We start from the raw sequence: 72,089 nt of genomic DNA on the forward strand, positions 1-72,089 counted from the left end.
CCACTGCACCACCATGGCTCCAACAAACTATCTAACTATCTAACAAACATTACTTTACAAATATTGTTGTAACTTATTGAGTTGCTAATAGAAGAGGAACTTATCAAATTTGCATATGACACCAAGCTGGTAATAGTAGCCAACACTCCAGAAGATAGGTTCAAGATACAGAAGGATTTCAACAGACTAAAACACTGGGCCCTATCTTACAAAATTAAATTCAATGGTGAGAAAAGCACAGGTATCGTATAGGTGGTACCTGGTTCAACAATAGTAACTGTGAGAGGGATCTTGGAGTCCTAGTGGACTCCAGTCACTTAAATATGAGCCAGCAATGTGGTGTAGTGGATAGAATGCAGTACTGCACGCTACTTCTGCTGACTGCCAGCTGCCAGCAGTTCGGCAGTTCAATTGTCACCAGCTCAAGGTTAACTCAGCTTTCCATCCTTCTAGGTCAGTAAAACGAGAACCCAGATTGTTGGGGGCAATATGCTGACTCTGTAAACCACTTAAAGAGGGCTTCAAATAATAATAATAATAATAATAATAATACTGATTACAAGCAGTGGCATGACAAAGTAGCAACAATGGTGCATTGGAAGATCTGCAAAAAATATCATTTGCCTGTAAGCAAAAACTGGTGGGATCATAAAATAGAGAAAGTCATAGAAAATGATAAAATTAAACTGCTCTGGGACTTCAGAATTCAAACAGACAAGCACCTGCAACATAACACCCCAGACTTAACAATTGTCGATAAGAAAGACAAAAAGTCTGGATAGTGGACGTGACAGTGCCTGGAGACAGCAGAATAGACGAGAAAGAACTGGAGAAGATAACAAAATACAAAGACCTACAAATAGAAATAGAAAGACTGTGGCAAAAGCAAGCAAGGGTAGTACCAATAGTCATAGGCTCCTTGGGTGCAATCCCAAAACAACTGGAGCACCACTTGAACACAATTGGCATTGAAAAATTCGCTATTAGTCAATTGCAAAAGGCGGCCTTACTAGGAACTGCTTCCATCCTGCGACGATATCTGTAATACCATCAAACATCCAAATCTGCCTATCCCAGGTCCTGGGTAAGGACTCGATAGGTAGACAAAATGCCAAATCCAGTCTGAACATCTGGCTGACTGTGCGATGATCCATAATAATAATAATAATAATAAAAGTTGGAAGGTACCCTGGAGGTTATCTTGTCCAACCCCCTGCTCAGGCAGGAAACCCTATACCATTTCAGACAAATGGCTGTCCAGTTTCTTCTTAGAGACTTCCAGTGCTGGAGCATTCACAGCCTCCGGATGCAGATATATAAGTGGTATATAAGTCTAAGTGCTATTGCTATTGCAGTTTCCAAAACATCCAATGCAGTGCTAGGCTGCATTAACAGAGAGATAGAATCAAGATCACGTGAAGTATTAGTACCATTTTATGAAGCCTCAGTAAGACCACACTTGGAATATTGCATGTAGTTTGGTCGCCACAACATAAAAAAGATGTTGAGACTCTAGAAGTGCAGAAAAGAGCAACAAAGATGATTAGGGCACTGGAAGCTAAAATATGTGAGGAACAGTTGCAGGAATTGGGTATGTCTAGTCTAGTGAAAAGAAGGACCCGGGGCGTGTGTGGATATTATAGCAGTGTTCCAATATTTGAGTGGTTGCCCCAAAGAAGGGGAGTCACTATTTTCCAAAGCACCAGAAGCAAGACAATGTTTGGAAATTACCCAAGAGAGAAGCAACCTAGAACTAAGGAAAAATTTCCTGACAGTAAGAACAATTAATCAGCGGAACGACTTGTACCCAGAAGTTGTGGGTATCAGTAATTCAAAATAATGAACATACTGTACATCAGGCATGTCAAACTGCCGGCCTGCGGGCCGGATGTGTCATGCCGAAACCGCGCCCACCCCATTGCCGGCAATGAGGAAAAAGTTGTGATACATTGAGCGACGTCATGTGACATCGTGAGTTTGACAAGCTTGCTGTACATAATACTTTCTCCTCCTATTTTCTGCACCATCACCTTGTGAGGTGGGATGGGCTGAGAAAGAGCTATTGGCCCAAAGTCACCAAGCTGGCTTTATTTCTCTTTCTATTGATTGTTGTGAGCTGCCTGGAGTAATTATCTGTGGCCATATAAGTCTTGTAAATAAAATAAAAAAAATGTTTCTCATTTTAACTAATTTTTCAGTTATCCAGGAAACTGGAATATAAAAAGTGCATTTTATAAACTACCATCTAAGCTATTCAGTTTGTATGTTATAGCTGTAAAAGTTGGGTACCTAATCATGGCACAAACATGAATGGCAACATCTTTTTTTCTGCCATAATTATACGACATTGCCTTCATCTTCTCCCCAGCCCATGTGTGAGACAATTCTTAGGTCTTCTAATGTTAAAACAGAATCTTGCTCCTTAAGTCAACTCTGTTGAAGGACAATCTCAAGGTGGGTAAAATCAAACCTGTATAATGCATACCTGTACATAAGGTGCATCAAATTTAATCCTTCTGTGTTTTAATTCTCATGAAAGCATGTGAGCCAATGAAATAGTAAGCTGTTTTAGAAAATAATGTGAACAATTTGGCTTATTCAGGGTAATTGAACTAAATATGTAGTTCTATTTAAAAGATTATGGCTTACAGCAATATGATTCTGTCATTTTTGTTAACATGCGCCAAGCCAATTTATTTCTGCATTAACTTCACTTCATTTGATGTAGGCAAACAAAACCCAATGCAACTCAATGCATTTAAATTACACATTCAGGTTGTTAATGTTCAGATTCTTTGGCTAAAACGTTATAGCTAATTTGCATAGAATAAATATAATGTCCTGACTGAACTGTTTTTGGCAAAGAGCAACTATGAGATTTCAAAATATCTGAGAATAGATTAAAATCATCCTATCACAGTGGAAGAGGGCTTGTCAAAATTGGGGAAGATCTATCCTAAGTCAAGTGTCCCTATCCACACACACACACACACATACACACACACACGAGATCCAAGTAGCACATGAAGCCACACACCTCAGTCTGTGGAAAAAATGCTTTCCATGGAATTGATCTCTGGCACCCAAAAGGTTGGGGGCCACTGATCTAAGTAATCTTTTCACCAGCTTTGTCAGATTTTGGATATCAAATAGGTCTTTGATTCTATAAATACCTTAATAAATATATATATATATATAGTTGACAACAAGCAACTTGCTAAATATAATCATTCAATTCACTGAAAATTACATGATTTTCTTTTACAACTATGCATCTCATTTTTTCTTCACTTTTACACAAATATATCTAGAGAGAATGCATATGGAATGTGACAGACTATTTTGAAGCATCAGATAGCACAAAATACATTTTTTTAATTCTAGAAAAAGTCAAATAACACCATTAGACATTCTAATATGTGTTATTTAAATTATTTATAAATTATTTTAGTACTTCAGTGTTACTGTTTTTAGAGTTGCTAAAGGAGCAGAAACCAATATTTTCATTTTTAAATGCATATTTCTGTTTTGTGAATCAGTTTAATATTCAGTCTGACAGTTTTATTTTCCTGACAGTTTTATTCAGTCCTTAGACTTACACATTTTTTCTTTACATTTTATTTTTTTTAATCTGAGTTTGTATTACCTCTATAATCCAACCATTCCCTTTAAAAATGCTATTGCTATTTTTGCCTTGTGGGCAAATCTTGTTGCGTTTCACATTATTTTTCAATTTATTTTTTCCCTTCTAGTCAAGCAGTTTTCTATTCTTCTCTATAGAATTACTCTGTATGACTACCAAGCCATGTGTAGAACAACCAAAGAGAGTAGTGATAGCGCCCATACCTTATTGGATGTAAGTATTCTTCTACTGCTTATTATTACATTGTCATTTATTTCTAATCTTATATATCCTTATCAAAGTATCAATGACCTTTATTCCTAGATCAGTGTTTATGGTGTCCAACAAAACATTATGGTAATTGTTTAAACCAGGGGTCTTCAAACTCCTGGCTGAGGAATTTTGGGAATTGAAGTCTATGAGTCATAAAAGGGCTGAGTTTGAAGACCCCTGGTTTAAACTATTAGCTCACATGAACGTTGAAGACTTTTCAACATGTTTGTCCCTAATGTATGCTTGCATCCTGGATTTGTAAATTGTCTATAAATACATAACCTTTTATAGAACAGTAAGCATTTCATATATTGTGGGATTACATTCTTGTATCACTCTTCCTGGAATAATACCTTTGATCACAATAGGATGTGTTTTGGAATAGATGCATAAAATTGTACCATAATTCTCATTTAGCTGGAAAATCAGGAATTTTAACAACAATATTATATTTGTTTCTGGCCAACTTATAAAACATGAATATTTTCTTGTATTATAACAATAAATCATCAGTATAATAATTGCTGGATCAAAATTAGGATGGGTTTGTTTAAAAAAATAAAAAGTGCTATAAAGTAGGAACAATTACTACTGATTCATTTGATTAATATCTCACCTTTCCTCTAGGACAGGGGTATCAAACTGCCGGCCTGTGGACCAAATGTGTCATGGCGAAACCGTGCCTACCCCATTGCCGGCAATGGAAAAAAAGTCACGACATGTCACGTGACATTGCGAGTTTGACACCCCTGCTCTAGGACCTCAGGAAGGCATATGTACCACTACCTTCTTTATTTCCTCACAAAATATTATGTTGGGCTGAGAGTTGGATTGATTTGAAAAATAATGATAAGAGCTTTCATGAGCTTGAACCAGTGTCTCCCCTCTATAATCCACATTTTAATCACTACACTATTTTGATCTACAGTTTTTAAGTTTATGAATTAAATAAAGCAGTTGCTTTAACTTTCAAATATTCTTTGTGATAAAAAACATGATTGATATAAAATGAAAAGTCACTACCATGAATAGTAAGATGCACATAGATAAATTCAGGGAGGGAGGGAGGGAGGGAGGGAGGTAGGAAGGAAGACTGTATTTATGTAATTTTAACCTAATGTCTTTCTTGCAATTTTCTGAGAAACATTTGATTCGCTACTGTTAAATATGCTGTTGGTCCAATTCAGCAAATTTGTTCAAGCTTTCACTAAATGCTTCTTAAATTTTCTAGCAAACAAGTGAATTTACAATATAGGTTATATCTCATATAAAACAATATGATTTATATCTCATGTATAGAATTTTTTGAAACTTTCCAACCATTATTGAGGTGATTGTCATATATGTCCTCATTTATTGTTATTTTGGACATTATGATTTTTGGGTGACATTAGAAGATGCTGTAAATCAATGATGGGGTAATAGTTATAGAATAAATGAGTTTGGGAAGTGATACAAGTCATAGAACTTCAAGCAACATGTTATTTTCAATTCTCTTTTTGCCAATAATTATATCACATAAACATCACAATAATATTTGTGCTAAAATCATAGCATTTTATTCATTTGTAGAAATATTAATGTATTTAAAACATTATATACATCTGTCACTTAATATATACATATTATACATTCTGGCTTTTTGATTAAGTAATTTGTTTGTCTTCAGCCTTACAAAGCTTTCTTTGCTGCAGTCAAATGGATTGTGACTGAACTTGTCTTGTAAGTAAAACTTGTTCTGATTTGAAGATCGTACTTTTCCATTTTTCATTCTTCTTGTTGTACCAGTTGAGTAATTTATGTACACTTTCAAATCCTTAGTGTATAATTTTAGCGGTTTAAAAAGTACTTAAAGCCTTATGGATTTCACAGTAATCATTTCCAAAATATAAACTAATAATGCAATTCAATACATGCCTACTCAAATGTAGAATCCTATTATTTTCAGTGGAGCTAACTCCTGGGTAATTCAAATATAGGATTGCAGCCTAAATTTATTACTGTGGTTGCACTTAGATGTAATATAAATATTTGGCTGATTCCAGTTCTGCTTGGGTGGGCTATTAATGTGTGTATTTTCTCAGAGGATCTTCTGTTGTTCTCTAATTTCTTAAGTGATTGCAGCCCTGTGATTGGCATATTTGAAGTTCATGCAAGATCTAGTGGTTGTTTTCCACATGATATAGAACTCCTGTCAATTCATAATAGTTTTAAAGTAAAAATGGATTATACACTTGAGTGGTAATTTCTTTTGCATAACTGGACCCCACCAGTAAAGCATAAAGGAGTTTTAACATTTTTGTTAAGATCTGTTTAGTGGAGAGTAGGAATGGCAGGAGACATTGAACAATCTGTAATTGACCAGGTTTATTACTTTACAGATATTCACAATGTAGATTTAAATGAGATTTCTCATAGTGGATGGAAAAGAATGTGTGTGCATATGATTTATTGCAAACTAAATCTGCAAAATTTAAAATAGAATTAAACCTTGATGATGACTATACAAAACAATATGGGTATTAGAAGGTAAAGTTCAGAAAATGTTCTAGGTTGCTTGTTTATGATAACCATTTTTCCTTTCAATGTGAACATTTAAAAGCTATTGCCATTGACTTTAGTCTTCACATAAGCATGACTTGAAGCTGACACATTTTCATGGGAATGTTGTATTTTTGTATGAGAAAGTTTTGTCATTTGCTGACAAAATGAGAAATAATATTTCTCTGTTTATGAGCCTATTGTGGGAATTGGAGATTTTGCCTGCCTAAGGATTGAATGTATGCATCATAGATTTTAATCCCACAATCAATGTGTTCTCTGTACTGGAGAAATAGCTACTGCAACTTGTCATGCACTAGAAACTGCAATAAGGTATTTTTTAAATAAAATTCTTGGCTACAGAACAGTCCAACAGAGATACCAATTTCAACAGAATTTGAAATTGTAAAATGAATTCAGCTGGGAGAAAATGTACAACTATAGCAGACAATATCTCATCATGAGCTTAGCTTGATGTCTGTTTTTGAACATGCTGGAAAAAAATTATTACTGACAGTTAATGGTATGAACTTGCCAGATATAATCAAATAATATATTTTTGTGGCTTAGGTTTCTGGTGGAATTTAATCTATGCAATTGGTGGCATTCGGATCTTATGGCAAAGGGTAAGAATAATGTATATTAACAGATATATTAACATCTGTGTTATTTGCTTTTATAAGAAGTCAATATTCCACAAAGCTTGAGGTACAAAGGAACTTCCAGTTTTTCTAAAGGTACGCACAAAAGAGAAAATTATTTTCTTTTGAGTTTGAAGTAGAACAGTTTAACAACAGTTTTTGATCCTAGAAAGTTTTTCTAAAACTATCTCAGTGATGTGAACATTACTGCATTGTGTTTAATTTTTTCAAACACTGGGATTGCAGTAAACCAATTAAAGTTTCCTGGAGATGATATGAAGCTTCTGACATTGCTAGAAAAGCATGGGAGAGACAGTCACTACGCTAGTCTTGCAAGAATCATTCCCAGTGCAAAAAAGTCTGTATTTCCATCCAGAGTTCTGCAGCTTCTGTGTAAGTCCTATGCACCCAATACAAAAATAATCTAGGCAGAAGTGAAATAGAAAAATGAATTCCTACTCCTTAGTGGCGGGTGCCTAATACAAGGAGCAAATTAAGTACATCCATTGGTTTTTGTGGTTTCGGTTTCTGGTGGAATTTAATGTATGCAATTGGTGACATTCATAAGTAAATGGCTAATATGGCTTTTGGGTAGAGCAATTTTTTATGGCACACTCTACTGAAAAGGAAATCATCTTGGTGACTTTTCAAAGAGCTACCCAAGGCAATGCAAGGCACACTGCATCATCCTGCTCACTGCCCAGAGCCACTTGGTTGAGATGGGCAACTATGGGAACTAAATAAATAATTTTTAAAAAAATCTTATGTGATCACTGTAATATTCTTGCATGATTTACCAGTCTTAAGGAAAAAGGAAAAGAAGCATTCCTCAGAACCAGTTGAAATTTTGCTCCCCTAGTGCCTGGATTTGAATCGATTGCAGTATAAACATGTATGCAGAGCCAATTTGGTTGGTTATGTTTAAGGCACCAGGCTAAAAATTGGGAACTGTGAGTTCTAGTTCCATCCTAGACACAACCTGGGTGACCTTGCGCCAGTCTTTCTCTCTTTTAACCCTAGGAAGCCAGCAATGGCTAACTACTTCTGAGATCTTGCCAGGAAAACTGCAGAGTAGTCACCAGGAATCAACACTGTCTCAAAGGCATCCCTGCACCTTTATAATGACTATTACAAATGACGTGTTTTACACTCTCTCACACTGTCCAGTGAAATGGTTTGCTACCCACAACTCTTTGTTTTAGAAGAATTAGAAATAAATATGTGTTGCAGCTATATTATTAACTTGCAGCCTTCTTTCCGTAAGGACATAGGTTTGCCATTACCTCAGAAGATAACGATACTGCCTTTTACTTTTTACACTGGAAGCTGGGCATATAATTACATACGTCATCTGCTCCCTTTTGTTAATTACTAGGAGGCTGCAAAGTATCCCCTCATCCTGATCACAAGAAAGGCATAATTTTAATGCAGTTGATGTTTATAGTCAATTGAATGAGCTGGCAGTCATAGGAGAGATGGTTACCAGCACAGATCCAAAAAATCAGAGAGCAAGTTGTTTTATCCCATCCTAATGAGATTTATGAAATCAGCAGTTAATACACCTTGAATCTTTCTTTTCCTTTTCTCTTTTTTGGCTGGGTTGGAAAAGGATGGTGGTTCCTGAATATAGCTTGCAAAATGGAAAGAAAATATTCACAGTTATTTGCATCCTATTTTTTACTGTGAAAAATTGAGTAAAGAATATATGGCATCTGTTAATCATGCTGATCATAGGAATCTCAGACATTAAGTTCAATAATTCTATGGCACCAGGTACTCCTTATCACTATACAAATAGACACAATTAGCAGGCATGGATATATATTGGTTTTGAAGAAAAACTAAAATAAAAAAACTCAAGGATGTGGGATTTTCTTTTAATTTTTTACCTTGACTTCAAGTGAAAGAAATTTGGACTGGATCCAAACTTAAGTCCTATTTAATATAGACCCACAGCAGTCAGTGAATGTTAAGCTAGTTGGCACCAACCTGGAGCATTGATTTTCATGTGTCTCCTGTGACAGAACTGTCATAATTGGTCAATATTTTAAGTAATAGATAACTGGGTAGGGACATGGCAGCAGATGGTATGTACTTTTTGCACAGTCTATAGCCTTGTAATGCACACTAGGGAAGAAGTTACTTAAAATAATGACAGCAACAGTATAAGTAACTGGATATCAACACGACACAAATTTTAAACTAATAATGTTAAAAATAATAAGTGGATGAAGTGGTGGGCGAAATGCAAAACTGCGGACCTCGTGATATGATGGGAGTAACGCAAAGAACAGCAAGAAGGAGAATATTAAAAATAATAGATTTAAAACTTATCCAAACAAGTTTAAGATTGGGAGGGGTGAGGTTAAGCAATTAAATAAATTTGATTTTTCAATGCAGCAGTGAGTAAATTATACAGTTTTATTGCAAATACGAAGTATGGTCTTAATACCACTCTTGTCAGATGCAAACTGAGAACAGTACTGCCATAATTTCCCATGGCTAACTAGGTTTTTTTTTTTTTTTTTTAAGAAGTAAGGGTAGGAATAACTATGAAATACCCTTCAATTCTACTAAGTACGTCTATATTGTTGCTGATACGTTCACAACTATTAAATTTATTCATGTATGCAGTTACCACTGAATCAATATTCTATCTCTTTCTTATGGCCAAACTATAATTAGAGTCATGTATTGTAAGAATATCTTTTAGTACTTTGTGTCTTCTTATAAGTGTCTTTTTTAATTATAAAATAAATCTTATGCATTACCAGCATAAATCACAGGGTGGCAGAAGCACTGTAATGATTTCACAAGGTCCAAAGCACTGATACAGCATCTCACACTGAAGAACTCTAAAATAAGTTATTATCAAAACCCTTCAGTCTCTCTTATTTTCTTTAGCTCAGCGATTGAAGCAAACCCTAGAGCCTTGTGACACTGAATATCCAGCTTTTGTTTCTGAACGCACAATCAAGGAGACTACAGGAAATATTTATTGCGATAACTGCTTCAAGTAAGTACTTAATTCTTTTTCCATGGAGTTGGTTGAGAAATTCTGAACTTCATGCTCATCTCATGGAAAACTGGCTCTTAGTATTACTCTAATCCCATCACAATATTTAGACTGTGATACTCATAAATTTAATAAGTAAAGCGATGTGACCTTAATGCTTCATAGGAGCCCTTCCTTGTGATCCTATCTGCTGCAGTTCCATAATCCAAAGAGTAAACAATGGCAAGATGTACAAACTGAGTCACTGTGAGTTTTATCTGTTACATAAAGAGGATTGTTCATTAGATGATCTTTTATTCAGACTGTACAAGTACAAATTTAGACACAGATTTTCTAAGGGAAGACAGTGGGGGGGGGGTTTATGAGATCCCCATTGATCACACTGTATAATTTGATGCATTCCTATTTCCTGATATGATAGAATTATAGTTACGTGGTCAAGGAAATGTCATTTCGAGGCACTAAAACTAATTCCAAAATTAGTTTTGCTACTGCATATTGGAATTGCCTGGAAACGTGGCTTACCCTTCCTTCCAGGTTTGGTAACCCAGCATAGGTACATGTGTCATGATTAGAAAAAGAAACTGAACTGCAGAAATGTTGATATATCACATTAGGAATCAAGGCAACAGATATTTGACACCATTGTAAGTAGGAAGGCTTACAATGGTGTTTGATGCAATCTGCCTCCCTTTGCACAGTTTCCTCTCAAAACTGAAGATATTGATGCAGCAAGAGACAAATCTATGCATAGGACCACATGGAGCTTAGAAGAAGAAAAATACTAGCTATTTATTTCTTTTCCTCCTTCTGAAGAGAGGAAAGGAATATTTTAGGTATGGACACAGTGAAAACTGAACCGGGAGGCGGGTCAAATTAGTAAACTAGATTTAATTGGTTGCTAATTCTCTGCATTTAGATATTAGCCAAAAAGAGCAAGGTGATGATGTCTCTGTAAGCTCTAAACTCTCAACACTATGAACATAACCATGTTTATAGTGTCTTGATATTTAAATAGATGGCAGATCAATCTCAAAGGCATTTTAAATGGAGTAGGAAGAGACTGGTCATCTGAACACCCTGCAGAAACTCCTCCTAGTTTAGTCAGAAGCAGATGACATTTATTAGCTAGTTTATCCAACAGCCAATTTTCCAGTCCCTTGGTAGATGAATTAGCTGCTGATGTAGTTACCAGATGTAGATACGTCTATCAGATTTTTGTTCCTTTGTGTTTCGGGGCTGCACAGTGAATACGTGAATCTTTGTGAAACTTTACACATAGAGAATCTCCTCACTAGATGATGTTTTGTACATCTCAGTATCTCCTTTATTACTGGTTTCTATCTTCCAACCTGGTTTTACATTTTTATACCTGTTAAGTTCAGTAATGTTATAATGCTTGAAAATAAGAATAGGTTAATTCGACTGACTCAAAAAGAGAAACTTGGTGAAAATTCAAAGTAGTAATAATCAACACACTAGGATCTAATGCCAAATTAGGCACTTCTTTTCTTTTTTCTTTTACAAAGTTAAGAACAAGGAAAACATTTCAAATATAATATACTCATCATTTAATGCTTCATGTATGATTATATAAAGAGGAATTGTAATTCAACATGGCCAGCTTTTCCCTATGTGAAATAAAAATATACCATTGATATTTTCAAAAGTATTTTCAGGTCAGGAAATATACTTGGATTGAATCAGTAGGAAAAATGACTTTACTGAAAATTATGTAGTTTAAGAATAATAAATTGTGATAAATTTTCTCAGAAATCATTTTATATTCCAGGGTAGAAATAAATCCTCTATGCTAATAATATGTTGATCTCAAGGCACCCATGATTTTTCACAGCAAGGAATAGTAATCCAAAGAAATAAGTGCTAGAGACTCATGGGAACATTCTTCATGGTGTAATTTATTCAATTACTGACATTTGCAATCAGCAAATGGTGACACAGGGCAGATTCTGCTTCTGACATCACAGTGTTTTTTGCACAATTTTTCTGCCTCTTTGTGGGGAAAGAAAGAAAGAAAGAAAGAAAGAAAGAAAGAAAGAAAGAAAGAAAGAAAGAAAGAAAGAAAGTCAAAGTACTGTATCCAACAGTTAGGCTTCTCTGTAAATATAAAATGTGGGAAATAGTGTTGATGGAGGAGCTTATTCATAAAAGAGATTCCATAAATGGAACCCGAAGAGGTACAGTTACTGTTTGGGGCTATACCACATCAGAGAGAACATGTTTAAATTGGCTCCGTGATTCAGATGTCACTTTTTTCTAAGTGTGTCTCACACAATGTTTTAATAATATAATCTGAAAACCTTTGCAGATTTGTTTCTGCCTGTTCCAGCCTGAAAACTAATTTAAATAATATAAATGTGGTGGATAAAAGACGAGTGTGCAATAGCAAGCCCCTACCCAATTTCCTGTAGGGACCTATTAAGTTTATGTAAGTGTGGTGTTCCCTTTTTGCTATGATCATAGTGGTGGGATTCAGCCAGTTCGCACCACTTCGGTAGAACCAGTACCTAATTTTTTGTTGCCCAGGCCCAGAATGGAGTTCTGGAAGCGGCATCCATACAGAGAACCGGTTGTTCACATATTTGAATCCCACCACTGATCACCTATTCTGATAGTTCGAAAATAGCCCAGATTAGCCTTGCTCACGGTTGCCCAGATTGAGTGTGATAGGAACTTGAATTGCTGCAAGTCACTGCATGCAGAGCTACCTTCAAAAGTGATGCAAGAAGCTGAAGCTGAAATGTCTTGCTTACTAGGAAATAGCAAGCTACCAATTTGGGAAGAGCTGTACTGGCTACTGGAAAATTTATGGCTGCTGCTAGGAATGCTAGTTATAAAGCTGTTTAACGTTTGCACTTGTATTACTTTCTAACAACTGTCTGCTCCAGATAGCTTTAACTAATATTGTCAGCTCTATGATGTAGATCAGCTCATGAAACCGACTCCACAAGAAGGCTAGACTTTTGTGAGATAGTCTGTAGTAGCAGAATTTCACAAGTCTTCTTCCTCAGTTAAAGACACTGAGCTTGTCAGCTGGAAAGCTGAGTGCCTGGGTTCAAGCCCAAGCGTTGTGCAATGGGGTGAGCTCCCGTTCCTGCCCCAGCTCCTGCCCACCTAGCAGTTTGGAAGCATACAAATGCAAGTAGATACATAGGTACCGTTTTGTGGGGAGGAAACTGTTCCATGTGTCTTTGGTGTATATCTATGCTGTCCACATGATCACAAAAGTCTTCAAACAACACTGGCACCCTCGGCCAAAAAATGGCACCCTAGAGTCAGACACAACTGGATATGGAAACTTTTACCTTTACTCTTGTGTTTAACTTTCCCTTTTTTGTCCATTCAGTCAGGGAGGAACCAGCCTGAATCTCTTCCTGGCATGTCCTATTCCAGGGTTTAAGGAATGCTTCTGCCCTTCATGACGTCATCTCCGTGGCTCTCTACAAATGTGTAGAGAGAATGCTGGGACAGCATTCAATGGTTTCCAACTTTGAAATGAGAAATGGATGGGGGTCCAAAAGCAGGTCCTCTTGGGCATGGAGCCTTTGATATGGAATAACCTCCCCATCCCAATGGCCACTTTGGTCCCTTTCCAATTGCCATGCCAACACAGTATTAAGATAGTGTTCTATCAAAGAGGCTTCAATGAAGGGGGAGATGCTAGGTGGTTGGAACCAGCTGCAAGTAGAACCTGGTTGTTCAGCAGTGAGATGATATTTAGGTTACTCAACTGTTTTCATTTATGTTTTGTTATGTTGATTATAAGCCATCTTGAAATCTATAGGAACTAGACAACTCAGAGGTTTATCCAAACTGTCCAAACTGTAAATAAGTCCTTTGAGTAGGCATTGAATTTAATTTATATAGAAGCCAATTTTAACCTTCCACAAATTCTCTTGCCATGTTTACATTATATGAATATCACTATTTTCTATTCTTGGCTTTAAATATATGTCAAAAAGCCATTTCTTCAAAGATATAGAATGACCTCATCTCATTAAGTGTGATGAGTTGTAAGATTCTTCAGTGTAGAAGTAGACAACACACAATCAAATCCTGGAAATAATTAATCCACTTTTGAATGTGTAACACATGGGAGTTGGTTTCTTTTCTCTCTTTCCACTTGACAAAAATACATTATTTGTACTTCGTGAATTGCAGTGTTTACATTATTTTCCAAAATATAGGGGCCTTGGAGAATGTAGGAGCCTAAAAGAAAATAAGAATTATGTAGGAATGTCGTTTTGGTTATGATTTGGCAGGCATAATCAATAATTTTTGACATCCTATATACCACTGATTATGAAATTAATCTTTTAGTTAAAAAGCAATTCAGATGAAGTCAGGCTATATTTTTTGAACCTCTGTGCCTGTCAACAAGAATTAGAAAACTGGGTATTGTTACAATGCTTTTCACATTTTCCAGGAAGTGATTATTGACTCATTCGTTTCCATTATTCTTTTAAAGATAGAAGTTAGAAGAGTCTAAGATAAGCTGGAGAAGATAATCATCCAAATCTTATTTATGAATTGTGAAATCCTGAGCAGGTTTACTTAGGAGTAAATTCAAATGAGGTCCATCAAATGTATTACTTAGTTATAGTTTCAAGATTGCAGCATCTGAAACTCCCAATAAGTTTCTTTTCATTTTCATTCAGGTTCACTGGATTTAACTTTAGGCGAATAGCATTTTGCTGTTGTTTGAAGTATTTTAGGTTCCATTTGTAGCCTAATTGAGTAAGGTTTGTTGTTGTTTTATGTGCTTTTGGGGGGAGGAAGAAAAGAAAACATTCCTATGTTGCCTCTTATCTAGCCTAATGTTGTAGTTTAAATAAATACATAACTGATTTAAAAATGGAGGATGGAAAGAAAAGGAAAGGGCAATTTGGCAGTTTTCCTATCATGTTGAATACAGGTATAAAAAAAGAAAACATCAAAGAAAAAAAGGGAGTGAATATAACTACTTCAACTATGTGAGAGGTTAGAAGTTAATTGTGAAATATTTTATATATACAGTCCAGTGAGAATGGTTTGATTTACAAGTCTTTAAATCCCAGGGCCAAATTTTGTATTGCATTAGCTCACTTTTCTGGAGAGAAATGTTTTTTGGGCTGTGGCCTTTAGAGATAAGATTTGTGAGGTTCCATCTGATTATCTATGCTTTTTATTAAGCTTAGGGTCCTTCAAAGGATTTGGGTTTAATTATTTTAAAATAATTCAGCTTTAGTGTTCTAGAGTATTCCAGTATTCTGACAAACTATTTATGCTTATATGGTAAAGCTGTAAATGTAAAGGCAATACCTTCACAAAGATAAAAATACACCTTATTTAAACCATTGATTATCAGAGCAATTAACTTCTTTCCAAAGATCATTACCTGCTCTTCACATGACAGCTGCTATCTTAAGTACATTGATTATTAGGAGCAGCTCTTACTGATCAGATGAAGACTTACATTTGAGTAAAGTAGTTTATTTATTTGCCATTTATTTATAAGTGAGTTGTTTATTTGTTTATTTAAAAAGCCACCCAGCTCATGGTGACTCTGGGTGGCATAAAAATTAACAACAGAACCCAGTGCTGTACAATAAAACAAACACAAAGGGCTATAAACCAGGAACTCATCATACCCAACACAATAATGAACTTGTTGAGGTGGACTGATACATTCCATGTAATCCAGAGCCTTTGCCACTGAACTAGAAAGCCTTTGGATTAGAGAGGGTCTTGCCAAGTCTTCAAGACTCTCCTGAAGCACAGCAGAATGGGAGCAACTCAAACCTCCAGGGGATCCTACTGTTCCAGGGCGAGATATCAAGATAAAGAACAGTTTTGCTTTAAACATGGGATCCAGAGCATGTTACTGTATTAAACATACAGGATGGACAAGAAGCAATGGGACAGAAAGTCACTCAGATAGCTGGAAGGTAACATTTTGGCACCTTGAATTTCACCTAGAAACTTACTGATAACTTTTCACCAGAGCAGCTCATATGACAACAGTAATGTTACAAGGGTACACAAAGTAATCACTGTCAGTGCCACCACATCCTGGACCAGCTGCAGTTGCCAGGGTGGTCTTCAAGGGTAGTCTCCTGTTGTACATGCTGGAAATTAACAGGTGAGATGATTGAAGCATGAATCGAAACTCTTTAGTTGCTCCCGTCTAGATGCCAAATGAAGGCATGTCTAATCAACTAATCATTAAATTGTTAGCCATGTATGCACCAGCCAGCAGCACTCTCCAATCTGCATCTGTATATCACATTCAGCAACTACAGAACAGTGGTAGGTTTTTCAATCTAACACAATTTCCCACATGCACACAAATGCACAGGTACCTTCAGTCTAATGTTTACTCATCCCTGGATCAACTGCAGCTAGATCAGAATGCAGTGGCATGTGCAGTGCTGGGCATCCCTAGGTTCACCCAGATTATATGTCTCTTATGCCAGAGGTCCCCAACCTTTTGGGCACCAGGGACTGGTTCCGTGGAGAGAGGTTTTTCTGTGGACCGGAGGGTGCGTGATTTTGTGTGCTGCCTGCATCTCATGGATGGCCCTTTGCTTATTTTGCAGCCTGGTTGCTGGCATGCTGCAGCCCAGTACTGGTCTATGGACCGGGGGTTGGGGACCCCTGTCTTATGCAGGCTGCATTGTCTCCCATGGTGCAGAGTGCTGCTTGCCACTTTTTAAGCCCTACATGGCATGGAATTAGGTCAGTCTATAGGATAGCCTCTCCCTAAGAGTACCTGCCCATCTCACCAGAACAGATAGGATAGGCCTGCTCCAGGTCCCTTTCCTTAAACATTGTGACTTTGCAGGTCTTTGGAAGTATAATTTTTCCATTGCAACTCCTGACCTATGGAACACCATCCTCCTTGAGATCCAACAAGCTCCCACCCTTTTAACCTTTAAAACCTGGCATTTAAGACCTGGCTCCATTCCCAAACATTGGGATAGGGTGGGGTCAGAGCAGAATGAGAATATTTTGGTCTGAATCAAGAAGTGTGGTTGTGGCACCAGATTTTTTTGTTCTTGGATTTATTGTTTCTTTTGCTTTTATTGTTGCATACATTGTTTCATTCCTGGATTGTAAGCCACCCAGATTTTGCTTTTAAGATGGGCAGCTATATAAATGTTTTTTTAAAAAATAAATTCAACATTTCCCTCACTAATCCCCCAACCCTTGGGCTAGCAGCTGCCACAATACTTACTCAATCTCCTACTTCCAAAGTAGGGCAAAGCCAGGGCACTAGCAGTCCAACAGGCAGATCTCCAGAAAGTCAAATCTGGTAGCTAGCCAGTGGATTATCTTCCAAAGTAAACTGGGCAGGCTTGAAGCACTGTCAAAATAGTACTAGAAAATATTCCTATAATTTCTATTTTCTTAGCGTCTACTTACAATCTCTAGTATTAAGCTTATAGCAACATGGCATCTTTGTGTCAACAAGATATTTTCTTTGTCATGTCTTCATCTGAAATTCCCTCATGAGTTGTCAAACCTGTACACATCTTTCTGTGTATGCTTGGATCTTTCTTTGATCAGCTGAGTCTGGATGGTTTGTTAAAACCTAGGACTTAAATAAGCTTTGCAGTTCAAAGAAAACAGAAAAAAGTTCTTAAATGTATTTGTCCATAACATACAAATAAGAATTTGAAATTTGACAGATACTTTAAAGAAACATTGTATAAAATTCAAGACACATCCACTCTCTAATTTGCAGGAAGAGGAGTTTTTTTCCCCTTACTAATCATAACTGTTTCTATCCCATAATAATTGTCAAAACAACGGCAATCTTCAAAGCTCCATCGTATTTGCCTCCACAATTTGAACAAAATAATTTGTATTAACATTTGTCCAGTTCACCTATTGGCACCCAATGGGATTTTTTAAGAAATGTAGAAGGATTAATTTTTAATTATTATGCAAAGTATTTTGATGTGCACTTAACTTCACATCAATATAATGGACAGTTGTAGCTAATTAAATCATATGCTGTCAGCTTTTGATTACAATGAGTCATGGGGTAAGCAATCAGATGTTGAAAGGAGAATTTGAAAGGATTTGAAGATATCAACAAAGAGATGAGTGATTAATGCAGCTGATTGATTTTTGACTAGTTGTTCCTGAGGGCTGTTGATAGCCCATTGTTTGTTAATGAAGCATTACTTCCTGTCTAGCTAGTTCAGGCAGCTTCAGGGTCAAACATAAAGGAGCCACTTTTCAGAGAGTAAACTGGATGTTTGGTAGAGGAAGTCAGTGCTCCTCCTCCTCCTCCTCCTCCTCCTCCTCCTCCTCCTCCTCCTCCTCCTCCTAGGAAATGGAGAGAATTACTGTAGTATTATGGCTGTAGATTGTGCAATGTTTGCTTTTGAAGACAGCAAGAACTACACAAGTGCAAGTGCAGGGAGGTTATTCTTCTTGAAAAGAAAAAGAAAGGGCTGGGGGTAAACATACCTACATTCTAACTTATCAGTGGAGATACAAGCCACCCAACCAAACAGGCACCCAACCAAACAGAGGAAATAGATGAACTTTTTGCTAGTCAGCTAACTAAGGTATGTAGGAAACACATCACAATAGTAATGGGGGACTTTAACTACCCTGACATCAACTGGGAGACAAACTCTGCACCAAGTGGAAGATCAAACAGATTCCTTGCAAACAATTTTGTCTCCCAAAAAGTAGAGAAGGGAACTAGGGGATTAGCCATTTTGGATCTAATTCTCACTAACAGAGATGAAATGATAGAAAGTGTTGAAGCCACAGGAACCTTGGGAGGAAGTGATCATGCAATATTGGAATTCAACATTGCTTGAGAAGCACAAGCAACAGAACACAGTCAAACTAGAGTCTTGGACTTCAAGAGAGCTAATTTCAATAAACTTAGGGCTTGGGAAGTATTCCATGGATGAGAATTCTCAAGGGGAAAACAACTCAAGAAGCTTGGGAAATTTTGAAAAGTGAGATAATAAAAGCCCAGTCCAGCATAATACCAACAAAGAGGAAAAATAACAGCTCTAAAAAGAAACCAGCATGGCTGCATAAAGAACTCTCTGATAAATTGAAAGATAAAAAGGACAAGTATAGAAAGTAGAAAGAGGGGCACATAACTAAGTCAGAATATCAATAAATAGCCCGAGCCTGCAAAGATGAAGTGAGGAAACCTAAGGCTGAAAATGAACTAAGGCTTGCGACCAAAGTCAAAAATAACAAAAAAGCTTATTTCAACATGTAAAAAACAAGAAAAAAGTGAAGGAAATGATTGGTCCATTAGTGGGAGAAAGTGGCAAGAAGGTGACAAGCAATAGGGAGAAAGCAGAACTATTTAACTCGTTTTTTGCATCTGTCTTTACACAAAGGGAAAAAACAGACCAACCTACCAAAAATAGTGCCATAAAAAACAGAATAGAAATGCAAGTTAAGATATGCAAGAAAATGGTAAGTGAGCACCTGTCCAGCCTAGACAAGCTGAAATCACAAGGACCAGATGGATTACTACCCAGGGTTCTCAGGGAACTGGCAGATGTGATCTCAGAACCATTGAACTATATTTTCAAAGATCCTGGAGCACTGGGGAACTACCAGAGGACTGGAAAAGAGCTGATGTAGTTCCCATCTTCAAAAAAGGGGAAAAAATGGACCCAGGAAATTACAGACCTATCAGCCTGACCTCAATACCTGGGAAGATTCTGGAAAAGGCAATCAAACAACAAATCAGTGAACACCTAGAGGCAAAGTCATTACTAAAAGCCAATGTGGGTTTGTCAAAAACAGATCATGCCAGACAAATCTTATTGCATTCTTTGACCAAGTGACAAAATTAGTGGATCAGAGGAATGCTGTGGATATAATTTACTTGGACTTCAGTAAGGCATTTGATAAAGTAGATCACAACCTACTACTTGATAAGATAGAAAAAATGTGGGTTAGACAGCATCACCACCAGATGGATCTGCAGCTGGCTGACTGGCCGTCCTCAGCATGTGGTCTCAATGGAACCGCATCTACATGAAGTGTGTAGTGGGGTGCCCAGGGCTCTGTTCTGGGCCCAGTGCTCTTCAACATTTTCATCAATGATTTGGATGAGGGGATAGCTGGGGAACTCATCAAATTTGCAGACGACACCAAGCTGGCAGGAATAGCCAACACTCCAGAAGAAAGGCTTAGGATACAGGAGGATCTGGACAGACTTGAACACTGGGCGCTATCTAACAAAATGAAATTCAATGGTGAAAAAAGTAAGGTTCTACATTTAGGCAAGAAAAACTAAATGTACAGGTATAGTATAGGGAGTACCTTGCTCAATAGCAGTAACTGTGAGAGGGACCTCGGAGTCCTAGTGATCACATGAAGTATTAGATCACATGAAGTATTAATACCACTTTAAAATGCCTTGGTAAGACCACACTTGGAATACTGCATCCAGTTTTGGTCACCACGATGTAAATAAGATGTTGAGACTCTGGAAAGAGTACAGAGAAGAGCAACAAAGATTATTAAGGGACTGGAGGCTAAAGCATATAAGGAAAGGCTGCTAGAATTGGGTATGTCTAGTTTAATGAAGAGAAGGACGAGGGGGGATATGATAGCAGTGTTCCAATATCTCAGGGGATGCCACAAAGAAGAGGGAGTCAAGCTATTTTCCAAGGCACCTGAAGGCAGGACAAGAAGCAACGAATGGAAACTAATCAAGGAGAGAAGCAACTTAGAACTAAGGAGAAACTTCCTGACAGTTAGAACAATTAACCAGTGGAACAACCTGCCTCCAGAAGCAGTGAATGCTCCAACACTGGAAGTTTTTAAGAAGAGACTGGACAGCCATTTGTCTGAAATGGTATAGGGTTTCCTGCCTGAGCAGGGGGTTGGACTAGATGACCTCCAAGGTCCCCTCCAACTTTTTATCGATCATCGCACAGTCAGCCAGATGTTCAGACTGGATTTGGCATTTTGTCTACCTATCGAGTCCTTACCCAGGACCTGGGATAGGCAGATGTGGATGTTTGATGGTATTACAGATATCGTCGCAGGATGGAAGCAGTTCCTAGTAAGGCCGCCTTTTGCAATTGACTAATAGCGAATTTGTCAATGCCAATGGTGTTCAAGTGGCGCTCCAGTTGTTTTGGGATTGCACCCAAGGAGCCTATGACTATTTACTATTGTACTACCCTTGCCCAGGTGTTGATTGCCTTTATGGTATTTCCTCCATTGAGTTTGGACTTTAAGATCTTCTTCACTCTCTTGATGTATTCACCTCTAATCTTTTTCTTGACTTCAGTGTGCTTGATGTTGTCAGCTTGAAGGATACCCAAGTATTTGTAGTACTCTTCCTCATCCAGACTCTTAATGTTATTTTCGTGGGGCATCTTGATTCCTTCAGTTTTCATTATTTTTCCTTGTTTGATAGTAAGTGTGGCACATTTGTCCAAGCCAAACTCCATTACAATATCTTGGCTATATATACGGACAGTGTTGAGCAGCGATTCTATTTCAGATGATGTTTTTCCATACAGCTTCAGATCATCCATGTAAAGGAGGTGGGATAGTCTGGCAGATGTTTTTGATGTTTGATAGCCATGTCCTGAGTTATTCAGTATTGTTGACAGAGGAAACAGTGCAATAACAAATAGTAATGGTGATAATGAATCTCCTTGAAATATTCCTCTCTTGATATTAACCTCTCCCAGCCTCTCACCATTGATCTGCAACTGTGTCTTCCATTGTGCCATCGATCTTTGCACAAATTTTCTGATGTTTCTACTGACTCCTGTTATTTCTAGGCACTTTATTATCCAATCATGTGGCAGAGAGTCAAATGCCTTTTTGTAGTCAATCCATGCCACATTCAGGTTGGTCTTCCTTCTCTTGCAGTTTTCCAAGATCATTTTGTCTATTAGGAGTTGATCTTTTGTTCCTCTGCTGTTGGGGCGGTTTCCTTTCTGCTCAGGTGGAAAGAGATTGTTTTCAACTAGATGCTGTTGCACTGCATCAGCTACTACACCAGTTAGTAATTTGAAAGTTGTTGGTAAGCAGGTAATTGGCCTGTAGTTACCTGGTGTTGCCCCTTTTGCTGGATTTTTCATTATTAGGTAGGTTTTCCCAGTTGTTAGCCACTTTTCAATTTCTCCTCCTTGTAGTATATTGTTGAACTGTTTGGCAATGAGTGGGTGTATAACAGTTAGATGTTTCAACCAAAACCCATGCAGTTCATCTTCACCTGGTGCTGACCAATTTTTGATTTTTTTATTATTATTATTATTATTATTATTATATTGATCATCGCACAGTCAGCCAGATGCTCAGACTGGATTTGGCATTTTGTCTACCTATCGAGTCCTTACCCAGGACCTGGGATAGGCAGATGTGGATGTTTGATGGTATTACAGATATCGTCGCAGGATGGAAGCAGTTCCTAATAATGCCGCCTTTTGCAATTGACTAATAGCGAATTTGTCAATGCCAACGGTGTTCAAGTGGTGCTCCAGTTGTTTTGGGATTACACCTAAGGAGCCTATTACTATTGGTACTACCCTTGCTTGCTTTTTCCATAGTCTTTATATTTCTATTTGTAGGTCTTTGTATTTTGTTATCTTCTCCAGTTCTTTCTCTTCTATTCTGCTATCTCCAGGCACTGCCACGTCCACTATCCAGACTTTTTTGTCTTTCTTATCGACAATTGTTAAGTCTGGGGTGTTATGTTGCAGGTGCTTGTCTGTTTGAATTCTGAAGTCCCAGAGCAGTTTAATTTTATCATTTTCTATGACTTTCTCTATTTTATGATCCCACCAGTTTTTGCTTACAGGCAAATGATATTTTTTGCAGATCTTCCAATGCACCATTGTTGCTACTTTGTCATGCCGCTGCTTGTAATCAGTCTGTGCAATCTTCTTGCAACAGCTTACCAAGTGGTCCACTGTTTCTTCAGCTTCTTTGCATAGGCGGCACTTACTGTCTGTTGCTGTCTTCTCAATTTTGACTTTGTATGCATTTGTCCTTAAGGCTTGGTCTTGTGCAGCCAGAATTAGTCCCTCGGTCTCTTTCTTCAATTTTCCTGCTCTTAGCCATTGCCAGGTTTTATTATTATCTGCTTTCCCAGCTATTTTTTTCATGTATTGGCCATGTAGTGCTTTGTCTTCCCATGCCTCTATTCTGTTCTTCATTTGGTCTTTCTTGTAGGCCAGTTTGGTCTCTCCAGTAGTCAGTAAGCCTTCCTGATATACTAATTTCAGTGCATCTTCATCATTGTTCTTCAGATATTCTTCCAAAGCCATTTTTTCTTCTTCAACCATCTGATGTACTTGTAGCATTCCACGCCCACCTATTTGCCTTGGTAGATAAAGTCTATCAATGTCACTGCGTGGATGAAGGGCATGATTCATTGTCATTATTTTTCTGGTCTGCCTATCCATTGCTTTTAGTTCTGCTTGAGTCCAGTCCACTATTCCAGCTGTGTACCTAATGACTGGGATTGCCCAGGTGTTGATTGCCTTTATGGTATTTCCTCCATTGAGTTTGGACTTTAAGATCTTCTTCACTCTCTTGATGTATTCACCTCTAATCTTTTTCTTGACTTCAGTGTGCTTGATGTTGTCAGCTTGAAGGATACGCAAGTATTTGTAGTACTCTTCCTCAACCAGACTCTTAATGTTATTTTCGTGGGGCATCTTGATTCCTTCAGTTTTCACTATTTTTCCTTGTTTGATAGTAAGTGTGGCACATTTGTCCAAGCCAAACTCCATTACAATATCTTGGCTATATATACGGACAGTGTTGAGCAGCGATTCTATTTCAGATGATGTTTTTCCATACAGCTTCAGATCATCCATGTAAAGGAGGTGGGATAGTCTGGCAGATGTTTTTGATGTTTGATAGCCATGTCCTGAGTTATTCAGTATTGTTGACAGAGGAAACAGTGCAATAACAAATAGTAATGGTGATAATGAATCTCCTTGAAATATTCCTCTCTTGATATTAACCTCTCCCAGCCTCTCACCATTGATCTGCAACTGTGTCTTCCATTGTGCCATCGATCTTTGCACAAATTTTCTGATATTTCTACTGACTCCTGTTATTTCTAGGCACTTTATTATCCAATCATGTGGCAGAGAGTCAAATGCCTTTTTGTAGTCAATCCATGCCACATTCAGGTTGGTCTTCCTTCTCTTGCAGTTTTCCAAGATCATTTTGTCTATTAGGAGTTGATCTTTTGTTCCTCTGCTATTGGGGCGGTTTCCTTTCTGCTCAGGTGGAAAGAGATTGTTTTCAACTAGATGCTGTTGTACTGCATCAGCTACCACACCAGTTAGTAATTTGAAAGTTGTTGGTAAGCAGGTAATTGGCCTGTAGTTGCCTGGTGTTGCCCCTTTTGCTGGATTTTTTATTATTAGGTAGGTTTTCCCAGTTGTTAGCCACTTTTCAATTTCTCCTCCTTGTAGTATATTGTTGAACTGCTTGGAAATGAGTGGGTGTATAACAGTTAGATGTTTCAACCAAAACCCATGCAGTTCATCTTCACCTGGTGCTGACCAATTTTTGATTTTCTTTGCTCTTTTTTCTACCATTTTTGTTGTTATTACTAGTTCTTTCATTTCAACTTCTGTTTTATTTGCATCCACCTCTTTTAACCAAGCTGCATCCTTGTTGTATTTCTTTGGGTTATCCCATATCTGCTTCCAGAATTGCACTGTTTCTTCCTTGTCAGGTACTGACTGATTCCTTGCAGTTTCTCCATTGATGGATTGGTAGAAACGTTTCTGATTGGATTGAAATTGGAGGTTCTGCCTATAGTTTGCAATTCGAGCTTCATATCTACTGATTTTCCTCGCTATAGCTGTTATTTGTTGCTTTATTATTTCCAGTGCTTCCTTGATCTTCCTTGTTTCTAAGTGGTATTTCTTGATTAGGTATTCTTTGGTCTTCTTGTTCTTCAGCTTCTTTTCTTTCATCTGTTCTAGCTTGCTTGCATGTGATCTTAACTTGCTGATCTTATTTTCTAGTCTAACCTTCCATTTTTCTGGTGCACTGTTTGTTTGTTTTTCTTCTTTGTTGATTTTGCATCCCAGGTATTCTGTTATAACTGCAGCTGTGCTGTACATTAGTTGGTTTGTTTCTTGCAATGAATTGGTGCTTATACTTGATATTGCAATATTTGCATCTTTTAATGCTTGTGCTAGCTGTTTCTTTGGAACAAGCTTCAATGCAGGTAGCCTTATTCTGTTGTTTTTGTGCTGTTCTAGATGCCCAGTTATTCTTTGTTTCAATTCTTTTATTTCTTTAGTTAGAGGGTTTTGTTCTTCCTGAGGTAGAGAATGAGAATGAGAACAGTTGTATATCTCTGCTAGATTCCTTCACTGCCAACTCCCCCTGGTTTGCCTCTACATTCTGGATTACTTCTGGTAAGGCTTTGATTTCTTTGCCCTGGATAAACCTTTGCAGTTCGTCCAATTCTGTTTCTGTGAATACTTTATTTCATGTTATAAATCAGCGTTGATCTGCTAGTCTCTGTTCTGTTATTTCTGATTCTGGATGTTGTTCTTTCCAGAACCGGTGCATTCGTTTTAGATATCCTCTTCTTGTTGGACTTGATCTGTAGTAGCAGATCATTATTTCTTTGTTTTCCATCACTGTGTATCTGCGACGGGTAAACACCTTTTCTTCCAGTAGTTCTGCAGCTGCTGGCCCTGGTTGCTCAGCCAACAGTCGTGAGTCCTGTAACCCATTTTTCACCAGATATCCAGGAACTCCAATATCTAGCGCGGACCTTGTTAAGCCGGGCGACGTCCGAGCCAGTATGGCATTCTGCAATTTACGTCTCACCATATTTTTTATGGGAGAGACACTCTTTGTCTGACTCCTCTGATGAGACCTGTCCAGTATGGTTGAACCTCTGGCATAGCTCTCATCTTCCTAAGAGTACACAAGCCCCACAACCACGTCAAGGTAGTGCCTCATTGGGGGTTATTATTATTATTATTATTAGAAATTTTTGGATTGAACATAGGAAGTGCTGACAAGAAAACAACAATACCAAGACACCTTCCTGGATGAATAGATGAAGGAATGTGTCACAAAAGTCAAAACATCTCTTTTCTTTTGAAGCCCCAAACATATGCAGAACCTTACTGTAGGTAATGTTTTTACTCCTAAGCAAAAAAAGGATGCCACAAGCATCATAGATTGAGGAGAAAACTGTTCAGATATTGTGGAAAGGACAATTCCTACCTCTGCCCAGAAGAAAGGAAAGCCATGGTTGGTGGTGATTCTTTACTAAAACAGACTGATGTAGTAATGTCATATTCAGGATACCATGGAAAGCCTTCCAACCGCTAGGAAATGAATAAACTGGATGAGGAGGTTAGAAAATATGAAGGTCAGATTTGTAAACATCACAAAGTTAAGGGATTAGTAAATAAGGAAAATGCAAAGGTATGAGTGTATGATAGACGAGGCTATAATAGGTGGCAGTACACGAAAAAGGATAATAATAATAATAATAATAATAATAATAATAATAATAAGGAGGAGGAGGAAGGGAGGTCATCTAGTCCAACCCTCTGCTCAGGCAGGAAACCCTATACCATTTCAGACAAATGGCTGTCCAATCTCTTCTTAAAGACTTCCAGTGTTGGAGCATTCACCGCTTCTGGAGGCAGGTTGTTCCACTGGTTAATTGTTCTAACTGTCAGGAAGTTTCTCCTTAGTTCTAGGTTGCTTCTCTCCTTGATTAGTTTCCACCTCTTGCTTCTTGTCCTGCCTTCTGGCGCTTTGGAAAATAGCTTGACTCCCTCTTCTTTGTGGCAGCCCCTGAGATATTGGAACACTGCTATCATGTCGCCCCTCGTCGTTCTCTTCATTAAACTAGACATACCCAATTCCAGCAACTGTTCCTTATATGTTTTAGCCTCTAGTCCCCTAATCATCTTTGTTGCTCTTCTCTGTACTTTTTCTAGAGTTTTGTTAGATCACAAGTTGAAGATGGGCTAAGTTGTAATGCAGATTTTAAAAAACTAAATGAAGTTCTAGGTTGCATCAACAGAAATAAAGTATCAAAACCAAGAGGGTTCCTTTTTCCTCACTATTCTGCATTGGTCAGATCACATTTGGAATACTACATCCAGTTTTGGGCTCCTCGTTTAGAAATGACATAGACAAAGTGGTGAGTGCCCTTGAATTGCACTCAGAACCAATTGTTAATTGATACAGCTTGCAAAGCAATGATGGTCCATGAATGGAGGCTAAAGCATATAAGGAACGGCTGCTAGAATTGGGTATGTCTAGTTTAATGAAGAGAAGGACGAGGGGGGACATGATAGCAGTGTTCCATTATCTCAGGGGCTGCCACAAAAAAGAGGGAGTCAAGCTATTTTCCAAAGGACCAGAAGGCAGGACAAGAAGCAACGGGTGGAAACTAAGCAAGAGGAGAAGCAACCTAGAGCTAAGGAGAAACTTCCTGACAGTTAGAACAATTAACCAGTGGAACAACCTGCCTCCAGAAGCGGTGAATGCTCCAACACTGGAAGTTTTTAAGAAGAGACTGGACAGCCATTTGTCTGAAATGGTATAGGGTTTCCTGCCTGAGCAGGGGGTTGGACTAGATGACCTCCAAGGTCCCTTCCAACTTTATTATTATTATTATGGATCATCGCACAGTCAGCCAGATGTTCAGACTGGATTTGGCATTTTGTCTACCTATCGAGTCCTTACCCAGGACCTGGGATAGGCAGATGTGGATGTTTGATGGTATTACAGGTATCGTCACAGGATGGAAGCAGTTCCTAGCAAGGCCGCCCTTTGCAATTGCCTAATAGCGAATTTGTCAATGCGAATGGTGTTCAAATGGTGCTCCAGTTGTTTTGGGATTGCACCCAAGGAGCCTATCACTATTGGTACTATTATTATTATTATTATTATTAATGTCATGCGAGGCACCCATTACTGTCTACAGTACATCACTGCACTTTGGACCAGCTGTAGCTTATGGATGGTTGTCAAAGATAGTTCCATGTAGTATGCATTACAGGAGTCCAGTTGTGAAGTGACTAGGAAATAAATTACCAACTGAAGAGCCTCCCAGTTAAGGAAGGTACAGCTGACACATGGACCTGTGCAAAACAATAGCTACAAATCCAGCTGCAAGTCCTCTTCAAACTATGGGTCCAGATGGGCCCTCAAGTTGCATATTAGTCTTGAATAGGGAAGTGCAACACATCCAAGACCATCTCAAAAGTCAGGGACCCAAGCACTCAGTCTAGTAGATATTTAACAGGAAGTGTAAGACAATACTCCACAGGGGAGAAGCAGAAGGCATGATTTTTTTTGTCCATAGCCACTGACTGAATCCAATTTATGAGGGAGGTGAACCACTGCAATCCAATGCAGTCAGGAAGCGTAATATGATTGATGGTGTTGAAAATTGCTAAGAAATCAAAGAAAACAAGGATGGATGTACCACCCCCATCCTGTTCTGCCATCAACAAGCACATCTAATGTTGTCTCAGTTGTGTACCTGACTGAAAAAAACCGATTTACTTTAGAAAATATGCAATGTCTTTTCCAACCTATTATCTAATCCAGGGTGTCCCATCTTGGTATCTTTAAGACTTGTGGACCTCAACTCCCAGAATTCCACAGCTAGCATGGAAATTGAAGTCCACAAGTGTTAAAATTGCCAAGGTTGGACACCCCTGATTTAATCCATTACATAAACTCAGATTGCTGGAGTGGCCTGCAGAACATACTCTTGCTGTAAACCAGGGTGCTAATTTACAGCATCTTTATTTCTAAGACTAGTATTGCATAGGCATTGTAATCTTGGAAAATAAAAATGACAAACGGCTATGGCTCAATGCTTTGCTGAAAATGCAGCCATCTATCTAGAAAAATAGGGAAAAATAAATTCAAAATAAAATTGAAAAGCCAAGGAGCTTACTCGCCAGTTTGCTTTCTGTTAAGGGATATCTTATGACTAATCATAATAGCCTCATTCTGAGGATGTGCCTAAAGTATTCTTCGTGTTTACATTTCTAAATATGCCGACCAGATCCAAAAGTTCCTTTATAGAGATGGGATTGAGTACACTCAGTTGTGAGTTGGACTCAAGTCCATCTGACTTGTGTCTACCATTCTACACTTTTCCTGGCACCCCCACCATCCCACAAATACAAAGTTTAGTCAGTGAACCCAGGAAATCTGAATATTAACTAGGAGCCATAAAAAGTTATAAAATCTATTAATTTTAACAGAGAATGGGCATGTTGGTGGGTATATGCCCAAGGAAGTATTTTGGTGAGCTCCCTTCAAAATCAGCCACCTGTCTTGTCACAAGGAGCTTCCTGCTTAGTAAGGAAAAATAATTGTCAGATAATTTTACAGAATTTTCCTTGTAATTTTATTTCCTGAGCTTTTCTGGAATCAGATTAGAAAAATCTGACATTTTTTTTCCCAAGACTCACTTGGAAAAAATAGATAATTTCTGAACCAAGTACAAGGGAGCTCACCCATGACTAGTCCTGTTTCTCCTCCATCCAAAATCCATGACTAACTATATTCCTATATTGAAAAATACTATTAAAATGGAATTGCTGGAAAGTCTAATGTTTTCATTTGTAACACCCCACAGAAAGGGTTTAAGCAAAAGATTATAGTTTACATAGGGAAGGATCATTTTTAAATACTATTGTGACTATTATTGTCATAATATTTTCAGCTACATGGGAGAAATTATTTGGATTAAGAAAACCGATTAAAATTGGAGTACATTTCAGCCAAATTTAGGAAGTCAAATGTTATTGTAAATTGGCTCTTATTTGGGCAAGAGTTTAAACCAAATAATAAATCTTTCCATCTATTAGCAGTGTTGAACTGATGAAATGCAAGAAGACATAATTTTACAGCTTTTGCAATAATAATAGTGTTGCATGACAAATAGTGTGACGTTTCAATAAGTATGTAATAGACTTTCAATTATAAAAAAGGGATTTTAAAAAAAATCTTCAAAATCTTGATTTTGGGGGGAAAAAATTGGCCTGGTTAATTTGGGTTTGAAAATCTACTTGTTTCTGCATTTACTAAAGTTCTATTTTTAAAAATCTGTAATTATAGTTTTATAACATTTGTAAGAATTTTATAGAGAAATCCTAACAGTAGACAAAATAAATTTTGTGCTAGTGTCAGTACATGGGGAAGTCTTAGCTGTTTGGATCTATCTCCAGATCCATGTTTTTTTTTCAAGGAAATGATAGGATACTATACTTTCCCTGTGACCAACATATCTAATTTGTTTCCAGTGAATGCAGTGGAAACGATAAAAATAGCAAATTCTCATTGTATTGCATAGCAGTAGAGATCTAGAGTAATTTTGTTTACTTACTCTAAAATGTTTTTAGTTAGACATTACTCTGAAACCCTAGCTCAAATCTATGTTTTCTTTTGTAAAAGGCAGTTTAACTAGGATACATTGATAGAAAAGTATAGAACAAAAAGCAGAAATTAGTTTTGATCATATACTATATAATTCTGCTCTATGAATTGAGGAAAGATTCATGTATTTCTCTGCTTAATAGATTGAAAGGATTATTACAAAGAAATAATATTTTGTAATGTATATTAGATGATCAACAACACCTTGCTAGTAAAACGGGAAAATATTAAAGGAAAATATTAAACTGACCATTATGGAGAAATTATAAGAGTAATAGCCAATTCTAAAGCATTTTTAGTTTCCTAAAACTAGTTTCAGTCAAGAGACAAATGTTAACAACTCAACAGTCCCCAGAATAATTAAGTAATTCTTTTTTTTTTTTTTTTTGCAGTGCTGCTTCAAATGGAAAACCTTCATACTAAATATTCAGGATTAGATATTCTTTTGATTTTACCAGTTATACATTTACTAAAAAGAATGCCAAATATCATTATTATTCCCATAGAAACTCCACAATGTTATTTTCTGCACTGCCTCACAGAAGTTTCCTTTTTCATCAAATGTTTCATCACTTTTATTTTTAAATTTATTCACCATTCTGGAACCCTTTTGTTTAGCCCAGATTACCTACTTCCAAAACATTTTAAAATGTCCATAAAAAATACTTTGCATTATCTTTTCCGAAACAATTCCTTATTCTCTTTAACTATATTCTTTGCAGCTATATTTTTACTGTATACATAACATATAGTATCATTCTCTTATTCTCACTTTTTTGGTCCAATCTTTTTCTTATATGCATTTCTTTTTTATCCGCAATCACAATAAAATATATAAAGAACTGTCTTAAAACCTGCATCACAAGTATAAACAAATTTAGCTACTCTTCACCCTCTCTAAAGTTACTCTTATCTATAAACAAATCCATTCAGCATCATCTTTTCAGTCCTGATGTCGTCAGAAAGTCTATAAAAAGTAGCTAGAAGTATCTAGCTACATATCTTATTTTAACCTGAAAAGAAAGACTAGGGGTGACATAATAGCAGTGTTCCAATATCTCAGGGGTTGTCATAAAGAAGAGGTAGTCAAACTATTCTCCAAAGCACCTGAAAGCAAGACAAGAAGCAACAGATGGAAATTAATCAAGGAGAGAAGCAACCTAGAACTAAGGAGAAACTTCCTGACAGTTAGAACAATTAATAAGTGGAACAACTTGCATCTGGAAGTTGTGAATGCTCCAACACTGGAATTTTTTAAGAAGAGATTGGACAACCATTTGTCTGAAATGGTATAGGGTTACCTGCCTGAGCAGGGGGTTGGACTAGAAGACCTCCAAGGTCTCTTCCAACTCTGTTATTCTATATGCTATATATTCTAACTGTCATGATTCTTCAAAAGAACTTCAAGGCATTGTTTACCTTAAAGAATCTTTTATTCGAGAAACAAAGTATCAGCACTACATAGTTGAAACCAAAAACCAAATTCCCCTCACCTGGATACAAAGTAACAAAGCACAATTCCCTCCTCCAATAAACAGTCATAAATCACACTCCCCAATTAGCTTGAAGCACGGGCTCTCTTCCGAGCTCTCCAACCCACCAAAACTCTATCAACTCTGGGCCCAATGACCTTGGGTTCCCATGGCTGAGTTATTATTGTTATCACTAGCTGGACTCTCATACACATTCCCCCTTCCAGCATTAACTAACTCTAAAAGCAGTACTGAAAAATGGCTGCATTTCCATCAGTTGTCAAAACAAGAACATCCAATGTTAGCAGCATTGACACTAACCTTAATCAAACAAACTAGCTTTACATTCTTTCCTTTTATTTCTAAAAGGATTAATATTTAATTCATTCAAATCTTGTCATAGGATTTGATTTCATTTCTTCTTTGTCCTATTGCAGAGTTCTTCCAGACTTTAACAGCCCTCTTTTTGTAAACCCAATAAGAAGAAAAATATACAGGTCATTCTTTTGGTTTGTCATTCGTATTTCCATTTTAAATTTATATTCTCTAGGCCTGTTATAAATCCATTTTTATTCTTTTACATCTGACATTTCTTTAATAGCATCTTTTGGACATAGTCTATCCATAGAAACAGACACCATTACTGACATTGTTAATATTATGGCTACTATTTTCTGATTTCATTCTTCAAAAGTCTCCTTCAATATTTTAATTGCTAGAGCATTTGCACCATTTTTCAGGCTTGTATACAGTATCTTTCATTAACCTAAAATCTTTAGTCCTCTCTAGTGTCCATTTTTGAAATCATGAAATTATCTATGTTATGTCTTATAAAAACCAGTACAGGATCTATTTCCCATTAGAAGCTGTTTACTTTATAATTAATTTGAAAGTCTTATTGTAAAAGTTTTAATATTCCAATTTTATCTGGATGCTTATTCCATTTATAACTTTCTAGAATAAAAATCTTATTTAGCTTTTTGCCATTTATTTCAGATTCTTTAAAGTCTTAAGCTTATAATTATTTTTTTCTTTTGTTCAGGATTAAAGACAGACTCACCTAGCATTTGCAAACTTATCATTTCAAAACTCTTCTGTTAGCTTAAAAATAGTTAATGAGAATTTTCCAAAAATAATTAGAAAGGTTTTCAAGCTTAGTGTCCTTTTTAAAAGACTCTGCCATGGTTGCAAGCAAATGACTAATCTCATTGTCTCTCTGCACTCAAACCTATGGAAAACTGCTGTCTTGTGATCTCTTTACAAAGAGCAGTTTCTGAAGCATAGATAGATGATCTGTCCTCTCTTTATCCAGAGAGGTTCCAAGGAATCACTTTATTCACCAGTTCCTTGGCTTTGCTGTGGTTGTCAGCTCCATTTTTGCAGTCATCTTTGGTTCCACCTACCTCCCAGAAGTCTATAACATCACCGTCATTCAGACCTATTATCTTTCCTAACCCTCACAGATATACAAAATAGTGCGTATATATATATATTTGTTTTCTGAGGTTTTCGCGGGTGTTTGTATGTAGGTCTTTGGTTGTTCGGGTTTTCTGCCACATAAAATTGGAAGTGTCTTGGTGACGTTTCGACGAAGTCCCATTCGTCATCTTCAGGCTGGTGTTTTCAGCTTCGAAGCACGAAGCTGAAAACACCAGCCTGAAGATGACGAATGGGACTTTGTCGAAACGTCGCCAAGACACTTCCAATTTTACGCGGGAGAAAACCCGAACAACCAAAGACCTACATAATTCCAGAGGGATCCACAGTTACTATTTTCTGCCATTTCCCATCACTGCTTTGGTTAATCAAGGCTTTTGCATAAGACTTTTATTAAGACAAAGTGTAGACATGAAATTTATGGAGATTCACTTAGAAGACAAAATCCAATGAACAGGTATAGATTGGGGAACATTTGCCTCATAATGTCAAAGATTTATTGGAAGAGTACCAGATTGCAAACTGAGAAGGAGCCAGTGGTATAATCCATTTGAAAAATGTCCAAATGCAAATTTAGATTGCATCAACAGAAGTATAATCTCTCGTCATGGGAAATACTATTTCCAATCTCTTCTGCTTTGGCCTGACTATACCTTGAATACTGGGTCTAGGTCTGGGCACTGCACTTATTTTTTAAAAAAATTGGAATAGATTCAGATAAGGTCAGTAAAGTTGAACTGAACCCAAAGAGAAGAACTGAAGGAACTGAGTATGTTTATACTAAAGAAGAGCTTGGGAGATAATTCTATTGATACCATCCTTCAACTTTTTGAAAAAAAATATCACATAAAAGAAGGTGAAGATTTCTTCTCTCTCATTACAGACTGCAGGGCATGGAATAGTGAATTTAAATTAAAGGAAGGCAGATTCCAATTGAACATTAGGGAAAAAAAATTCTCCCCGATAGTGGAATCAATGACCTAGAGAGGTAGAGGTTTCCCCCTTCATTTGATGCGTTCAAATAAAGGCTAGAAAACCATTTAAGGGAGATGTTTTCACTTGGATTCCTGAACCGGGCCCCTTCCAACTTATGACTGGGTAATTATTATTGATCTGTTCAACTCCAGCCCCTGGTTAGCAGATAATGATTAGGCTAGAAATAGCTTCTTCTTTCCCAGTTAAAACCAGCAAATTCAGTGATCATGCTCAGCAAAGTTGTGCCAGATGGCTAAAAATGTGCTTCCATTGCCTATTTCAAACACAAATTGTACAATATAGTTTATTATGCTGAACATCAGCTACTGTCTTATTCATTTATTTTGTTTTTAATTGCTTAAAACTGATCCATTCTATCTTTCAACTGTTTTTTTTAAATAGTAGCAATGTAGATGTAACATTCAATCAGGTTTTTTTTTTAATATGAATTAGAAATGTAGCCAAAAGTCTGGAAAATACATTAGGAGGATTGGAAACCAAAACAACAGATATCTGCATGTTGAACATTGAAGTTTGTTCCACTCCATTAGGGTTTTGGGTTTTGCAACTGATAATTATGTGAGTAACAGATATTTGAATAGAGACTGTACATCATTTTCCACATTATGAATTGTGAATATATGTGTGTGCATTTTGTTTTCTTTTTTTTTTTTTTTTTATTGAAAGTTTTATAAATTTTACAAAAAAGGAAAAATCAACATATACAGAAAAATAAAACTAAACAATACATATATTAAAAAAAAAAAAAAAACCCCATCCCCCAGCCCTCCCAAAAAAAAACAAAAACAAAAAAACCCTCCCTTCCCCCCCCCCTGAGCTTCCCAGAGCAGAATATAGGCTTAAAAAATAAAAATAAAAATTAAATTAAAAACTTTATATTTATATATATAAAAAAATTATCTATAATATATATGAAAATAAAACTTATGAAAAAACTATATAATATTTTTGTATACCCAATCTAAATTGTATAAATTTTATCCATTTATCCCAAACAGCAAAAAACTTCTCTTGCGTTTGTTGCTTTAAGAAAGCCGAAATCTTTGCCATTTCTGCCAGATAAGCTACTTTAAGAAACCATTCCTGCAATGTAGGCAAAGATTCCTTCTTCCAGTATTGTCCTACTAACAGCCTAGCGGCTGTGATCAAGTTTAACATCAATACAACCTCCTTTGTATCACAATCTGTAACAATACCTAACAAAAATAATTGCGGAGTAAATTTTACCCTCCTTCTAAAAATTCTCTGGATATTCCACCATATTTTAATCCAAAATGCTTTTATCTCTCTGCATGACCACCAAATATGATAATAGGAAGCCTCCTTATAACCACATCTCCAACATTTGGGTTGCACGTCAGGATACATATAAGACATTTTTTGTGGATCAAGGTGCCATCTATAAAACATTTTATAAAAATTCTCCCTTAAGTTCTGTGCTTGAGTAAATTTGACATTTCTCACCCAAATAGTTTCCCAGGTGTCCAATGAAACTGGCTCACCAAAATTCTGCGCCCATCTAATCATACAATCTTTAATTAGTTCCGTTTCTGAGTCCAATTCAACTAAAACCCCATAAATTCTCTTAATGTGGGTTTGTCTTTGATCCTTCAGTTGCTTAATAAGATTTTCATCTTCTCTAAGAAAACCCACCTTACAATCCATCTTCCATCTATCTAATAGTTGCCTATATTGGAACCAAGAATAAGTAAAATTTTCTTGTGCTAACTCTTCCCGTGATTTTAATTGCCAGTTTTGTCCATCCCATTTAAGTAACTGTCTATAAGACACCATATCCATTTTAACCCCTCTTTTTATTCCTTCTATCGCATGCCAAGGTATAGCCCATAATGGTACTTTAAAATCACTTTTATAATATTTTCTCCAAATCCTAAGTAAAGAAATTCTTAAAATATGAGATTTAAAAGCCCAATCTATTTTTTTATTAAATATTAAATAGGCATGCCACCCATAAAGTAAATCCCATCCCTCTAAGTAAAGTATCTCAGAATTTGTCAAATTTACCCAATCACTAATTAATGTTAAAACCACCGCATCATAATATAATTTCAAATTTGGTACCTTAAGTCCACCCCTCTCACGGAAGTCTTGCATAATTTTAAACTTAACCCTTGGTTTTTTCCCTGCCCAAATAAATTTGTTGAGACCCTTCTGCCACTCATTTAAATTAATCTCATTTTTCAAAATTGGTAACATTTGAAACAAAAAAAGAAACTTGGGTAGAATATTCATTTTTATCACTGCAATTCTTCCCATGTGGGATAATTGCAACTTTTCCCAATTCTTCAAGTCCTTCTGTACCCTGGCCCACAACCTTTCATAATTATTTTTAAATAATTTTGCATTAGAAACAGACAGCATCACCCCCAAATATTTTACCTTATTAACAATCTCAAAACCCGTCAAGTTGACCAAAATCTGCTTCTCCTGACTCGACATATTTTTAGGTAAAATTTTAGTCTTATTTACGTTAATCTTAAAACCCGAGACCAAACCATAATGATGAATCAACTGTAATAAGTTTACTACAGAATAATCAGGTTGCGACAAAGTAACAACCAAGTCATCCGCAAAAGCTCTCAACTTATATTCTTTTTTATTAACATATATTCCTTTAATTTCCTGAGACTCTCGAATTTTGATCAATAATATTTCCAATGTTAAAACAAACAACAATGGCGATAAAGGACACCCCTGTCTAGTACCTTTCTCTATTGTAAAAACCTCCGACAAACCTCCATTAACAATAAGTTGTGCCGTTTGTTTTTGATATATTACCGTAAGGGCTTGTAATATCTTTTCACCAAAATTCATTTCTTCCATTACTCTTAACATAAAATGCCAATTCAATTGATCAAATGCTTTTTCAGCATCTAAAAATATGAGCCCTGCAGGAACTTGGTTGTTCTTGTCTAAATATTCTAGTAAATTAATAATTTGTCTGACATTATTTTTCATATACCTTCCTGTTATAAATCCTGATTGATCTTTATGCACAAGATGATGCACCACCCTCATAAGCCTATTTACCAAAATTTTTACAAATATCTTATAATCCACATTTAAAAGAGATATAGGCCTGTAATTTTTTGGTAGGGTAAGATCTTGATCCTCCTTTGGAATCAATGATATAAAAGCACTACGCCATGAAGGAGGAATCTCTAAACCCTGTAAAATACCATTAAAAAGATCATGTAATGGTTGGATCATCTCCTCTATTAGAACTTTGTAATAAACAGCTGTTAACCCATCCGTACCCGGTGCTTTCCCTAATTTCAATTGTTGAATTGCTGAGGTAATTTCCTCCTTAGTAATTAAACCATTAATTTCATATTTCTGATCCTCAGTCAGTTTAGGAAAACTTGCCTCAGCTAAATATTTATTTATATCTAGCATTTGTATATTAGTAGATTTATATAGGTTTTGATAATAATCCAAAAAAGATTTTTTAATCAATTCCTTCTGAGAAACTAATTTACCCTTATAGTTTATTTTCTCTATTATTCTTTGTCTCTGTTTCTTTCTTAATTGATAAGCCAACCATCTCCCAGGCTTATTGGCATTACAAAATGTATTTTGTTTCATAAATAATAAGTTGGTTGCAGCTTGGTCTGCTATCAACATATTAAATTGTGACCTTAATAACTTTACAGATTCTTTAATACTCTCATCAGAAGGATTTAAAATCAAAGCCCTTTCTTTTAATTTAATTTCATCTTCAAGTTCTCTACGTTTCTGAATCTGATTTCGCTTATAAAAATTATTCATTTTTATCAAAACACCGCGCATAAATGCTTTACCTGCATCCCATACCATTGACATTGAAGTCCCCTTATACATATTCAAAGCAAAATAGTCCTTTAAACACTCCTTTAGTTTTTGAACATTCTTTTCTTGTCTAAACAAATTTTCATTAACTCTCCAGGATCTTCTTTCCTCTTTCTCTTGAATCAGCTCCATCCAAACTGGACTATGATCCGTCAGTGATCTAGGAAAAATCTTTACATTCTTTACTTTATTATACAAGTCCGTGGTAATCAAGAAAAAGTCAATTCTTGAAAAAGATTGGTGTCTATCAGAAAAAAAAGTAAAGTCTCTCTCCTCTTGATTACGTTCCCGCCAATAATCCCTTAATTCCCAGTCTTCTTTCATGTCAAAAAAGGCTTTAGGTAGCCTTGCTTGTTTAAGAAAAGGAGAGGAACCTTTCTTATCCCTTAGTGTATCTAAGACACCATTCCAATCACCCATTAATACCACTGATCTATAATCAAGCAAATTTATTTTTTGATGTAACTGTTTATAAAATTGTTCCTGTTGTTGATTTGGAGCGTAAAGTCCAACTATAAGTACTTTCTTACCATATATACCAAGTTCAATCATCACATATCTCCCCTGGGGATCTGATTCTACCAGACAAGCTGGTAGGTTTTGTTTAACATATATAACAACTCCCCCTTTCTTCCCAGGAGCAGGAGATATAAAATGAGATCCCAAACGAGCATTAACTAAATATTTCTGGTCTTTAAGTAAAATATGAGTTTCCTGTAGACAAATAACATCATTGGTATGTTGCTTCAAATAATAAAAGATTTTTTTCCGTTTCTGAGGAGAATTCAATCCATTAACATTCCAGGTCAAAAACTTTGCCATCTCCCTTGGCACGCAGCCTGGAGAAGACACCATCAAAATCTGACAGAGCTGCGTGTGTTGCATAACTCTTGGGTCTTGCTCCTCCCACCGGCGGTGAAGCACTTCCAGGAGAACTCTCTTTGGGCTCTTTTTTACGTTGCTCCTTCTCTTTACGCTTATAGGCTGCACGAGTCATCCTCTGCTCTTTAGCCTCCGTCTGGCGTTGCTTTGCCGCTTCTATCATCCCTGCGGAAACCAAATCTAATGCCTCAGATTGCTGCTCAGCTTCCTTACCACTCAAAGATTTCCGACCAGATGAAGTTGAGCCTGCACCCAGGACCGAAGTATAAAAATCTCTAGCTTTATCAACTGTGTTCAATCTGTAGCGTGTCCCAGCATGGCTCAAAACAATACCCATCGGAATTTCCCATCTAAATGGCATCGATCTAGCTTTAAGCTCATTGGTTAAAAAAGCAAAGTCTTTTCTACTTCTTAAAATTTTGGATGGGATTTCCTTTAGAATGATGACATCTTGGGCGGCAATCTGAAATCTTTTGTTGTAAAAGGCTTGTATAATCTCATTCCGCAGGGACTTCTTTGTAAAGTAAATCACCACATCTCTAGGCAAATTCTTCTGCTTAGCAATCCAGGAGTTGAGTCTATAAATTTTTTCCACTTCTCTCTGTAATTCTCCTTTATCCATATCCAAGGCCAGCGCCAGATCAGTAAGGACCACCTCCACCAAATCTTGATTGATATCTTCCTTGAGGCCTCTAATCCTCAGGGCATACTCCATCTGTCTGTACTGAAACATCAAAATATCTTCTTGTGAGGAGTCCACCTTCCTTTCCACGTCTTGAATTTTGTCATCCAAAGAGTCAACTTTGTCTTCCACTTCCTCAAGCCTTGCGTCGAGCTTAACCACCACAGTAGCCAAACCTGAAACAGCTGCCAATATATCTTGTCGTAGTTCATTATTATTTTCTTGCAATTTAGACTTTATCCCCGTTATCTCTTCTTTGAGATCAGATTTAATTTCTGATTTAATCTGTGAAACAAATTGATTCATTTCCTCTCTCATTTGAACTACAATCTCTCCCATTATGCCTCTAACCTCTTGTACTGAAAGTCCAGGTAGAGGAGGGGAGGGTGGTGGCTGAGCCGGTGGTACATGTTTAGATTGTTGTTGTAGCTGTGCAGTGGAAGTTATAGGAGAAGAAATAACCTTAGGTGCTGAGGAAGGCTGCTGCCTCTTTGAAGCCATTTTAAAAAGCACAATTGTCACTTCCCTTTCCCCTCCAGCCAAAAAGGGAGGAGGAAAGAAAAAAAAAATTTTTAAAAAGAGACAAACTATAGTCATTAAAAGTCCAGAGTAAATCCAAAGAATAAGTAGTAAAAGAGCAAACAGTTCAAAAGAAAAAATTCTAAACCAAAAGCAAAAGCAGAAGCAAAAAACAGTCCTTAGAAAGGGAAAGTAAAACAAAAGAGAAAGGAAAAAAAACTCCGACAGTTTCAAAACGCCATCTTAAATCCTTTCACTAGTATAACAAAAAAAAGGAGGAAAAATAGTAAAAATCAAAAGATAAAAAAATAAACACCTAAAATATAACAAAAAATCCTTTAAACTGCTCCGTCCGTTTAAAAATTACTCACCAAAATGCTGTAAACACGGAGATAGAAGCGGCGGTTTCTTTTGCTTCCTAGGAAGCAAAAACAGCTGGGAGGCGGAGATCAGCAAGAGCTCCGAGGGAACACTCCTTTCACCCCCTCTAGAAATAAATCCAGAGGGGGTTCAGGGGTTCTACCTCTACTCTTGCGTTCTCTGTCCCTTCCCTTTGCCCGGGAAGGGATTTCCGAGCCGCGGGCCAGCTGATGCGCGCTGCGCTCCGCGGCTCTGACACTTCCCCAGCTGGACGGCTAAAAGCTAGCCGCCATCGCCGTCGCCTCCCACCGGAAGCTCCGTGCATTTTGTTTTCTGACTGAAACCAACAAGAAAAAAAATCAAAATGAGGCAGCTGTGAGATGAAATCCCAGTATAACCACTAAAACTGCCAGTGAAAATAAAATGCTTGAGGTTAGCTACCTATCTAGATTATATTAGGGAAAGATTATTTCAACAGGTGCTAAAGAAATCTAACTACCCCCTCCCCCCCAAATCTATGAGCCCTGCAGTTGCTCAGTCATTATAGCCATGATTCCAAAAAGTACTTTGGGTTTAGGTTCATGCCTTGTTTTGCAATAGCATTCTTCTTCCTCCCTTATACTGTATCAATATAAAATACTAAAACTCATGTTGTCATGACCTTTAACTCACTGAAATAAAGGTACCTCAAATGGAATAACTTACAGGGCCATGACTCCTGAGGGAATTAAATTTGGGAAACTTGTGACTGCTTCAATTGTATTGGCTCCTGCTACGAGGGAGGGAGGGAGGGAGGGAAGGAAGGAAGGAAGGAAGGAAGGAAGGAAGGAAGGAAGGAAGGAAGGAAGGAAGGAAGGAAGGAAGGAAGGAAGGAAGGATTTCTGAGACTCTTTGCCAGCTTCTCACAAAGAAACTCAGGTGGGGACACTGGCAGGAATTTAGAAGTTTCTTGTGTTTCACTGCTTTTTTGCCTATCCATAGTCATTCTGTTTCTCTGTTTAGGTAAGGAAATATTTCTGAAATGATGATCCAAACAGGCATGGATTGTCTAAGGATGCAATGAATTGCTTTTGTAATACATACCCTTAAAGATACTCATCAGGCGTAAAAATCCAGAAGACTGAGCAAATGTACAGTATACATTATCTGTCACACACTTCTTTAGTCAATATTTAGACAATATATCCATTGATATTATAACAGTTGTTGCCGAATATAATAATAATAGTAGTAGTAGTAGTAGTAGTAGTAGTAATAATAATAATAATAATAATAATAATAATAATAATAATAATAATAATGGAAGGGACCTTCCAAATGAAGGGGGAAACCCTATACCATTTCGGACAAATGGCTGTCCAGTCTCTTCTTAAAAACTTCCAGTGATGGAGCATTCACCGCTTCTGGAGGCAGGTTGTTCCACTGGTTAATTGTTCTAACTGTCAGGAAGTTTCTCCTTAGTTCTAGGTTGCTTCTCTCCTTGCTTAGTTTCCATCCCTTGCTTCTTGTCCTGCCTTCTGGTGCTTTGGAAAATAGCTTGACTCCCTCTTCTTTGTGACAGCCTCTGAGATATTGGAACACTGCTATCATGTCCCCCCTAGTCCTTCTCTTCATTAAACTAGACATACCCAATTCCAGCAGCCTTTCCTTATATGCTTTAGCCTCCAGTCTCTGTACTCTTTCTAGAATCTCAACATCTTTTTTACATCATGGTGACCAAAACTAGATGCAGTATTCCAAGTGTGGCCTTACCAAGGCATTGTAAAGCGGTATTAACACTTCACGTGATCTTGATTCTATCCCTCTGTTACTGCAGCACAGCACTGTGTTGGCTTTTTTGGCAGCTGCAGCACACTGCTGGCTCATATTTAAGTGATTGTCCACTAGGACTCCGAGGTCCCTCTCACAGTTACTACTATTGAGCAGGGTACCCCCTATACTATACCTCTACATTTGGTTTTTCTTGCCTAAATGTAGAACCTTACTTTTTCACCATTGAATTTCATTTTGTTAGATAGCACCCATTGTTCAAGTCCTCTTGTATCTTAAGCCTGTCTTCTGGAGTGTTGGCTATTCCTGCCAGCTTGGTGTCGTCTGCAAATTTGATAAATTCCCCATCTATCCCTTTGTCCAAATCGTTGATGAAGATATTGAAGAGCACTGGGCCCAGAACAGAGCCCTGGGGCACCCCACTACACACTTCCCTCCATGTAAATGCGGTTCCATTGAGAACCACACGCTGAGTACGGCCAGTCAGCCAGCTACAAATCCATCTGGTGGTGATGCTGTTTAACCCACTTTTTTCTATCTTATTCAGTAGTAGATTGTGGTCTACTTTATCAAATGCCTTACTGAAGTCCAAGTAAATTATATCCACAGCATTCCTCTGATCCACTAATTTTGTCACTTGGTCAAAGAATGTAATAAGATTTGTCTGGCATGATCTGTTTTTGACAAACCCATGTTGGCTTTTAGTAATAACTTTGTTTTCCTCTAGGTGTTCACTGATTCGTTGTTTGATTATCTTTTCCAGAATCTTCCCAGGTATTGAGGTCAGGCTGATAGGTCTGTAATTTCCTGGATCCATTTTTTCCCCTTTTTTGAAGATGGGAACTACATCAGCTCTTTTCCAGTCCTGTGGTAGTTCCCCAGCGCTCCAGGATCTTTGAAAAATATAGTTCAGTGGTTCTGAGATCACATCTGCCAATTCCTTGAGAACCCTGGGTTGTAATCCATCTGGTCCTTGTGATTTGAGCTCGTCTAGGCTGGACAGGTGCTCAATTATCATTTTCTCGCCTATCTTAAACTTGTGTTTCTATTCTTTTTTTATGGCACTATTTTTTATAGGTTGGTGTGTTTTTCCTCCTTTGTGTAAAGACAGATGCAAAAAACGAGTTAAATAGTTCTGCTTTCTCCCTATTGCTTGTCACCTTCTTGCCACTTTCCCCCACTAATGGACCAATCATTTCCTTCACTTTTTTCTTGTTTTTTACATGTTGAAAGAAGCTTTTTTACTTTGGTCACAAGCCTTAGTTCATTGTGAGCCTTAGCTTTCCTCACTTCATCTTTGCAGGCTCGTGCTATTTGCTAATATTCTGACTTAGTTATGTGCCCCTCTTTCTACTTTCTATACTTGTCCTTTTTATCTTTCAATTTATTAGAGTTCTTTATGCAGCCATGCTGGTTTCTTTTGAAAGCTTTTATTTTTCCTCTTTATTGGTATTGTGCTAGACTGGGCTTTTATTATCTCAGTTTTCAAAATTTCCCAAGCTTCTTGAGTTGTTTTCCCTTGAGGATTCTCATCCATGGAATCCTTCCCAAGCTCTCTCTAAGTTTATTGAAAGTAGCTCTCTTAAAGTCCAAGACTCTAGTTTGACTGTGTTCGATTGCTTGTGCTTCCATAATGTTGAATTCCAATATTGCATGATAACTCCCCCCCCCCAAAGTTCCTATGGATTCAACACCTTCTATCATTTCATCTCTGTTAGTGAGAATTAGATCCAATATGGCTAATCCTTTAGTTCCTGTTGAGTCCTTGGCGGGAAAACAGACACGAGAAGCAGCTGGAGTTCTCAGGTTCTTTTATTCAGCGTTCAGCTTACAGGAAGATGGCTTCAGCTCAGCCCAAACGCCTCGCAGCCCCTTATATAGGCAACTCCCGGGTAAATGGGTTACTTTTCCCGCGCCAGCACCCGCGCATGCGCACGGCGCTGGCGACAGCCTGTCTGGTCCCGGGCAGCTTTGCACCTGCCCGGGACTGCCTGCAAACGCCCGAGCCGTTTGCAAAGGCTCGGGACATAACACCCCTTTCCCCCGGGCTAAAACTACTACCAACATACAGCATTTATTTTATATAACATTTTGCTCCCCAGTGCTCCCACTGTTTACTGGCCTTTGCCTTGCCAGCAATGTTATGTAGTCTTCTAGGTACTTGGGAGATTTCTTTGCTCTCTGTGACCTTCTTAGCTGTGGGTTACTGGCATAAGTCCCCTGACTGGAGGGAGGCGTGAGCCTATTCTCTCTATTGTGCCCTGGTGTCTTCCAAGGACTGTGCCCCGATGCCTGGCCTGCTTGCTTGCCCACCGGGCTCGTCAGGCCAGGGCTTCTGTTGCTTTGTGACCTGGTTGACCTGCCTAGCTGTAGACCCTCAGGCCCCTTGAAGTGATAGCCGCTGCTGGGCGTCTCTGTAGGACCTCCTAGGTCAGTCCAAGACCTGTCAGGAGGCTGTCCATTCCCTGAACCCCATTCTGTGTTTGGGCTCATGTGGGTTTCTGTACTCTCCCAAAACTCAGGTGTCCCCTGATTTGTGCTAGGGGTGTTGTAGTCGGGACTTGGTTCCTCGACTAGCTCTGTGTATGTTTGACCCTCTGTAGGATTTGGGGTAAGGTCAGGCCAACTTTGGGGATTGTGTGCCAGCTCTCTTGCGGGGAATGATTTGTTGGGATGCCCCCGGGTATCCTCCGTGACTGGAGTGCTGTGTGATATGTGTGGAAAGTGAGTATGCCCCCGGGGTGACTCCCTGGCTGGAGTAGGCGTGGATGCCTGTTGTGTGGGTAAGCTCCATGACTTCCTTTTCGGAGCAATTGCAGAATCTTGGGACGGGCCGTCTGTGGCTCCCTCAGTGGAGATGGGCAGTAACTCTTGCCCTTCCCTTTGCTCCAAAGGGTCCCCCTCCCCCCCTGGAAAAGACCCAGGAGTTTCAGCAGAAAAGTCCCGCCTAGAGCGGAGTTGGTCGATGTGCCGACGCAGGACACGACCGTTGTCCAGGGCAACCTCGTAGGAGAGAGGACCTGTGATCCTGGACACAGAAGCGGGGACCCATGTATGACCAGGCCCGTAATTGCGAGCCCAAACCGGGGCACCCACAAGTAGTTGTCTAGGTGCCCTAGGATGTGAGGTAGATGAAGGCAGTCTGTCCGGATGCAACCGGTCAAGTCTCGTAGTAAGTTGGCGCCCCCAACGAAGTTCAGCTGGACTTCTCCCTGTAGAAGTGGACGGTGTGGTGCGATAAGAAAGGAGAAAGTCAGCCAACCTGTGATGCCAGTCCCCGTAGGTGAGTCTCTTCAAGGCGTCCTTTGCGATGCGCACCATGCGTTCAGCCATACCGTTGGTGGAAGGGTGAAAGGGCGCAGATGTGGCATGACGAATCAGGTTTGCCTGTAAGAAAGCTTGGAATTCGGAGGAGGTGAATTGAGGGCCGTTGTCAGACACAATGACATCTGGCAGCCCGTGTGCAGCAAAAATCCCCCTCAGTACCTGAATAGTCTTTGCAGTGGTGGTGGACGAGACAGGCACAACCTCAAGCCATTTTGAATGGCTGTCAACAAGGACCAAGAAGAACTGGCCCTGAAAGGGCCCAGCGTAGTCAATGTGCACCCTAGACCATGGGGACTGTGTTTCCTCCCATTTATGCACAGGAGCTTGGGGCATCTCTGGGCGAGATCGTTGGCACATGTGGCATGCGTGTACCTTAGCCTCAATATCTTTATCTAAAGCAGGCCACCACAAGTGGCTGCGTGCAAGAGCCTTCATACGAACAATGCCAGGATGACCCTCGTGGAGGGATTCTAAGACCCTAGTCCTCATTGAGGTGGGAATGACAACTCTGTTTCCCCAAAGCAAACAACCCTGAGAAAGGGACAATTCGTTCCTTTTGGACCAGAAACTCTGAAACTCAGGACTAGGGCAGTGCTCAGGCCACCCGGACAGGACCCAGGAGCGGACACGTGAAAGTGTGTGATCTGTACCTGTTTCAGCGGTAACATCCCTGGCACTAAGAGGAAGCTCGGGCAAGGCTTGGATTGATAGAATGTTGACAGCTGGCGCGGGGTCAGCTTCTACTACTGGCAGAGGCAACCTACTGAGGCCATCAGCATGGCCCATTTCTTTCCCAGGCTTGTGGAGTAATGAAAAATCATATGCAGACAAAAAAATAGACCACCTAAGCATTCTAGGGGAAATGATGTGGGGAGTCTGCTTACGTGTGGTAAACAGTCCCAGCAGAGGCTTATGGTCAGTGAAGACCGTGAAATGCCTGCCATATAGAAAATCGTGGAATTTTTTAATTCCAGCAACAACAGCCAGAGCCTCCCTGTCTATCTGAGCGTAGTTGCGCTCGGCAGAAGACAATGTTCTGGAGTAGTATGCAATAGGAACCTGAGTTCCATCAGACCTGAGGTGACTCAGGACAGCTCCAACCCCGTAGGGGGACGCATCACAAGCGATGCACACAGGAAGAGACTCGTTGAAATGTGCAAGAACACTGTTAGAAGTGAGCAAGGCCTTGACTTCTTTAAAGCAAGCCTCATGTGCTTGTGACCACAGCCACACAGCTTGTTTGTCTAGTAGCCTGTGAAGAGGCTCAGCTACACTAGCTTTATGTGGAAGAAAAGAATTGTAGAAATTCAGGAGGCCTAGGAAGGCCTGAAGTTCGGCCTTAGACTTTGGCCTGGGTGCTTCTAAAATAGCAGTTAGTTTGGATTCAGCAGGATGAATCCCAGCAGCATCAATTTTGAATCCCAGAAATTCAGTAGAAGGCACCCCAATCTTGCATTTGTCTTTTCTGAGCTTAAGGCCTGATTTCCTGAATCTTAACAGGACAGCCCTAAGCCTTTCAGCTAGAATGTGTGTGGAGTCTCCTGCAATCAAGACATCGTCAAAGTAGGGGCAGACCCCTGGTATACCTCGTAGTGTGTTTTCCATTACGCTTTGGAAAATCCCAGGAGCGACATTCACTCCAAACTGCAGCCTTTTTACCTTAAAGGCTCCCCTGTGGGTCACAATGGTCTGAGCTATGGCAGCATCATCATCAACAGGCAGCTGTTGATATGCTTGAGCTAGGTCAAGCTTTGCAAAAACACGCCCCCCCTTGAGAGAGGCCAGGATGTGACTGACCACAGGAACAGGATAGGCATGTTGCTGCAATGCCTTATTGAGTGTGCATTTGTAATCAGCACAAATGCGAATGTCCCCATTTGCCTTTAGAGGCGTGACAATGGGGGTCTCCCATGGGCTGGAATCAACAGGTTCTAGGATTCCTTGTTGGATTAGTTTGTCTAATTCAGTGTCAATCTTACTTTTTAAAGCAAAAGGGACCCTTCTTGCTTTAATCCTAATGGGAGTGACAGTGGGGTCTAGCTTTAAGGACACAGGTGGTCCTTTGAATGTGCCCAGCTGGGGGCTGAAAACATCTGCAAATTCCTTGCAGACTTCCTGTAGGTCGAGTGTTTGTAAGCTGTTGAGTCCTGTGACGTGTATCCCCAGGGCCTCAAACCAATCGAGTCCTATGAGACTCGTTCTTTCACCCCCTACTACTAACAAGTCTAGTGGACCTTCAAAACTCTTGTATTGCACGTTAAGGGTGGCCTCCCCCTTAACACACACTCTTGAGTTCTGAAAATCAGTTAATACAATATCAGAAGGCCTTAACTTGGCCTTAGTCCCACTACTGGAACAAATCTTCCTAAATGTATGCAATGAAATGATGGAAAGGGCGGACCCTGTGTCTAGTTCCATAGATAATGGAACCCCTTGTAGCTTCACGTTGAGTGACAGCTTTTTCTTCATGGGCTTGTGTGTGCCTGTCCTACAAATGTTTCTACGCGAAGCGCAAAAACCTACCCTATTCTGGCTGGGGACTCTGGTACCCTTCAGGCGTTCTTCTTGAGGTTGTGCCTTTCGTCGGCCCAGACACACAGCTGCAATGTGCCCTTGTTTGCCGCATGCCCGGCAGGTAGCGGAGCGGAACTTGCAGTCGGTTCTCCTGTGGCGACCTCCACAGCCGATGCACTTGAGCGGAGCTGAAGAGCTTTCCTTCTGATTTTCTCCCTTCGCGGGGTGTAGACGGTCGACTTCTTCGTCCGGATCCTCCTCGGAGTTTCGTCGGACGTCTTCTTGGTGCACGGACGCACCCTCTGCACTGCTTCTGATCGGCCGCATGTTCTTGACGGCGCCGCCTGCTGCTTCTTCCGCGGTGGCTTCCCTTAAAGCGTCTTGGAAGGATAATTCTTCCTTAGCGAAAAGTCTCTGTTGTAGCTCTCGATGCCTCAACCCGCACACGAATCGGTCCCTCAGTCGTTCCTCGAGGTCCTTGAACTCGCAGGGCTTGGCGGCCTTCCGTAACGCGGCGATGTATTCCTTGGCTGACTCCCCGGACCGTTGATCCCTCTGCTCGAAGGTGTGGCGCCATGAGATAACGGACACCTTGGGGTGGAAGTGGTCCTTCAGCAGCTTCTTCAGGTCTGCGTAGCTTACAGACTCTACTGGAACAGGTGCTGCAAGGTTTTCTGCGATTTCGAAGGCGTCTTGGCCGCAAGCGCAAAGCAGGGTGGCAGCCTTCAAGCTATCTTCCCTCACTTGGTTTGCCTTGAAGTAGTTCTCCATTCTGGATACGTAGGACTCCCACCGCTCTGGATGTGAGACGTCGAATTCCGCAAGCCTTCCGATTTTCGCCATCTTCGGATCTTCAGGAGACGGGTCTATCAGCCAGCCTACCCCCGAATGCGCACTGGATTGGCGGGCAGCTGCTGAGTCAACACCGTTCCTCTTCCGCCGCTCAGGACTCCTTGGGTAAGCTTACACTTTTTCCTTTCCAGGTAGTGCAAGGCATCCCACCTTCGTCGCCAGTGTTGCGTCCTTGGCGGGAAAACAGACACGAGAAGCAGCTGGAGTTCTCAGGTTCTTTTATTCAGCGTTCAGCTTACAGGAAGATGGCTTCAGCTCAGCCCAACGCCTCGCAGCCCCTTATATAGGCAACTCCCGGGTAAATGGGTTACTTTTCCCGCGCCAGCACCCGCGCATGCGCACGGCGCTGGCGACAGCCTGTCTGGTCCCGGGCAGCTTTGCACCTGCCCGGGACTGCCTGCAAACGCCCGAGCCGTTTGCAAAGGCTCGGGACATAACAGTTCCCTTCTCTACTTTTTGGGAGACAAAGTTCTCTGCTAGGTTTGTCAGGAATTTGTTTGATCTTCCACTTGGTGCAGAGTTTGTCTCCCAGTTGATATCATGGAAATTAGTGTTCTTTATATTTCCTGCAGACATTTTTCTTCTTATTTTGAATTCCTTGAACTAGTATTAGAATGGCCTTGGTTAACCCACATTTTACTTGGTACTATGTTCACACAGTGGTTTTCAGTGAAAATAATTATCAGTTTTTATGACTTCCAAAGTGCTAATCTGAATCTTGAAGGATCTAAATCATTGCTATTTTCGAAGGACTACTTGTTCTTGTTTAAAGTGCTTCATCCTAATTTCAAAATTGTAAAAAAAAACCAAAAAAACTGGGGATAGGCTCCCCATTTTTCTAAGCTGATGCAAGCTGATAGAAGAGATTCTCCATCACAAGAGATTGGACAACCCTTTATCTGAAATGGTATAGGGTTTCCTGCCTGAGGAAGGGGTTGAACTAGTAGACTTCCAAGGTCCCTTCCAATTCTATTCTATTCTATTCTATTCTATTCTATTCTATTCTATTCTATTCTATTCTATTCTATTCTATTCTATTCTATTCTTTCAAAATACTTGAGTCGATCATTTTTCTAGTGCAGCCAGGTGTTTCTAACAAGATTTTTCATCCACTGAATTGTTTTAAAATTGATTTTCAGTGATGACATTATGTGAAGACCTAGCTCTCTGGATAATACTGTAATGCTGGGAAAGGTGAAAGGAAAGAGAAGGACAACTATCAGCAAGGTGGATGGACTCGGTGACATGGTGATGGAAGCACTGTTGGAAGAACTAAAAGACTAGGTTAGGGATAGGTCATCATGAAGAAAATCTATTTGGTCACTAAGAGCCAGCAATGTCTTAGTGACTTGTAATTGATCTAGAAATCAATTTGGTATACTGATTAAAATAGTAGCCTAGAAACCAAAAGACAAGGCCTCCCTTCTATATGAAAGTGACTTATTCTCTCTCAATTCAAGTCATCTCACAGGAAAATTGTGAAGAAAATGGGAAGTAGGAAGTATATTCTCCACCTCGAGTTGACCTGCACCCCATAATAATGACCATGCTGGATAGGACTTCCCATAGTCAAAGTTCAGAAATATATTGTAGGCTGCATGTTTCCCATCCATCCTCTCTTGATTTAAATCCTTTGCATATTATGGAAAATATCTAGGAATAATAACCTGAACAAAAAGAGCTTATTTTTTTTCTGATGAATTACAAAATGGAGACTGTTGAGATCACTACACTAACTTTATCATTCTTATACAACTGACAGTGATAATTTAATCCTTTGCTTATGAACCAACATGGTATTGACTTTGTACATAACTCAAACACTGACATGACATTTTCATGCCTAATTAGGCTACAGGGTTGGAGAAGCAGCCCACACTTCATTAAATTATGCACAGATGGAAACTAAGATAAGAGTGTCTGAGAAAATGGACTACTATATTCATTCAGAGAAGGCCTGAATGATCTGCGTGTGGTCTTTTTTATACTGTAATTCCAAGAAAATTATCTCATCCTTAGATTTATTAGTGTTGGGCAAATAAACATGTTATTATTGTAATAGGGGTGTTCAGAGTATACCATATTTGATTTATATTATAGTTGCCAATATATAATTGCGCTCATTTCTCCCCATTGATCCTGATTGTAATTGTTGACTTTATTTCCCTTTTTATTATTTTATGTTGTTAGTCATTGATCAAATAAATAAGTAAAGCTCGCTCATCCTAAGAAGAATAGGCAAAGAAACCTAAGCTAAGATGCTGATGACTTGTCAGAATAATGGAGGGCATCCAATTCACTGTGGTTTGTGACCCTAGATTGGGATCAATTGTATCCAGATGCACAATGTCTAATGGATCAGGAAATATATAGATATCTTACTGGAGCAAAACATACTAGACACAGGTGTTCCTGTTTATGTGCTAATATTTGTTGTTTGTCTTTGTATGTATGAAACTTTGGAGAAAAACTTAGTTGAAAAACTCAGGTTAAGAATCAGAGGTACATATATTTGTCTTTTGAGTCTCATACAAAACATAGATTTTTAAAGCAAAATGTGCAAAAAAAAAACTTTTTTGGAAAGATTGCTAAATCTTGGAAAGAAATGTTAAACAGTAAGATAAATTGTCATGTATTTTTGTTTCTTTAAAACAATCACAGATATATAAGGAAATGGAATGCAATTAATTCTTGAATGAACCCAGGTGAAATTGATGTGGACCAGAAATAGCATGAACCACCTGTCATTATAACCCAGTGCTTCTCAAATAGTTGGGCGCGCCCCCCAGGGGGGGCGCGAGGCTCCGTAAAGGGGGGCTCGTTTGACCTTGGCAAATACTGTCATATTGGATTTCTAGATCGCATCATCCGACTCACTCGCAAGCGGCAGCCCGACGCGGAGGACATGACCGCCAATGCACGTGACACATGCAAAGGACCCGATTGGATAGACATGATGCTCTATCCTGATTGGCCAAACCCGCCCGTGTGACTTTTAGACCCAGAAATCGGTCCTCTGTACAGAAAAAATTTTTTTACAGTCGCGCGGGGGGCGCGAAATGTTTTCTTCTTCCTTGGGGGGCATGACAGAAAATATTTGAGAAGCACTGTTATAACCTTACAAGTCAGGAATCTGGCTGAAGTAATGAGTGATTTTGTAGGTGATTTAAAAGAAGGTTTTTAAAATGGGGTTCTTATAAGCTGAATAGATGACTGAGATGTCCTTTTGAAAAGGGAATACCCAGTGAAACCACATTCTCACTAAGATTGACAGGATCAGAGTCTTTCTAGAACACTTTTCACATATAATTGAAAATAATTATATATCAAGCAAGCAAGATTTCCCAATGTACGTTATATATTTTAACAAAGCAGGAAGTTGTTTAGAAGCATATCCTACAAGCTGGAGTAGCTTGTACCCCTTCTGGTTCCTTCATAAGGGTAAAGTCAACTTTGCCTTATCTGGTGCCTTCCAGAAGTTGGCTTTATTAATAGGAATTGGATCAGTTATCCCATGTATAACTTTAACATAATATATTATTGAGTCATTACGGTTCATCCACAGCATAGGCAGTTTGGGACAAAATGTCTCCTGATCAGTGTCATTTATGTTAGAGTTCCTCCTATGTTTAAATGTCCCTGGGACCACTTCCAAATATGGGGCAGTCCACATCATTTAAGAGTCTAGCCAAATCTCTGGTGTTTAATCCTTTTTTATTCCCCTTCCCCCCCCCCCCCAAAAAAAATAATCTTATTCAAATACATGAATAGTTCCAGCAAAGGGTAATTCTCTCAATTGCTGGATACTGTCCCCTTCCAGGCATCTTATGAGCTAATTTTACTTGCAAAGTTGCTGTTGAAAATGCTGCAACCTATGGGATTGGCTGATAGCCCTTCCTGAAATGGGTACCCTGGAACTGTGTTTTATTCCCTTGCAGTTCAGATAAATATTTATAACTTTCTGAGATATCTTCATATTTAAAACATAGCTGTAATACTGTGTTAAAGGAATGTTCTTCTTTTCCTTTTATTGGCCCCTTTCTCGTCTCTCCCCACAAATCCGCAAAGCCACAGATGCTTCATTACACTGATGTCAGTTGTGCTACAAGGTCCAGCTGTTGTAAACGTTGCTAGAAAGTTCAAACCTAGTGTGTTAGACTGTAAATGCACATTGTGTTTATCATCATCGTATTACAGATCCCAGTAAGTGTAATTTTAATGGGGGTTCAGTAAGTTTAAAAACCCCAAGAGCATTTAATCTTCCTCTTAGTGCTCTTTTAATTGCAGTTTCCCCTGTTGTTTCTTTCCCAGAGCCAGTTCAAAGGCTTCTGCCTCCCTTACATATCTTCCCCCTCCTTCAGTTTTCTGTGATTTTTGGAAAAAGCAGAACATTTTCTTAGTAAGACAATATGTATTTTAAGTAAAGACGTCTGAATGGAAATATGCCTTTGTCCACATCTACACATTGTCAAGTCCTCATTTAACTTCATGATTCCCTGCCAGACCACTGAGATCGTCTGTTCTGGATTCAGTGGTGTTATATGTCATGACATGTTACATGGAACCGATTTAAAGATTAATACAAAAATAGAGTCCTCTACTACATGGGCAGAGAACTAACAGGACAGTAGCATGAAAGAATATTGAACTACACTTCTGAAACATGTTATTTTCCACAAGGCCAATGCTTTTCGAACCAGAAAAGAATGACCTCAGAGGAGCGTTAGATATCAGATAAAATGCCTCAACTAATGAAATAAGCAACTCATCAATGTGTGTGTGTTGGAGGGGGGGGAATCGGTTTCAGCCTGTGTATTATATGTAATGAAACCACAGATCATAAGTCATTTATGCAAGAAGCTCATCTGCTATCTTGCCCATTCATAAAGCATACAAAAAGTACTCCAGATGTGTTCCTCCAAATGTAACCCCTCACCCAAACTTGTGGATTCATGGAACCCTTTCGGTAATGATGTTTAATTTGTATTTACCCATTGCAAATGTGGAAAACATGGATTTAGAGCTTGAATAATAAGGGCCACCTATTGTGCCAAAAACATATTCCAGAAATATGAAAATGATTGTTTTAGAAAGAAGTTTATGATTAAACATCCTTATGGGTCAACACAGAGACTAATAATGCAGCCATCTGCTTCAGTGGGCTGACGCGCTTGCGCTCATACGCAGCTTGACTTATGTGAGCAGCAAGTTGGCATGCATGCACATGCAGCTCAACTAGTTGAATTGCATGTGCATGCACTCCAGCCTGCAACTTCCACTAGTCAAGTTGCATGCATGTGCACTGGCCTGCTGCTTGCGTGAGTCGAGATGAGCGCATGTGTGTACCCGCCCACCACTCACACAACCTGATTGCAAATAGGCCACGGCCCCAGGGTTGAAAACCACTGATATAAATCATTACTGTTTTCCAAGGACTATTTCTTTTTGTTTAGAATTGCTCACTTGTTGGTTTCAAGAGGATTAAAAAAAAAACCCACGTGGACAGACTCCCCTTTTTTCTACAGTGATGCAGATGGATACAAGAGATTCTCCACCACAACATTCAAAATATTCAAGTGGATCATTTTTCTACTGCAGCCAGGATTTTCTAATAAGATTTTCTATCTATTGAATGTTTTTCTCTTCCTGGGATTTCTTAAAATTGATTTCCTGTGATGATGTTAAGACTTAGCTTTTTGAAAGCACCTATAGGAGAAGAGGAGGAACAAATCCTACTCTACAAAGCAAAGTTAATTCATATAACATTGAAATGAAACCCGTGCTTGTATGTCTGCATATCTGCCTCAGGCTAGTAGCAGCCAATCTTGGCTGGATTGTGCTCAAATTGCAATATGTTGGATTTGAAATTTTGCAGAATAAAATTTACTTTATATTTAATTAGTAAAGAGAGGGAAAAAAAGAGATACTCAGTTAAGTAATTGCCTAAGTTGGGTAAAATCAGTCCATGTGCTGTATCAAGTTGCCATGAAGAATTTTACTGTATTATTCTGCAAATAATTATAGGATGATGGAAATCAACATACAGTAATGGTGAAGAACCTTCCTATCTTTACTTCTCCTTCCACATTGTATAGGAGCATGACATCTTGATCCATGTTTGATTCTTAAATTAATTATTTATTCTTTGCTGACAGGTCCTTTGTTATCCAACAAATTCAAAATAGCAATCTCTTCATGGTAGTAGTAAGTAATGAATGTGACTGTGAATCTGTTTCACCAATTACCATGGAACCAATAGAAATAAGGTATATCCTTTTCTTCTACAATGATGTTAAAGTCGTATGTTTGGATGCAAACATTTAGCAAATAGTTAACTGGCACTTAGTAAAATAATTTGGAATTAATTAAAAGTTAAATCAAGTGATGCCTTTAACCCAAACTATTGTTTGTTAAATTATTGCAAATAAAATGAAAATACAGTACATGATGTGGAGCGCTAAATTTTGGATGCAAGTTAATTAGGTAAACAAAGAGAATATCTTCAGGAGAGGTGAAGATCTTAGAACATGGAGATGGAAAATTAGATAATCTTTCTCAATAGCAGCACACCAAGAATATTTTTTTAGGAAATAACTTGCTCTCATAATTCAAGAATGCTTGCTTTATTAATGTCCAGATGATTAGGCTAGTGTGCCAGAGGTTGAGAACAGGGGTGGATTGGTGGGGCAATACAACTATTGTCAGATGATCCAAGTGATCTTGGGCTAGATGGCTTATTTTTATCACTTTGAATGTGACAAATCCAGGATTTAAGCTATATCTTTAACTTCTGTGAACATAACGAATCCCTAAAATGTGAACGCTTAAAATCTCACAAGATTAGGAGACGTCCAGAATCTTGTCATGGATTCCATCCTGAGGTAAGTGCTTTATCCTAACAATGAAACAAATTGCTTTGTCTCACTGGTCGCACTTCTCTAATTGCACTCCATTTGCATTCTAACTTCATTGTTTCTTTGTACCTTATTTTCTCTATTTTTCCGTTATCTCATCTTGGTCTGAATACTATGTATTCAGTACTAGATGGCCAAAATTATTTCTTTTGCCTTTGATATGAACATACAGTGTCTTTCTCAAATCCTTGCTCTCTTTACATCTCTGCTTGTATGGCTTGATATTTCTGTGCCCATGATCTTTGTTTGCCACCTACATAACTCTGTTATCCAAAAAGTAAATCTACTACTACAATACATTCTACCATGTTTACCTATTATTATTCCACATGTGTTTGGTGCCACGTCTCTTCCTCACTTTCATCGTCACTTGAATATTTCAGAGTGAATCAGAAATACAGGTCAGATAAGAATAAACAACTCAAGTGTAACGATAGTAATGTAATTCAACAAGACTGGACACATGATAAACAATGTACTATTATAAACTTTCCAAAAGTCATAGCTAGGTTTAGATTGACTGCCCTTGCTCTCCTCGTTCCTTGGAAAGTATGTGGGTAGGAGATCAGGAAAAAGGACAACTGGATGGAAAGCATCAACAATAAGACAATTCTCTTTAAGCTATGATTGGACAATTATTGCTTGGGCAGCAGGGTCCCAAAGGAATAGAAAGCATGACCAAAGACTATTGGGTCCTCACCTCTAGCCAAAAGATGAGGTCAGTGCTTCTGCTACAGTTCTTCCATCCAGACAGATTGATATAGTTCCATTTTACAGACATACAAAAGAGGTGCTGATATGGCAAATCCTTAAGGAATAAGATTTTCCCTTCAGAGGTTTGAGTAGGAAATGAAGCACACTGGAGAAATGGTTTCCCACTCCCAGCTTCTAACCAGCCCCTGCAGCTGTCTTTTTTTTAAAAAAAGAAAAACTGGGAAATTCCAACCTTAGAAACTTCCAGATGATATGGTTAAGCATCAGAAGAATATCATTGGATTCAGTGGTACTTTGGGCTATAGGCAATCCATGAAACTGAATTCAGTCTATCCCACAGTGCTGTAATTCAAGGTGGGTGGCCTTCACTTGTCTTGAAGAAGCACAGATTTTACAAGTCTTGATGATACTATATCATATCTGAGCAACTGTTATCATGATGATTTCTAAATTATCCCTGTATTTGCCTTTTGTATCTGCATCTGTAATATTGTCTCTGACTCTCTCTATTGGCAAATATTGTTTCATTTATTGAAATGCAGTCCCCTCCCCTTCATCTGTATTTATTTTATCTCTAGGAGAATGCTAGAGAATGTGGTGGTGTTTCAGGCCTGAATGCTAAGCCTACTCTTCTTGTGCTATCTCTGCTGTGGGTCATTATCTCAAGGTGACACTGGCTGATCCATGATGCCCTGTTAAATCTATGGATAAACTGTGAACTGAGAAATGGTGCAACTAGAAGACATGAAATAAGTCAAAACATCAGCATTTCATGATTTTAAACAATGGGATGATATAAACTCTAAATTATGTAAATAAAAGACATTTATCTTTTCTTTTTTCTTTTTCTTTTTTTGCACATCATGCAAATATGGATTTGCCATACAATAATCACCATTCATCAAGAATAGAGCCTCTTCAGTAGATAGATACAAATGGTCATTACTTTTCGCTTTACCCCATGGAAAACAATTTAAAACTCTGTACTTTTTAAATAAAGTATGTTAAAATCGAAATGTTTTAGTGGATGATTTATCTGACATGGCCATTAATTGGATTTAACTATGAATAAATATTTTATTTATACTTATTTAAATATTTATGTATCTATTTATGGGATTAGGGAAAGATATTAAGAGAAGGTAACACTGAGCATAACTGAATGGGTTTCAACTAGATTTTAATAAAGATAAGAGGGATTCTGTAGCAGAAGAAACTGATGGGAAAAGAAGTTCATGATGAGAGTTCCTAAAGAAAGAGATGCTAAAAACACAATTGCAAACTATTCCAGTAAGGGGGGGGGGGAGAAATGGAGAACATGTCATCCAGTGATGATACAAAGAAAAAAGAGTGTTAGGCTATAAAGGAGAATTATAGGCAGATAGTCCATAGCTTTAGAAGTGCTGTTTAGAAAGTAAAAGTTCAGATTAAGGCCAGGTGAGTGAAGAATAATTTTAAGAAGGGTTCTTTTTAAAAGATAATAAAAGAAAAGAAAAAGAAAAACATTGGTCTATTAGCTCTTCACTGAGGACAACAAAATGCTAAAAGATAAATGTAGCGAATATCAGAAGTCAGAGTAGACTTGACAAGAAGAAATCTTGCCACCCCAAAGCTACCTCAATTTTTGATGGAGTGACTCTCTTATTATATTATGGGCACACTTTTGTATCCCCATGACACGCTGATTAGCAAGTTAATTACATGTGGCTGGATGACATGACTCAAAGGATACTCATCACTGGTTACTCATTAGATTGGGCAGAGGTATCAAATGAAGTGCCCTAAGAATAATTCTTCAGTTTTCTGTTCTTCAATATTTTCATTAATGATTTGAATAAAAGGATGAAAGGACTGCTCAAATGGTTGGGAGTCACAAAAGACACAAAAATGGTTGGGATAATAGCTGAAAAGACAAGAATTAAATTTCAAAACAATCATCAAAGAAACAGAGGAACAGAATGAAATATAATAGAAAAAGTGCAAAATTATTATTTATGAACCAAAAATCAAATGAGCAGGTATATAGGGTGGAGAATGCTTGGATAAGTAACAATCATTGCCAAAAAACAAAAGACCCAAAAACAACAAAACATGAGAGATCAGTGTGGTATGACTGCATAGAAAACAAATGCAAGTTTAGAGAGCATTAACAAGTGTATGGTTTCTAAATCTTGGAAAATAATTTTTCGAAGAAACAGATTGAGATAAAGTCAGTGAAAATAATCAAGAAACCTAAAATAAAGTCTAAGGAAGAGTGATTGAATCAGCTAGATTGATTATATGTTAATACTTCTCCAATACTTACTAGGAACTGCTCTTTCTTGTTTCAGAGGGCAAGACACAAAATAATGGAAGTTACAAATTAATAAGGGGCAGTTAGAAAAAGTTAGATTCTGACTTTTTTTTTTTTTTTTTGGAAGGTTAGGATAGCAACTTATCTTGGTGTACATACATTGTTCCTCTCCAAACTAGTAATTTGTATTGTTAAAGTAAAAATGAAGTGAATTTTGGCTCTTATATTTCTAAAACGCAATCTTAGTTCAACAAGTTACACATTTGTTTACCAAGTATTTTGTAGCTTTTTAGTGGCTTAAATCTTTCTTATCTTACAGTACATGAATGTTATCCTCAATCACTGCTTTGTTACATTAACTCTTCTTTTAGGCAGATTAGCAGTACTTTCATCTTCTCCTCTTACCTTACAGAAACGGAAGGGAATTTTTTCCTTTTTCTGAACCTGGGGGGAAGACTTCACTTTGGCCATGTGTTACTGATCTGTCTTCTCCAGTTTAGGCTCAGTCCTTTCACCACAGAGTCTGCTCTGGAGATCTTTCTTTTTGATTATGCCTGTCCTTGCTGAGTTCTGCAGTCACTTTTCCCCCTTTCTCCAGTAATCCTCTCCATCATTGCTTTCCACCAATGATTTAAGTCCTCGCTCTTTGATATATACTGTGCAGCACTCCAGGTCACACAGAAATATGCAGCAAAAACACAGCTTTGCTTGACAAATGTGCAGTAGAAGACAGATGTTCATGCTCAAAGATGTCTTAATTAAGTAAGTACATCATTCTTTTTATGCAAAATGCAAACAGACAAAAATCCTAACCTTGAAATCAATTACAATCCGGTCCAAGTACAGAATTCACACCCTTCCAATATTATGATTCTGCAATCTCTGCTAAATTATTCAATACTTCACATAGGTAAGACAATAGCTACTATAGATGTAAGCCCTCTAAATATATCACATTACTTATGGCCTCTACTATTTTCTCATATCCTGAACTAAGATAACCTTCAGCCATGTCTCTTTTCAGTTTCCAGGAGTTATGTTCTTTCTTTTTATTTTCAGACTTGTACTGAGTAGCCCAAATGTCTTTTGCAACTGTCTCCCAACACACACTCACATACACAAATGCATACACATTCAAACATCTTCCAATGACCAACTCTGATTTATCATCATCAAAGCAAGTATGATAATAAATAGTAGCATATACAAAGCAACAACTTCCCCAAACTCACACATGCCAATTAAACCTTGCCTACTTTATGGATTCTCAATGTTCCTCAAAACATTGTAAATCAAAGCATCTTGTTCTCAGAAGAGGATTGTGCTATTTTGACAGCAATGGAAGAAAAAAAAAAACCACTAATCCTCCAAACAATAAAGCTAATCTGCTTCTTTGTCACTTGAATATTCAGCATTATGGCATTTTCTTGTAATTTTGGAGAAGGAGGAGGAGGAGATGATAAAGATGGAAACGGTGAAGAAAATGCCACCCCACTCCAGTATTCTGCCCCAAAAGCCACACAGGGTATTCACAATGTTGACATGATACTGAAAGAGGACCGCCTAAGCTATTGTAAAGAGCAAAGAGCCAGTATGAGAGCAGTGGCATTTATGACTGTGGATGTGTCCAGAAATGAAATGAACGTTCAATACTGTAATGTTACGCATGTTGCTGTTACATGGGAAACCAGAAGCAGGAACCAAGGCAAGATCAAAAAAGAGGCTAACTGAAGTTGAGGTGACTAGAGAATACCACTGATGAAAAAAGCAGGAGAATACAAGGGATTCATTTTGGGAATGAATCCTAATAAATCCATGCTCAATAATAGCAACTGTGAGAGGGATCTTGGAGTCCTAGTGGACAGTCATTTAAATATGAACCAGCAGGGTGCTGCAGCTGCCCAAAAAGCCAAAATAGTGCTAGAGGAATAGAATCAAGATCACGTGAAGTGTTAATACCACTTTACAATGCCTTGGTAAGGCCACACTTGGAATACTGCATCCAGTACAGAGAAGAGCAATAAAGACGACTGGAGGTTAAAATGCTGGAATTGGGTATGTCTAGTCTAATGAAGAGAAGGACAAGGGGAATGTGTTAGCAGTGTTTCAATATCTCAAGGGCTGCCACAAAGAATAGGGAGTCAAGCTATTAACAAGAGAAAATAAGTAGCATGGTATGCATGCTCCAGTGTTTGTTGGTCTCAAAATGTTCATTTGAAACCCAGAAAAGAGAGATAAAAGCATTTTTTCTCCATACTTCGTAAAAAAAATTCCCCTCACGACAGAAAGCTTTATCTAGTTAGAGTTATAGAATCTTACAATTGGAAGGGATATTAAAGGTCATCTATTCAAATAATCTCAGAGCAGAACCAACTAGATTTCTGACGGATGATCTTTCTTTGCCTGATGACTCCTAGGAAAGGAAAACTTGCCACTACCTTTACAGCTGGCTGGCAGTTCATATAGGCAGATGTCACTCCTCAGCTCTAGACAAATCTACTAATAGAGTTTAATCCATTGGTTCTGAAACTGCTCTCTGCATAACAGACAATAAGCTCATTCCTTCTTCTGTATGATGACCCTTCAGGTTTTTTTGAAGACTGCTATGATATTTCATCTCAGTCTTCTCTAGCCTAAACATACCCAGATTCTTGAATGATTATCCTCAGGGAGTTGTTTGTGGATCCTTTACCATTTTGATAGCCCTCTCCTGAAGTTGCTTCAATTTGTCACTGTTTGTTCTGAACTCTGGTGCACAGATCTGATCAGGAGCAGAGTTGAGTAGAATAGTTAATACCAAAGATCTGGCTTCTATGCTTCTGCTAGGAGAGCCTTTGCTTTGTAGCAGCTACACCACCCTGCTGGCTCCTGATTATTTTATGGCTGACAAGGGCATCCAGGTTCCTTTCACATGTATTACTCCCAATTCATATGTCCCCCATCCTACACTTCTGCCTCATATTTTTCTTAACCAGATACAGTCCTTTAAATTTCTCCTTGTTAAATTCCATCTTCTTCATTTTAGCCACCTCTAAAAAAACAAAATGTCCAGTAGCTGTATAGAATTGACTGATATCACAATTATCAGAGATTCAAAGGCCAAGATTATGATGCTAGTTTATCCATTTGCATTGGAAAGAAAGCTGAAATACAATGCCCAGTTCTCAGTCATTATAAATCTAAGAAAAGCCCATATTGGTTTGCGTGTTCATGTGCTTCAAAAAAGATTTTGGTCTCTGTGGAATTCTACAGAAGTCTCTTGCTAAATTATTATGGTGAAGTGATATTAACAAACTAAAATGAAATGTGGCATACATATGTGGATTGAAAATGAAAGACATTTAAATTCTTAATCAGATGGAGATGGAGATAAGTGGAGATGGAAACAAGAAGTATTTTTCAGCAAATGACATCCAGTATTTTAATACATTAAAATCATTGAGAAAATACAGATCATCAGAAAAAAAAGAACCATATAAAACAAAAAGCTTTATAGACAGCATTTAAATTCGTATAAGAGTGCCATAAAAGCTTTTAGTAATGGTTCACTTTAGATTCTTAAAGACGGGTTTCAGCGAGTTATTGGAGGGATAGAAATTAGTATATCTCGATAAATGCAAAAGGATAGAAATGAGACAATTCAATTTTTCCCCCAATGAAAGAGTAAACTTTTATCAAGCAATGCAAAAAGATAGTTCTAAGGTATTTTCCAAGAGTGAAGGGTGAAGAGCTCCATCTAAACCAGCGGTTCTCAACCTGTGGGTTGTGATCCTTTTGGGGGTCAAACGATGCTTTCACAGGGGTCGCTTAAGACCATTGGAAAACACATATTTCCAATGGTCTTAGGAACCGAGACACCGCTCTCTCTGTTGCAGCCTCACTGTCTTCCATCTTCTTTTCCTTCCCACCCCCCCCCATGAGCTTGCAATACTCCCCAGGGCCTCACATTGCCCTCCAAAGGACTCAGCTGTTCAGTGGCCAGGAGTTGGAGCTGCTCGGCTGTTGGTCGGGACGCCCACAGAGCCGACACCCATGCTGCCAGGTAGAACAGCACCGGCCGCTGGTCTCCTTTGCCAGCCCGCACATTGTCCTCGACCCCTCCCCTGCCCATTCATGTCGAGCCTGCGGGGGCTTGACAGGGAGAGAGGGAGGGAAGGAGGAAGGGACTCCTCCTCCTCTCCTAAGGTTCAAAGCACGATCAGCTTCCCAAGGGCACCACAATTCCAATTCATGTGTTTCTGCCGTACCTTCTTGATGCTCCCGGGAATGGGACGGGTGGAAGAAAGCTTGGCTGGGCTAAGCAAAGAAAAGCCACAGAGCCGTGAGCTAAGATCACAGGCAGATCAGGGAAGGGGGTGAAAAGAGGAAGGGGGTTGGGAGAGAGGAAACACCAAGCTTGTCCTCGCCTTTGCCAAGGACCTCCTGCGCTACCTCACAGGAACACCTGGTTTCAGATTTACACAGCAAAAGTTTTTCTCGCACAGAGGAGAGAGGAAAAACAATTACAGAACACTCGGGAATCCCTTGCAAGGCCCCATGTACCTTGGTGCTTATTTCCTAACGCCTTCCCCCCATGTTTTCTGCTCCACCCCAAATTCACCTCCCTTCCACTCTCCTTACAGAGCCATCTATGGTCTTAATACAGCCCTCAGTCTGTCTCCCTTTCAACACCCCCTAAAATTCTTCATTCAGGCAGGCTTCCAGAGTTTGGCTGGCAGGATGCAGGTAACCCCTCCCCCCTGTCCTGCTGCCTCACATGGCACCGCGCAGCTCCACGTCCCACGCCTTCGTGCCTCAAGCCTCCATGGCACAGAACCGCTGGCTTGGTCCCCAATGGCCACTGACTTGCTCCTGGCTGCTGGTGACCGTACAAGCCCTGGCAACTGCTCCATCCTAAGAAGCAGGCAGCTGGGAGGCTGCTTTGGCGCTGACCTCCTGCGCCCTTTCTCCCTCTGAAAGTCCCTGAACAGGAATAAAGTGAATATACTCTTTTACAGTAGCTGGAAGAATTGAATATTCTAAGATGAGTTTATCAAGTGAATGTGTTCTCATCAGGAGTGTATTAGGATTGATACAAGCACTGAGCTCTCATGTTCCTGTTTTTAAAAATCAGTCTAGGAAGATCCCCTGACTTCTGATGCAGTACATATATCTCAGGCATGCTCTGCTCATTTTATTATTTTATTATTTATTACTCATTTGTTTGCAAAACGTTACCACTATCAGCACCTTTCAACACCATAAAGCCACACAACGAAAGAAGAAATGTGATCAGAAGACCCCAGAGCAACTAGGAGAGCAAAAAGAGTGACCTCAATACTACAGATGTATGGAAAACCTAAGAAGCACTTCATACAGTCTTTGGTGATAGGTTTGTCAAACAGAATGGAAGAAACAAACCGCCAGGGTGCTGCAAGACAGAACTGAATTAAACAATGAAATACTACGAACACACCTTGCTTACCCATCCACAGAGAATGTTTTCTCACCTGCTTCCTTCCAATCACTCTCTCCTTGGAGCGTGACATTTTGCCTGTTCTTTGCACTGGGTGTCCCAGGATCACTCAATCATACTCCAACTAGGGATGGAACAGAACCATCTGTCTTCAGAGAACACAGGGCACACCGCAAGAGTGAAGATTCTCCCACAGCTCAGGACCCATATCTGGGTCAAAGACTTTTGAAGAAATTCAAGAGGCAGCTCAACAAAGGATAGATATTTGATGCATGATTTATCAACAGCAATTCTACTTCCTTAAAGAGGATCCATAAATACCAAAGAAAGGCAAGGTATCAGTCAGCTGGCAAAACCCCCAGAATTTGTAGAAATAGAAAAATGGTGAGCAAAGAAAACTAAAAAGCTAGGAGAAGTGGGCAGTGCTTGCTTAGTGAACCAAAAATGTTGATTAATTCCTGACAAAGACCATCATCTCTTGGGGGGCAAAAGACATATGAGCTAGTGAAATGGAATGAAGCACCCTAGAAAAGTATGAAACCCTGAAACAGATATTCCATAAGTATCTATCTTCTTGCATATTTAAATGTTATATATTTATAAGGATGGGGAATAGGGGAGAGAAATGAAATGGAGACAGAAATGTGCATTTACTATCCAATTTAAAACTGACTCATATGCTGTCAATACGATGAGGATTTTAGGGCTCAACTGCAAAACCCCTAGGCCAGATCCCCTGTTTCCCCACCCCCACCCCCCATCCCCCCATTATGAATGGTAGGAAGAAAAATTGCTCCTCGTGCTGCAGAGTTTTCCTAGTTTTGCAAAAAGGATTTAGGCAACTCCAACACTGCTATGAGACTGTATTCTTTCAGGCTGTATCACTATATCACTGAGCCTGTTGCTACCAATTTCAGGCTGTTTTTTTTTTTTTTTCCTGAATTCCTCCAGAATAGAGATCACCTGGGACAAACTGAGCCAAGTACTGATTTCCTTGTTAAGAAACTAGTAAAATTTGTTTTCAGTATAGAAATACAACAACGTCTTAGCATTTTTACACTCCCTCTTTTCTTTTCTGATTTGGAGATTAAAGTGGAAGACAGAATAAGAAAATGCATGTAGAGTTATATTTTGTTGGTTTTGCTTACATTTCTCCAAAATACATTTTTAAATATCTTCATTCAGAATTATTTGCTGGTACAGCCTGATTCCTGTATAAGTATGCATGTGTATGAACAATGTCCATGTGTTTCATTTATTTTGTTACCTTTATAAGCTATCATTATCATCAGAAACTCAAGGTGCCATACAACAAGTTTTAAAAGTATATCATGAAAAAAGAGAGCAGGAACCAAGACTAATTTTTCTTGGGGAATTACAAAAAATAAATTAACAAACATTCATCAATTACCATGACCTATGCTGTCCAGTTCTTAAAGTTTTCCTAAAGGCCACCAGGTTGAGGACCACATGGTTCATGATAGGTGGTGGGTGGTAATAGTGGCAGTAGGGATACTCATTCAGTAGACAGGAGCAGTGACAGAGAAAGCAGGTTCCTGGAGTCCCTAAAATGGCACAAATTTTTTGTGAGAATTTGGAGCATGTCAATCCTTCTTAATCAGGGTCCTGCATATTTTTTCCCATGATTTCCCTTTACAATATGTGATGTTTTACTAACAGTATAATACACATATTTACGTATGTGCATTCATTAAAGAGAAAAAAATAAGAATAATCTCATAAGACTGTACAATGTTACTTTTCGGCTGTTTTATCACCAAATATGTCCAGCTTGTTTATAAAACAAAATGTGGCAGGGAGGACTTAAAAATAAGATAATGGGCAAGCTCCAGTTTTGGAACTGGTAAAAAAGGTCATTTTGTTTTCTTCAGGAAAGTCAGTAAAATGAGATTACAGAAGGCAGTCAAAATTAGAGGCACTCACCTTTATACAGTATGCAACATTATTCTACATGACTTGCTATGCAAATTTAATTTGTATTCTTGGCTTTTCCAAAAGTCCCTTTAGTTAAAGAATCAATTAATTAAAGAACCAGCCATTGTGTGGAGATTTTAAAGACCTAAAGTGATGAAGAGAGTCTTGTTCCAGAAAATAGCTACAATTTACAAATAAGTAACTGAAGTATCCATAATTTATTTTTTAAAGAAAAGATTTTCTATTTTTGCTTCTCTGTGCAATCCATGTTGTTTCAGTTTGATGGGATAGGCACCAAGATCAGATATTTAGTGGATAGTAATAATTCTCCCACTCCTCAAATGCACGCACACTGTTCCTGTTTTAGCGGGAAAATTGTAATAGCTTAGGAAAGTGTCGAATTTGTAGGAAATGAAAAAAATAACATTTTCCAAGTCTTACCCTTGAGACTCCTCATCACAGAATCTTTTTTCTAAAAAAAATTAATTTAATTTTTTTTACATATGGCAGTTATTACATCTCTGAGTCTGTCTGTCTTTGAAAGGAAAGACGTATACTGAACATATTTAGCACTAATCACTTATGGTCTCCTTAAAGAGTAAACAAGGATCTTAAATAGCCTTATGAAGGATGTAAATGATCTGCAGTTCAGGCACCTTACTTCCAGCTCCGTCTTTGAGGCCTCCAGGCAATTCTGTTTCAGATTAGAACCGAGCAGGAACCTCCAAGATGCATTTCACTGGACTGGGGAAGGTCTGAAACTCATAGCCGTGAAGTCAGAAATGTGCCTGTTCAGTCTTTCCCCTTCTCGTTGGAAAGATCTGGCAGATTTAAGGTTAATATAGACAGGATACCCTAAGGAGATGCTAATGGCCTCAAAGGAAAAATGAAGGGACCACCCCCATCCCAGGCTGGCCACCAATTACATTACATAGGTAGAGAGGAAGCTTAGGTTACAATTCAGCACAACAGAGAAGCAGTGCAGTCTGGTTTTCTTTTTAATTATTTATTTTCTCCCCTTCAGTCTTAATGGCCGATGTAGTGGCTTATATCTCCGGAAGAAAACAAGCTGGTCCTTTCAGACAGGATTAGATGTGAGAAATCCAAAACAAAACAAAACAAAAAAAGGTTTTATGGAAACAGGGAGGGGGAAAGCCATTGAAATAAAGTTGAAGTAAAGTTCCGGTTCCTCCAGGGAGCAGCTGGAATGGATACAACCTAAGTACAGAAGCAGCCCTTTCAGCAGAATTTTCTTGAGTCCACAACATCCCTTTTGTGGGGCCAGGAAAGAGATACAGAGCTTTAATTGACTTTATTTCCTAAGCAAAGTGAACAAACCTGCTCTGTGGGATCGCTGGAGCACGTTATTGAGCAAGTCAAGTATTATAGCGACACCAAATATGGCGCAACACTATGTTGTCTTAAAATTGTTTAATATTACAGACTACTTGAAAATGAATTATTATCCTTGTCCATATTTTACTGTGCAAGATGAATCACTACCTGAAACAGTAGCTAAGGTTCTCAATTCATATTCATACCCAAGATGGCTTTTGGGGGAAGGGGAAGGTGGGAAGTTATCTTATTGTCAATCAGCTTTCACTCTTGCACAAACCCTTATTCTCTCATTATAACTTGCATGTCTAAAAGAATAGCATATTCTGTCCTTTCTGTCTGTTTAAACTGTCTGAGACATGATTATACTACAATTTATTAAACTTGTATGCTTTCTGACTCCTAACAACTCTGGGTGGCTCACAATGAAAGTATAATAAAAATTAATATGAGGTAAAAGAAGGCAAGTGTGAAAGACCAGAGAGAATGAAGCAGAGGGTCTCACTCTTTCTCAGTGAGGGAAGATCCGGGTCTTCACGACTCTTCTGAATAACAGCAGACTGGAGACAATTTGAATCTTGGGGGAAATTCATTCCAAGGAGTAAGTGCTGTTAAAGAGAAGGTGTGCTTCCTGGATCTCAATAGGTGACAAGGTTTAAATGAAAAAACCTGGAGTGTGCCGAATCTGCAACTTCCAATTGTCCAGGCAGATATTATGGGAGTCATGAAGGGATTCATATGTAATGATTAGCATCTTGACTTGCATTCAGAAGCAAACTGGCAGCCAGTGAAGCTCATGAAGAAGAGGTGATACTTGGGCATACTGAACCATACCCATCACTGCTTATATTGCTGCATTTGGGATCAGTTGACGCTTTGGGGTGTTCTTCAAGGGCAGATCCATGTAAAACATATTTCAGTAGTCAAACCATATTTGTGTTGTGTTGTGTTATGTTGTCATCTTTAAAATCCTGAGATGTTTATCTATGTGGTCATAGTAACTTACCCATTTCATATCTGCTATCTGCCACAAGAATACCATACTGCATCCATGCGGGCTTCCTTTCCTCTGATGGATTCTCTTTGTCAATGAACTGTCAGCACTTTTTTAGAAATGTTGTGTTTGTCTCAATAATTTTTCATGATTATGGGTAACCGATGGGTTATGTGGTTTATTTCATACCATGACTTTCTTATCCCCAGTTCTTATCCATTCTCTTTGTCTATCAGTATCTTTGTTCTTGCTTCAACTTATTTCAAAAATTTCATGCATTCTTCTATGCATAGAGTAAAATAGATACACATAACCTATGCTTAGTATAACATACGCTAAATCAGTGGTTCTCAATCTTTTTAATGCCGCGATCCCCAACCGGTCGTAAGTCGAGGACTACTCAACCAGTCGTAAGTCGAGGACTACTCAACTGGTGCACCACCGTTTGCAGAATGGGACTTTTGGCGGGCTCAGCGGGGCAGAGACAGCCTGGACAATTCCTGGCTAAATTATAAGTTGCCCTCTAATTAATTTTGATAATACTTGCTACTGGCATCCATGATACATAAAGAAACCCTGATTATATAGGAGAATGTTTGTAGTAGCCCAGTCAGGGTTTTTTTTTTAATGTGTTAATAAAATATAAGTTGTATATAGGTTAATTTCATCTCAGTTCTCACCTCACTGGAAAATAAGAAGAATTTGATGTTAACTAAATTTTCCACTAGTGGGAAAAAAAAGTGTTTATTTAATGGTTAGTGCTCCATGAAGAAATAAAATACTAAGCTCTCTTTTCTACAGAATTGCTATATAATTTGCTGTTGCTACTTCTGCTGCTGCTGTTGTTGTTTAATTTTCAGTTGTTTCTGATCCTTCATGACCCAAGAGATATCATTTCACCAGGATGGTCTGTCAGTTGTAAAAATCTCATGCTTGTGTCTTAGTGATAATATCTAGCCGTCTTATCTTTTACTGGCCTCTTTTCCAATTGCCTTGGAATTTTTCAAGCATCATCATCTCCTCCAATGACTTTTGCTGATGTCAATTTTGCCATAATATACAGGCATTGGAAATGTTACCTAAAAGTACCCAGAAACTGTAGAGAAGGATGCCACTCTCATCTAAACAGTAGGCTTATTGTTTGTTCAGCTAATCCATATTGAATTCTCCACTCATATCTACAAGAAAGAGACCTTAGTACCCAGAAAGAGGGATTACATATCACTAAGAAGAAGGCATTTATACAAGGGTGTAACTAAAAGTACAATAATTACAGTAGATGTGCAGGGGTATTTGAGTTCTCAGTACATATTTTATGCTCTAAAACTGAAACTTTCAACTGGAAAAGTAGGCCAATGAACGGTTTCCAATTCCACGGAAGACAAGATTTCTTTTGTGGAGATTGGCAAGGACTGGAAGTACTTGTGATACAGGTTTCACTGGAATCCGTATAACAATTTGAAATCTGCCTTTGGAAATCAGTATAATAACCAGTCCTCTCCCAAAATGACTTTTTAAAATAATCCAAAAAGCCCAAGTCAAAACATGATGCACAGAGGCATCTCCTAATAGTTATTGACAGCATTAGGGCAGAACATATAAAATATGGAGACATTATGGGAAGATGTGATACTTCCTTAATAATAATAATAATAAAGTTGGAAGAGACCTTGGAGGTCATCTAGTCCAACCCCGTGCTCAGGCAGGAAATCCTATACCATTTCAGACAAATGGCTGTCCAGTCTCTTCTTAAAAACTTCCAGTGTTGGAGCATTCATTGCTTCTGGAGACAGGTTGTTCCACTGGTTAATTGTTCTAACTGTCAGGAAGTTTCTCCTTAATTCTAAGTTGCTTCTCTCCTTGCTTAGTTTCTACCTGTTGCTTCTTGTCCTGCCTTCAGGCGCTTGGAAAATAGCTTGACTCCCTCTTCTTTGTGACAGCTACTGCATCCTTTCCTGTACCTGGCAAGGGAACTTGGTTCTTTCCTAGTTTTACCCTGAAGGATAGACTGAAAGTTTTAGGTTACTAAATTCAGAGAGATGCAAAAAAAAAAAAAAAGTTTGGCATTGCTTGGCCAAGTGATGATCTGCTATCGGTGTTCAAGCCATATTTGAAACTTTTCTTTCCCATAATTTGTGCCATCTTCCTTACCTCCTCCCTGCCTGCTTAAAGGTTGCTAAAAGGCAAATAACATCATCTTTGGATAGCAAAAAGCAAATGCTGCTTAAACATTGTCTCTTTTTCAGCAGAAGTTGAAAGGTAAGAAAGGAGAAAAAATACATTTCATTTTTGTCTAGATCAGTGTTTCCCAACCTTAACACTCTAAAATAGATGTCTGGACTTCAACTTCTAGCATGTTGGCTGAGGAATTCCAAGGTTGCCAAAATTGAGAAACATGGTCTAGACCAGGGGTAGTCAACCTTGGCTCTTTTATGACTCGTGGACTTCAGTTCCCAGAATTCCTGAGCCAGCTTCGCTTAGCTGGCTCAGGAATTCTGGGAGTTGAAGTCCACGAGTCATAAAAGAGCCAAGGTTGACTACCCCTGGTCTAGACAATTAACTGTCTTATTATACAATACAGTGGTTTCATGGTTTACTGTGGTGAAAGAAAATATTGCATGTTTGTATGGATTACACAAATGAAAACATTTTTTTCATTTAACATTTTCATTTTTAGCTAGGGATGGGGAAGAAATTTATTTGTTTTGCATCTGAATATCTAAAAAACACAAATTTCTCATTGTCAAAGAAACAGTTATAAAATGTTCAACATTTTTCAATCCACTTCTCTAGTAACATATATATATATATATATATATATATATATATATATATATATATATATATACATACATACATACATATAATATAAAAGTCTGCACAAAACTAATCTATTCATGAAAATGTACAAAAAGTACTATATTTATGAAAATTGTTTGCAAAATCTATATACATTTAGGAAAAACTAATAAACATGCTAATGTGGGAGAAATATTTATTCAACATATACATGCAAGTTCACCCTGGCTGAATTTAAAAAAAAAAAACAGAAATAATTTTTATTTTATCTGCAAAGAAATAGCTAGAAGTATATTACTTAACTGAACAAAATGCATTGATATATTGATTTATTATATAAATGTAGACTCAGCATATATTTGTCTCCCCTTATTTAGTTTTCTTCCAATTAAAAAATTATTTTCTTTTGAAATAACTGGAATCAGAGCTAAACATAAGTGAACTCAATGTTTGTT

General features: G+C 38.5%; 1 protein-coding gene across 3 annotated transcripts; it reads left to right on the top strand.

Annotated features, from left to right (window-relative positions):
• Positions 1 to 2,129: 2,129 nt before the first annotated feature.
• LOC120311133 (voltage-dependent calcium channel subunit alpha-2/delta-3-like) lies at positions 2,130 to 57,839 on the top strand. 3 transcript variants are annotated; one of them, XM_039350308.1, is made up of 8 exons: positions 2,130 to 2,454; positions 3,753 to 3,856; positions 5,565 to 5,617; positions 7,007 to 7,062; positions 9,982 to 10,093; positions 55,351 to 55,463; positions 55,994 to 56,076; positions 57,402 to 57,839. In XM_039350308.1, exons 2-8 carry the CDS (start codon positions 3,806 to 3,808, stop codon positions 57,492 to 57,494), a joined length of 561 nt encoding a protein of 186 aa, XP_039206242.1. In that variant the 5' UTR covers positions 2,130 to 2,454; positions 3,753 to 3,805; the 3' UTR covers positions 57,495 to 57,839. The 3 variants fall into 3 exon arrangements, with proteins under 3 accessions (XP_039206242.1, XP_039206243.1, XP_039206241.1); XM_039350309.1 differs by lacking the exon at positions 2,130 to 2,454 and having other exon boundaries at positions 3,615 to 3,856; positions 55,351 to 55,461; positions 56,035 to 56,076; XM_039350307.1 differs by lacking the exon at positions 2,130 to 2,454 and having other exon boundaries at positions 3,622 to 3,856.
• The last annotated feature ends 14,250 nt before the right edge of the window (positions 57,840 to 72,089 follow it).

Source organism: Crotalus tigris, unplaced genomic scaffold (genome assembly GCF_016545835.1).
Source record: "Crotalus tigris isolate CLP2741 ecotype Arizona unplaced genomic scaffold, ASM1654583v1 scf7180000018319.300238, whole genome shotgun sequence".
Lineage (NCBI taxonomy): Eukaryota > Metazoa > Chordata > Lepidosauria > Squamata > Viperidae > Crotalus > Crotalus tigris.

Bases quoted from the DNA above. Each gene is read 5' to 3' on its own strand.
- LOC120311133 (XM_039350308.1), top strand. From the start codon at position 3,806: ATGTGTAGAACAACCAAAGAGAGTAGTGATAGCGCCCATACCTTATTG. The intron at 55,464-55,993 runs ATATCCTTTTCT...ACTTCTGTGAAC, and splicing joins GGAACCAATAGAAATAAGGT to ATAACGAATCCCTAAAATGT. The intron at 56,077-57,401 runs GTAAGTGCTTTA...TTTTATCTCTAG, and splicing joins GTCATGGATTCCATCCTGAG to GAGAATGCTAGAGAATGTGG.